Source organism: Sceloporus undulatus, chromosome 3 (assembly GCF_019175285.1).
Source record: "Sceloporus undulatus isolate JIND9_A2432 ecotype Alabama chromosome 3, SceUnd_v1.1, whole genome shotgun sequence".
NCBI lineage: Eukaryota > Metazoa > Chordata > Lepidosauria > Squamata > Phrynosomatidae > Sceloporus > Sceloporus undulatus.
Window position 1 is genome coordinate 273,791,816 of NC_056524.1, and position 71,774 is coordinate 273,863,589.

General features: G+C 45.0%; 2 protein-coding genes across 3 annotated transcripts in view; both read left to right on the forward strand.

The window, feature by feature from the left end:
* The first annotated feature begins 7,280 nt into the window (after positions 1 to 7,280).
* Positions 7,281 to 44,055, forward strand: EIF2B5 (eukaryotic translation initiation factor 2B subunit epsilon). Its single transcript, XM_042458619.1, is given in 17 exon segments — positions 7,281 to 7,489; positions 14,935 to 15,059; positions 17,261 to 17,446; positions 17,559 to 17,736; positions 20,117 to 20,197; positions 23,068 to 23,145; positions 24,433 to 24,621; positions 24,623 to 24,746; positions 26,676 to 26,821; positions 27,195 to 27,333; positions 28,609 to 28,710; positions 29,687 to 29,794; positions 30,001 to 30,091; positions 31,922 to 32,045; positions 36,595 to 36,720; positions 38,649 to 38,759; positions 40,800 to 44,055. Coding segments are annotated over 17 exon segments (2,145 nt in total). The 5' UTR covers positions 7,281 to 7,318; the 3' UTR covers positions 40,866 to 44,055.
* Positions 44,056 to 61,227: 17,172 nt separating this feature from the next.
* DVL3 (dishevelled segment polarity protein 3) overlaps positions 61,228 to 71,774 on the forward strand; it is a 67,442-nt gene continuing 56,895 nt past the window's right edge. The window contains exon 1 of one of the 2 annotated variants that reach the window (XM_042458158.1): positions 61,228 to 61,533. In XM_042458158.1, the coding sequence (XP_042314092.1) occupies positions 61,373 to 61,533 (161 nt within the window). In that variant the 5' untranslated portion in view covers positions 61,228 to 61,372. The remainder of the gene's footprint in view (positions 61,534 to 71,774) is intronic. The other variant, XM_042458157.1, reaches the window with a different exon arrangement.

Consider the following 71,774-nt stretch of genomic DNA (forward strand, 5'->3'; position numbering starts at 1 on the left):
AACATCATCTTACACTGTTCAGTTATGGATGGTTTTAGCATGGAGATATATTGACCTTACTTAAACACCTATGTAAGGCTATTATATATATTACAATTTTTCTCTGCACAGTGTTTAGTATACAAAGGGATCTTGTAACACCTTTGAGACTAACTGTGTGAAAGAAGCTGTAGCATAAGCTTCCATAGTCTACTTCCTCAGATGCAAGGACTGACCTGGTGCCCAGAAAGGACCTTTATCATCAGACTGTCTGAATAGCCATAGAAATGCAAAATTTGTGGGTACAGTAATGCGGCAACAAGATAAGCTTTACCTATGGTCACTCCATTCATCTGAGGAAGGAGACCAAGTCTATGAAAGCTTATGCTATTGTGTTTTGTATTTTTAACTTGTTAGCTGCCCCGATTGTTCTCAGACATATTATTATTATTATTATTATTATTACTTCTTTCACACAGTTAGTGTGTGAAAATAGTAGTAATAGCGCCATTCCATTCTGCTTTGGTTAGACCTCATCTGGAATATTGTGTCCATTTCTGGTGACCACAATTTAAGAAGGACGCCAAGAAGCTGGAATGTGTTCAGAGAAGGGTGCAAGGTCTGGAAGCCATGCCCTATGAGGAGAGACTTAGGGAATTGCTGGGGATGTTTAGCCTAGAGAAGTGAAGCTTAAGAGGTGATATGAGAGCCCTGTCTAAGTATTTGGAGGGATGTCATATTGAGGAGGGAGCAAGCTTGTTTTCTGCTGCTCCAGACATGGAGCAATGGATGCAAGCTACAGGGAAAGAGATTCAGCCTCAATATTGGGAAGAACTTCTTCACAGTAATAACAGAAGAGGACACTGCTGCTTCGGAGGGTGATGGAGCCATCAGAGAGTGGAAGAGTCTCCTTCTTTGGAAGTCTTTAAGCAGAGGCTAGATGGCTGTCTGTCAGGGATGCGTTGTGTCCTCTTTTGTGGCAGGATTGAGGTTTGCCTGGATGGCCCTTGGAGTCTCTTCCAATTTTATGATCCTATGATTCTAAGAGCCAGCATGGTGCAGTGGTTTGAGTGTTAGATTGTGACACCATGAATCCAGCCATGGAAACCCACTGGGGGATTTTGGGCAAGTCACATGTTCTCAGCCTCAGAGGAGGACAATGGCAAACCTCCTCCAAACAAATCTTGCAGCAACAACAACAACAACAACATGACATGTTTGCCTTAAAGGTAAGGTAAAGGTATTCCCCATTGATAAAGTCATCAAGTTGTGTCTGCCCAGAGGGTGCAGTGCTCATCTCTGTTATTAACGCAAAGAGCCAGCATTGCCAGAGACTACTCTGTGGTCATGTGGCCAGCATGATTGAGAATGCTGTTTACCTTCCCACCAGAGTAGTACCTATTTATCTACTTGCATTTGCATGCTTTCAAATTACTAGTTGGCAGAAGCTGGGACTAGTGACTGGAGCTCACCCCATCATGTGGCACTCGGACCTTGAACTGCCAACCTGCCGATCAACAGAGTCAACATCTTAACCACTTGAGCCACTGCTTTAGGATCTCCATAATTCAGAAATGACTTGAAGGCACATGATTCTAAGACCTCTTTGCATAGTGATATTCCAGACAAGCACAGCTGAAGTCGCCTCAGTACTGAAAAGGACGCAAGCTGCCAGGAACTTGTTTTTCTTTAAGATGGGATTGCCCAATAATTTTTGTCTTCTGGAAGGCAGTTTCTCATGGCAGAGGGGAAATCATAAACCAAAAGATACAAGCAACAGCAGAGCTGGCGTTAGTTAATATTCCCCTCTGCCCCATTTAAATGCCATGTAACTGCAAACTACTTTATAATACTCCTACTCCTTCTTGCTAGACAGGTTCTGGCTCATGACTGGAAGGCAGGTGGCATCCTGGGGATCTCTGCATCAGAACACAAAACACTGGGAAATGGTTCAGAGAAATTAACAGTCAGAGATTACCATAAAGCGTCCGTCAACCCCTGCAATAAGTGTCAAAATCAAATTAGGGAACTTCAGCATAGTTGGAAAGAAATGAAGGATAAAAAGTATGTCTGAGGACCTTTGTAACGTTCTTTTTTAACTGGACAGAGCAGACCCTCCGATCAGTTCAGATTCACATCATAAGGATCTGCCACTCTTTACACCACCCAGTTTTGCAATAAGGAGCTGCCTCTTGGCAGGCTTTTGCTAACAAATAAAACGCTTGATAAAGGGCACTTTATCCTCCTGAAGTCTGTCCTCTCAGCGTTGGGTGTATCACTATGGAAGCCTTCCACCTTTATTGACACTAACCTCAGGATGCCTATCGTAACACAAGTCTTTGTGTGTACCCTGCAAGATGGGATAGATTGTTAAACAACAGAAGAGAGGTCACTTTCCTTTCTTTCCTAGAAATTCAGGATAACTACTTTGTAAGTCCTAGTTTGTAGGTCACTGAAGTGCACTTGGCCTTCCGTATCCACAGATTCAAGCATCCATGACTTGAAGTATTCAAGAATATTTAAATCCCCCACCCCCCAAAAAACCCCTTTGATTTTGCCATTTTATACAGGGACACCATTTGACTGCACCGCCGTATATAATGTGAACATCCACAGATTTTGGTATCCACAGGAGGTCCTGGAACCAAACCCCAGAGGATACCAAGGGCCCACTCCACGGTGTAATATCAGCAAACATCTGAGACAGAATGCTTTTATAAAGGGTTTCTATGTCTGCGCAGTGCTGTCTTCCTACTCATCTTCCTACTCATCCTCTGTCTATCTGGAGGTTTACATAGCTGCACTGACTTTGGGAAGAAGGTGAAGGAGGGGGGCTAACCACATACTTTGACTTATGGCAATGTTATGAATTAGAGGCGTCCAAGTCACCTTACCAGAAACATCCCTCCTCAGGCCTTGTAGAGTCAGGGCCCCCATGGCTTTCTCAATTGTGTCTATCCATCTGGAAAGTGGTCTTCCTCTTTTTCCTACTGCCGTCTTTGTTGTTGTTGTTGTTGCTGTTGTGTGCTTTCAAGTTGTTTCTGACTTATGGAGACCCTAAGGTGAACCCATCACAGGTTTTTCTTGGCATTTTTCATCTGCGGGGGGGGGGGGGGGGTTGCCATTGCCATGTCCCCAGGCTGAGAGAGTGTGACTCAGAACTGGGATTTGAATCCTGGTCTCCAGAGTCATTGCCTGACACACAAAGCACTATGCTTTGATTGCCCTTCTACATTCTTCTTGTTGTTGTTACCTTCAAATGGTTTCTGACTTGTGGCAACCCTAAGGCAAGCCTCTCAGCAAATTTCATCAGAGGAGGTTTGCCCTGGCCTTCAGCTGAGGCTGAGAGGCCATAGGGTTGCCATAAGCCAAAAATGACTTGGAGGCGCACAGCAACAACAATAACAACAAGGTCTTCAGCCTTCTCTGGCAAAGAGTGCTCTTGCCTCACAAAACTACAAACCCCAGAATTCTGTAGGATGGAGCTGTGGCAATTAAAGTGGTGTCAAACTGCATTATTTCTACAGTGCAGACGCAACCTAAGTAGTAAACCTGTGTAAATTTACAGCACTTTATAAATAAAAGTTAATAATAATAATAATAATAATAATAATAGTTGATGCAGAATACCAGCAAACGTCATCAATGTGTTCCTTCCAAGCCCTGTGCATATTTCATCTGCATTCATAGCAATATCCAGATTACAGGAAGCAATGATTTCACTTTATTCAGTGCAAAATAATCCTGTGTTCATTTCTAGTATTTGAAGAAGACCATTGAACAAATGGAGTGTGTCCAGAGGAGGCCAACCAGCAAAAGAATAGGGACATGGAAACCAAATCCTAGGACAAACTGGGTATGTTCAAAGAGCTAAACTATCCATAGCCTGGAGAAGAGAAGATTAAGGGGAGATATGACAGCTGTCTTCAAATATCTGAAGTGACCCACAATTTTGGACACATTTCTCATTTATGGGGGGTTTTGGGGAAGTTTGGAGGACTTTTAGGGGGTTGGGGAAACCAAACAGCTGCAGTTTTACCTGGTTTGGAAAATTGTGGCTGGATTTTGGACACAAACGTGAAACAGGATGATGTAGCAGTTTGACCATAAGCTCTTAACAAGTCTAAGGATTGGGACTGATTGATTTCTTTCAGAGCAATGGCCTGTCTGTAACAGGCCAATGAAACAGTTGTGAATGATATGTTACCTATTTCCAGTGACCTATCTTGAATTGTGGAGAGCCAGCAGGGTTTGGACCTTGGATTAGGACTCTGGAGGATAGGCTTCAAATTGCCGCTTGGTTATGGAAACCCAGTGGATGAGTTTGGGCAAGTCACACTCTCTCAGCTTCAGAGGAAGGTGAGGCAAACCCACTCTGAAGAACTTCTGCCAAGAAAACCCTGTGAGAGGCTCTGTCTTTAGGGCGGCCATAAGTCAGAAACAACTTGAAGGCAGATGACAACAACAACAAAAACGTCAAATGGTTAGTTCTAGCTTGGGATGACCCACTCAATCATTGAGAACATGTCAGGATTCAATAGGTCTACTATAGTCAGGAATAACAACTGGATTTAGGCCAGGGGTTGGCATTGTGCAGACCTCCAGTCGTTGAACAACAACTCCCAGCATCTTTTACTGCTTGTCATAATGCCTGGGGCTGCTGGGACTTGCAGTTCAACGATATCTGGAGGGTTGCCCAAGCCTCACCCACAATTTTACTCACTGAGCAGGAAATAACAACATCATGGTTATTTATAACCAGCAGGTGGGACAAATGACTTTTTAAAAGGCATGCGTCAAGCTCTGATGTGAAGCTTTATCTAGAAATGCTGGGGATGAAAAGTGAGTATATCTTCATGCAAAACAAAACAAAACCAAAGAAAGGTTCTGCCATTGATAGGAAGTTTGCTGAAGGATGTTGAATAAGTACGGCTATGGGATAGTCACTTGGGAAAGGCAAGTCTTTAGAGAGAAGGAAGACTTTTATCTTGGGTCAGATTACTAGCTGCTCTGTAGACAGGGAGTGCATCTGCATTGCAGAAAGAATCCAGTTTGACATCACTGTAATTGCTGCGGCCCCAGCCTTTGGAATCCTAGAATCTATAGTTTGACCAGATTTTGAGCCTTCTCTGCCAAAGAGAACTATAAATCCCAGAATTCTGTAGGATGGACCCATGACAGTTAAATGGAGTCGAACTCCATTATTTCTACAGTGTAGAAATCTTCTGTGAACTGTCGTGATTTGCCAGGGACGGTCCAGATTAGTCCTCCGTCATCCCATTTCTTCAGCTGCTTTTAAATATCCTGGTTTCAATCTCCTCCTCCCAATTTCCTTCTCAGTTGACTTCCATCAGGATGAAAAGATGTCCTCACGGCAAAGGAGGACAAGGCACCGCAAAGTGGCAGCTCCAAGCTCTCTGTTTTGGGCTGTAGGCTCCATCATCCTCAGCCGGAAAGGCCATTTTGTTGATAACTGCCGTCAAGGGGGCTTGGGCATACGGTAGTTCTATGAATGAAGGACCGCCAAGAGCCCTGGTCATCAACTGACAATGGATGATGGGCGTTGTAATTACAAGTGACAGGTTCTTCATGCCCTGCTTTATGACATTCTGCCTTTCTTCTCTGCCAGGAGTCCATATTTATTGATTGCTATGTTGTTTTTCAGATGCCCATAAGCCCTAACCTTTCAGGCTTATATCAAAAGGTAAGCTATTAATATTTTAACGCAGACAATAATAACTCTGTACTTCTAAACTGAACACTGGGCTTCCTGCCGAAAAGGTCCCCATAAACAGCTTATAATAAAAGGACGACATCCATTCAGTTGACATTAAAGGAGGCTCCTGAAAGCAGGGAGAAGACCATGAGGTCTGGCCCCTCTTCCAAAATGGTCCAAAGAGAAGATGCCAAGAAGGCCGTGAGGCTCATTGCCACCTGCAACACCTGCGATGCCAGGATGCCCCTGTTATAAAAGGACATCGCTTATAAAGTGGGATCTGGCAGCCAAAAAACCCACCAAGGGAATTCTAGGCTGCGTCAGCAGAAGTATAGTCTCCCTAGATCAAGGGTCTGTTTGGGTCAGACCTCCCCTGGGTTATGATGGTTCCCAGTTCTGGGCACCAGAGTTCAAGAGGGATATTGACAAGCAAAGCGAGGAGGCAGCTAAGAAAGCGGACTGAATTCTAGTGTCTAGATGAGAAAACATTTGCCATGGCTGCTGGTCTAGATCAAGGGAAGTCATAGTGCCGCTCTGGTCAGGCCCCACCTGGAAGACTGAGTCCAGTTCTGGGCAAAGCAATTCAGAAAGGATGTGGAGAAACTGGAGTCCAAAGGAGGGCGGCTGAAATGGCGAAGGGTCTGGAGACCATGGAGCCCTATCAGGAGAGACTGAGGGAACTGCTGGGGATGTTTAGCCTGGAGAAGAGAAGGTTCTGACTCAATATCTGAAGGGAGGTCATGTTGAGGAGGGAGAAAGCTTGTTTTCTGCTGCTCCAGAGAACAGGAGACAATGGAGCCAAAGAGACTCCAGCTGAACATGAGGAGGGTCTTCCTGAGAGTCAGGGCTGTTGGACAGGGAACACTCTCCTTCTTTGGAGCAGAGGCTGGATGGCCATCAACACAATCAACACAACACACTTTCGTCGTCGATACTGAGATCTAAAGGCAGGGCTTTCATTTAGCTGTTCATTTCTGTCGCGACTATCGAGGCCACTGCCTCCGGAGGCCCGCTGTTTCGGAGCCGGTTTTTAAGCCGAGGCTGGAGAAGGGTTTGCAGCTTTTGTTTTCCTCGGAAGTCCTACATTCTGTGGCGCTTGTCCTCCTTCCAAGTTCCGAGGGCCTTAGGCCTCAGCAAACTACAAGCCCCAGAGTGCCTTGAGGCATTAAAGGGGGCTGCTCCCTCCGTCTTGGCTGGGCCTTCGTCTCCTGTGGCGCTATTCACCATGATTGTTATTTACTGCTCTGTTCATTCCTTTCCCGCCCTTTTCCCGTGCGAATAAAACCCTGACAAGAAAAGAGCTTCAGTTAAAAGCAAATGGAGTGACTCCAGTCCGAAAACGGAGGAAGGCTCTTTAGAGAAGGAAACACGTTTTGAAAAAGAGAACGCTCAGGGTCACAGCAGGAAGGGCGCCTCAGGCAGAGCAGGAAACTAGTGCGCATGCGCGCCTCAAAGAGATGAGAAGAACCCTCGCTTCGGGATCCGTCGCGTTTTGTCCCCTCCGAGCCGCCGTCCATTCCATTTTGCTTCCATTCAGTTTTGTCCTCTCTGAGCCTCCGTCGCCCCTCAGCTTTCCCTCTCCGGAAGCGGAAGCGAGGCGTGCGAGGGAGCGAGCGAGGCATCATGGCGTCCCGCGGCGGCTCCGGGAAGCGTGGCGGCGGCGGCGGCGGCGGCGGCTCTGGTTCCTCCCGAGGCCCGGAAGGCCAAGAGGAGCCCCCGCCTCCGCTGCAGGCAGTGCTGGTGGCAGACAGCTTCAACCGGCGCTTCTTCCCCGTCTCCAAGGACCGGCCACGGGTGAGGCGAGCAGGGCTTCCCTTTCCTTCCCTCGCCCAGCGCCTTTGAGTAGCCTCTCGGAAGGCCAGGGGACGAAGGCAGCCCCGAGGGCCAGGCAGGAAGACCTGGACCCCGAGGGCCAGCCAGCCTCCCTTCTCCTGCCAAGCCTTCCTTCCCTGGGAGAGAGGGCCCTCCAGCCGCAGTCTCCCAGGAAGGAGTGCCTTCCCCTGTCGGACAGCCCTTTCTGTCTGGAGGTTCCTCCGAATGTCGAGCTGCAATCGCTTTCCCTGCAGCTTGCATCCATGGCTCCATTGTTCCCTAGTCTCTGGAGCAGCAGGAAACAAGTCAGCTCCCTCCTGAGTCTGACATCCCTTCAAATACTGAACCTGGTGACAACAGGGGAGACAAGGCCTTCTCGGTGGTTGCCTCCAGCCATCAAAGCCCTCCAGCCTCTGTTTGAAAACAGCCTCCAATGAAGGAGACAGACACACACTCGGATGCAACCTCTTCCCATGTCAAATAGCCCTTTCTGTCAGGAAGGTCCTCCGAATGTTGGGCTGGAATCTCTTTTCCTGGAGCTTGCATCCATGGCTCCATTGTTCCCTAGTCTCTGGAGCAGCAGAAAACAAGCTTGCTCCCTGTTCAATATGGCATCCCTTCAAATAGTTGACTAGGGCTCTGATCATATCCCCTCTGAACCTTCTCTTTTCTCCAGGCTAAACATCCCCAGCAATTCCCTCAGTCTCTCCTCAAGGGCCTTTTTGGTTTCCAGGCCCTTCACCATTTCAGTCGCCCTCCTTGGGACACAGTTCCAGCCAACATTGGCTTTGAATGTTAATATTGTAATCATTTTTATTTTAATGTATCGATTTTGTACATTTTTGCTTGTATTGTTTTGTAATATTGTGAGCTGCTTTGTCCTGGTTTTGAGGAAAGGGCAGAATATAAATAAAGATGATGATGATGATGATGATGATGAGAAGTCCTCCATTGCTCTGCTCAGGTCCTGCAAAGTCAAACCGGTGACCTCCTTCATGGAGTGCCTCCGTCTTCCAGGCAGCCTTCTGCTCTTTCTGCTGCCTCTTGCCTTCCAGAGAAGCCTCAGGGCTGAACCTGGGAGGATTTTCATAGAGGAAACTTAGGCTGTTCCCTGAGGCTGCATCCGCACCCTGGAATTAATGCAGTCTGACACGGCTTTCGCTGTTGTGGTGCATGCTATGCAATCCTGAGATTTGGAGCTTGCTCTGGCACTGAAGCGCTAAGTATCTCACAATGCTAGGGTTCTCCAGGAGAGAGGCACGGCAGATGAAGCAGCATCAAACTGAATGAAGTCTTCAGCATGGCAGCAGCCTAAGTTGTGGTCTTCCCCCACAGTGGCAGTAAAGGAGCAATGAGCAAAATGCTGCTTTGGTATCACTCAAGAGTTTTCCCATTCATCATCCTTTCTGGCTCTTGTTTCTCAGGTCCAAAACACACGGCAGAAATAATCCAGTTTGAAACTGCCTTAACTGGCCTGGCTCGATGCTAGGGAATTCTGGGAACTGTAGTTTTGTGAGACATTTACCATTCTCTGTTGGTGCCACAATAAGCTACAATTCCCAGGATTCCCTAGCAGTGAGCCAGGGCAGTTAAAGCGGTCTCAAACTGGATTATTTCTGCAGCATGGATGGGACCCAAGTCCATTTCCTTCAGTCATGCCCGTTTAATCTGGTTCAGCATTTCCCCAGTGCTCAGCTTGTCCTGCAGATGTATTACTATCTTAGTCACATAGATCATGGTCTGTCTTGAGTCCCAAGCATTTGAAATGTTCATGAGCGTTCTGTGTTGCTCATTGCCTCAGCTCCCTTGAGAGGCAATGGAGACATCGCTGCCATAGATACATGAGCATAGGTGGCTTACACAATGGCTAATTTCATTAGGCATTCTTTATTATTTAGACCCCTTCAGCATGACAAAATGTCAGATCTATTTTGTGAGCCTCTGCCTTGTGAAGAGGTGTTTTGCTTTTGGTAATGGTCTGGGTGAGAAGAAGGCAAACAGAGGTCCAAAACACATTTAACCTTCTCTATCAGAGAGCTCTGGTGCCACAATAAACTACAATTCCCAGGATTCCCTAGCACTGAGCCAGGGCAGTTAAACTAGTCTCAAACTGGATTATTACTGCAGTGTGTCTTGGTCCAGAAAAAGCTTTCCCATCAATGTTATCTTCACAGTGAAAATATATTAATGTATCTGTTTTCCACAATGCACTCATCCCTCCGCATTTGCGACATTGACTTTTGCGGATTTGATTATTCGCTTATTTTATTAATATGCTCTCTCTAGGAATCTCTCGGTCCTCCAGCGCAATTCTATGGTCAAGTTTAACCAAAAGTCGCACTGAAGGACCTATAGAGATTCCCACAGAGAAGACTTTGCTGGGCACTTGTAGCTCCTCCAGCGCAATTCTGTGGTTAGTGTCTGTCAGACGTTGACCACAAAGTTCCACTGGAGGACCTAGAGATTCCTAGAAAGGTGTCCTCTCAGGTAAAAACATGGTGTTTTTGTTATTTGCTGTTTCCCTACATTCACGGGGATCCTTGCCCCTAACCCCAGCGAATGTGGAAGGGCGAGTGTAGCTAGAAAGCCAGCAGGTGACGCAACAGATTGTCTTTGACGGGTGTGTAAAAGAACGCCTCATTTGCTTAAAATCTCAGCCTAGTACAGGACTGGTCCTTTTTTCACTGGCTTTGCTCCTTTGAACTTAATTTCAGTTTGTCAGGCTAGAGTTAAAAAAAGAAACTTTGATGTTATCACTAAATTACCCATTGATTATTTGTTGTGCTTCTAGTAAGTATTCCTGATGTATAGCATTTTCCAAACACCTGATAGCCAGGTTTTAATAAGTCTCTGGTATTTGGGAAATGGTAGACCAGGAATAGCAGGATGAAGGGCACATGTTTGAGATACAGGAGCGGTGCCAGTTCCTCATTTTAATGGCATTCTGAGGCTGGTTCTCCTGGATTCAAATTCACCATTTTGTTGGTCACGGCGCATGCCGTGCTGCCTCCACAGTTTGGACATTTAGATCAAAAATGTCTTGTGTACCATGCTTTCCAGATTTGTAGAATATTGCAGAGGTGGCCTGCAGATGAAGTAAGAAAAGGTTAGGTGCTGGTTTGGTTTTGTTTGTTCTTGCGGATAGTTTAGTGGTCTTCCCACATCCTGACACAGAAGAGTAATAGTTTAAAGGGACCATACAGATGGTTGCGTTAAAATTATTGTAGCTTTCATTTTTGGAAAGACAACTTGCACTAGTTTTTTATTATTATTATTATTATTGCATTCAGGAAAACCTTCCTGCTCTAATCAGATAACTTGGGTCTCTCTTTTCTGTTTGTTCATATTCTTTTATTCCAGGGACACATTCAGAATGTTGACCTTCATTCTCTCTTTGGTCAACAACACACTGCAGAAATAGCCCAGTTTCAGACTGCTTTAACTGCCCTGGCTCAGCGATGGGGAATCCTGGGAATTGTAGTTTATTGTGGCACCTGACAGCTCTTTGTCAGAGAAAACTAAATGCCTCACAAAACTACAGTTCCCAGGATTCCCTAGCATTGAGCAAGAACAGTTAAAGTGGTCTCACACCACTTTATTTCTGCAGTGTGTTTTGGACCCTTGTTTCCTGCGTCCAGCACTACGCACATTTTATAGTGATGCCAGTGACTTTCCGTAATGAAAAAGAAAATTAAGACTGAAAGCCTTTGGCTGAATTTTAATGTCTGGAGTGCTCCTGTTTTCTAAGAGGGAGAAAGCCTTACATCCAAGCTTATGAAAATTCCTAGTTTTTCCTGAGAGGAGCTTAGACCTGTTGGTAGCCATCTGAGGAGGGATGAGCGTCCGCTCCCTCCCTCCCTCAGGATCCTAAATATTAATGCCTGTCCTCAGCATGGAAGGGGAAACGTCCTCCCCCTGGACGCCTTGTTAATTTTAATGCTGGTTTCTGCACTAGGCTTTTGTAGCAGCCTCCCTGGGATAGTAATTGCTCCCATCCTTGAATAGCTTGGCTTCTGTTGAAACAAATGTTTGGTGTAGAAGATGAGTCACCCTCTTCTGTCTTGTTCTATCAGAAGGGAAGGTACTCCCAGGGAGCACTCTCTACTCTGCATCATTTCTGGTAGCTCAGCAGGCTTTACTGGAGAGCCTTTTGGAGCAGCCTGGCGCCAGATTAATTGCTGGTGTGATTTCTCTCCTTATGGCTGGCAAAAACTCCTTATTAAAAACTGGCATTTGTTATTTCCTCGTGAAAATGCTAGATGGGTTTAATCTGTGATCAGGAGAGCTTTTACAAAGGAAATGGGAATTAGACAGCAGTTCTAATGATAGTCTTGAGCGTCGATTGCTCTTTGATGTTATCTGCCCTCGAGTCGACTTTGGCAACCCTGGGGACAAGACACCTCCAAGGACCCCTGTCTTCCACTTCTCTGCAGATTTCTTGCAAGCCCATGCCTGTGTCCCCCATGATTGAGTCCATCCATCTGGCAAGCGGTCTTCCTCTCCTCCTCCTCCTCTCCTCTACCATTCCTAGCATTCATAGAATCATAGAATCGTAGAATTGGAAGAGACCACAGGGGCCATCCAGTCCAACCCTCTGCCCTGAAGTAAATCCATATCAAAGCATCCCCGACAAATGGCCATCCAGCCTCTGCGTAAAGACCTCCAAAGAAGGAGACTCCAGTACACTCTGAGGGAGTTTGTTCCACTGTGGAACAGCCCTTACAAGGTTCAGGAAGTTCCTCTTAATGTTGAGATGGAATTTTTTCCTGCAGCTTGCATCCGTTGTTCTTGGTCCTGTTCTCTGGAGCAGCAGAAAACAAGCTTGTTCCCTCCTCGATGTTTAAACAGGGCTACCATATTATTATTATTATTATTATTATTATTATTATTATTATTATTAACCTTTATTTATAAAGTGCTGTAAATTTACACAGCGCTGTACATACAATCTTTTAATTAGACGGTTCCCTGCCCTCAGGCTTACAATCTAAAAAGACACGACACAAAAGGAGAAGGGAATGGTGGTGGGGAAAGGGATTAGGTCCAGCAGTTCATCTCTACCTCCGAGGCCTGGACCAAGGCAGATGGACTGGAGGGAGGACTTGGCTTCTTGGAGCTAGCCTGCCTCTCTCTCCCTCAAGATGGTGGCTGAAGGGAGGGCTTCTCTTCTTCCAGGCAGGCCTGGTGGGGCTAGCCTGCCTCTCTCTCCCTCAAGATATCACCTCTTAATCTTCTTTTCTCCAGGCTAAACATCCCCAGCTCCCTGAGTTGTTCCTCATAGGGCATGGTTTCCAGGCCCTTCACCATTTTAGTCACCCTCCTTTGGACACATGGCTCCAATTTCTCAATGTCCTTTTTGAATTGTGGTGCCCAGAACAGTACACAATATTCCAGGTGGGGCCTTACCAAAGCAGAATAGGGCGGCACTATTACTTCCCTTGATCTACACACTATACTTTTATTGATGCAGCCTAAAATTGCATTGGCCTTTTTAGCTGCCGCATTGCTCTGTTCACTCATGTTCAACTTGTGATCTACGTGGACTCCTAGATCTCTTTCACACATATAAGTCTCTCACTCAGCCAGGTGTCCCCCATAATCCTATATCTGTGCATTTTATTTTTCCGCCCTAAGTGCAATACCTTACATTTCTCCGTGTTGAATTTCATTTTGTTAGCTTTGGCCCAGCTTTCTAGTCTATTCAGGTCATTTTGAATCTTGATCCTGTCCTCTGGGGTATTAGCTATTCCTCCTAATTTGGTGTCATCTGCAAATTTGATAAGTATGCTCCCAATTCTGTCATCCAGGTCATTGATAAAGATGTTGAATAGCACTGGGCCCAGGACAGAGCCCTGTGGGACCCCACTGGTCACTTCTCTCCAGGATGAAAAGGAGCCATTGTTAAGCACCCTTTGGGTTCGGCCGGGCAACCAGTTACAAATCCATGTAACAGTTAATTTGTCTAGCCCACATTTTACAAGCTTGTATGCAAGAATGTCTTGGGAAACCTTGTCATTCATTAGTGTCACCACTCTCTTCCATGCCAGCATTCTCTGAAGATGTCAGCCACAGATGCTGGTGAAATGTCAGAAATAAACGCCTCCAAAACATGGCCACATATTTTCCAGAACCCAGCTTAGATATCTGGCACTTCTTGTTGCACAGTTTTTTAATGGTGGCTTGCTGCTGTGGTAAGAAAACACTTTTACTACTGAAATTTTAATGAGTGGCCTTATCTTGAGCAAACCCTCCTCCCCATGCTTACAATTGATCAAGAGAAAGTTAGGCAACTTTGACTCATGGCAACTCCATGGATCAATTCCTTTGAAGAGGCGGGATATAAATAAAACTTCTTATTATTATTGATAAGACACTTCTAAAAAAAACCCTGTCCTTAACTACTCTGCTCAGTTCCTTCAGACTCATGGCTATAGCCTCCATGACTGAATCTAGCTATCTGGTATGTGGTTTCCATACCTCTTTTTCTCTTGACCTCTACCTTTCAAGTATTGTCTTTTGTGGTGAGCCCGCCTTCTCAAGATGTGGCCGACGCACAACAGGCTCAATCTAGTAGTCATCTTGGCTTCTAGGGAGGGCTCACGCTTGATCTGTTTGTTTGTCTTTTTGGCCATCCATGGTATCCTCAGCATCTTCTCCAGCACCACATCTCAAATGATTTTATTTTTTCCTATCCGCTTTGTCCCTTGTCTAGTTCTCACATCAATATGTGATGATGGCTTGGATGACTGAATTCTAATTTTAGTACTCAGTTTGTATATCTTTACACTTTGGGTTCTCCTTCTGATTTCTTGACTGCAGTCTCTTCTCATCAGTGATTGATCCAAGGGGTGGGAAATCTTTATTTCAGTTCCGTCATCTTCTAGATGGATGTCAGTCCTCAACGGCCATTATTTTTGTTTTCTTAATGTTCAACCTTAAACTTGCCCTCTAACTTTCTTCTTTACCTTTCTTTAGTTATTGTTCCTCTTACTAAATTTTAGCAACAGGAATATAAGTCTGTTTATCTGGTGTCCCCCCCCCCCTTTGTGGATCAAGTGGTGGGTTTTGGTTTAAATGAAATCAGAAGCAGGTTTCTAGAAAAACCTACTTAAGTTGACTTGCCTAGACTTTATGGAATGAAGCTGTTAGGTGGGGAATGTGTGGGAAGTCTGGTTTGTTCATTAGTTTATATATGTTAATAATAGAAATAGATTTTTAAGTGTGAAAAATAAACTTCAGATTCATATATTTTTTAAAAAGCTGCTAAATTAAAAGAGTTACTTGTGTAATGTAACATACAATTATGATTTAATTCAATATTTTGTATTTTGGTAGGCTGGTTTTCGTTTTCATGTGAAGATTGTGAATGTGCGGATAAAAAGGACAACATTTTTGCCTGACCTTTTGTTTGTTTGTTTGTTCCCTAGGCTCTGATTCCTTTGGCCAATGTGGCCATGATCGACTACACGCTGGAATTCCTCACGGCAGCGGGAGTGGAGGAAACCTTTGTCTTTTGCTGCTGGAAGTCAACAGAGATCAAGGAGCATATACTGTGAGAACAGACACCGTTTCTGATTGATCAAACAAGGAGTCTCTTCCTTTCATTTGTCAGTCTTTCTATGGCTTGACTAATGCAGGAGAGGTGAAAGTGGGGCTCTGGGGCCACTGGAAACCCCAAAGCTGTTTTGACTGCTGCTGACATTCACCCCAACTGCCCTGGCCCACTTTTTTTTGGCAAAAGAAGAAAGAGCAAATTGCTTTCTAGAAAGGCTGCTCCCTAGAACAGAGAACGGTTCACTTTTTAAATAAGTCACAGCCCCCCTGTCCACCATTTAACATAAAAGAAACAACAAATGTTTACTTTCAGCTGCTTCTGTTCTTATTTTGTTTTCTTTGTTGCTTGGTTGCATGTCAATCCAAGAAGGTCCTCTAGGGCAAGGAATTAGCTCACAGGTGCTCCTGAATTGTCCATCCCAATCAGCTGCTGTTAGTGTGGAATTTGAGAGCCACATCGCCCAGGGAACACAGCATAAACATCCTTACTATATTCAATTTGCATCACTTGATTCTTTTTTGGGACCATGACAGGTGACAGCGCATACCCATCATAAGCATTAGAATCACAGAATTTTAGAGTTGGAAGGGGCCATTCAGACCATATAGTTTAACCCTCTGCTCTGCACTCCTAAAAGATACCCATCCAACATATATTTAAAGACCTCCAACCAAAGAGAGCTTCTCCCCACTGGCAATCTATTCCATTGCTGAACAGTTCTTTCAGTAAAGAAGGTCTTTCTAATATTTAGGTAGAATATCTTTACTTGTAACTTGGTATGTGTTCTGGTCTCTGAAGCAGGGAAAATCAAGCTCACTACATACTCCTACAAGCCATCCCTTCAGATCAGGGGTAGGCAACCTTTTTGAGCCGGGGGCCGGGTTGCTGTCCCTCAGACAACTGGGGGGGCCGAAGCCAATAAATAAATAATTAAATAATTTTAAAAAAATAAATAAATAAACCGGGACAAATGTAGGACAGCACTTTCAAATGGTGGACACTTTTTTAAAAAAAAGTGGAGGACACGCAAAAAAAATTTGCTGATTTAAAAAAAAATGTTAATATAAATGCATGTTTCTGAGGCGTCTATAGACAGTTGCCCCCCTTGCCCCTGCGCGTGAGAGGCCAAAGGCCCCGGCGGCAAACGGCGGCAGGACCAGGCTGGGGCCGGTCCCAAGGCCTTGCCAGGCCGCATCCGGCCCGCGGGCCGCAGGTTGCCTACCCCTGCTTCAGATATTTAATTAAGTAAGATACTTCAGTAGTTAGATAGGTGCTACAGAGGACTTTGCTGCTGGACAGAGTTAAAAAATGTCATCTCTCAGATGCTAACAATAGTTTATGAAGGCTACTGGATTCTTTTTCCTGCACAGTGCCTTCATGACTGTGGTTATGGTGATATTTAATATACCCTGTTCATTAGTCATATCAGAAATAATAATAATAATAATAATAATAATAATAATAATAATAATAATTATATTTTATTTCCACCAAAGAATTGGGGCTCAGAACAGCTCGCAATTTGAAGGTACATACAAGAAATGCACCTTAAAATAAAATTAAACTTTTTACAATATTAAAACAATTCACATCCTAGTTTTAAAAAATAAAATACAATTAAAATATAAAAAGCCATTAAAAACAACTTAGGCCTGATTTAAACGGGCCTTTGCACCGCCCTGTCACGTGCTAGTGGTTGGCCGAGGATGCAGCATCCATACCGGCCTCGCCTCTAACACATGATGGGGCGTCAAAATGGCGGTGCCCTGTACACATGGGTGCCGCCATTTTGACGCAATGGATGTGTAGCGTCTGCACATCCCATTGTGCTGGCAACATCACGAGTGCGCCATTTGGCAGCTGAGGCTTTCCGCCGGCAGAAATGGAGATGGCGGCAGACCGCCCTTTTTTGGCGGTCTGTATCCCGCCTAAGTTAAAATGATACAGCAACTCCCAACCTGTTCTTTAAAAACCTTCTGTTTCTAAAAGCCCACCTGAATAAAAAGATTTTAGCATGCCAATGGAAACACAATGAGGAGGCCATCATGGCTTTCTTTAGAAGGGGGTTCCAGAGGCACCCACCAAGAAGGCCCTCTTTCGTGTTCCCCCAACTGTATAACAGAATAGGAAGGAACTTTCTGCTATCTATGCTGTGGAGATCTTTCTATTTATTCCTTTCTGTCTGTGTTGTCTCCCAGGAAATCTAAGTGGTGCCGTTCAAACTCTCCAAACACAGTGCGGTTTGTAACTTCAGACCTCTATCGCTCGCTTGGTGATGTACTGAGGGATGTGGATGCTAAGTCACTTGTCCGTTCTGACTTCATCCTTGTCTCAGGAGATGTTGTGTCCAATATTAATGTTTCCACAGCTTTACAGGAACACAGGTGAGTGTGCGGGAGAGAGATGTAACAACCTGGCATGCTGGGATGATTTGTGGCTTGTGAGGTGCATCACTTCAGTCAAAACCCCTTATCCCCCCCTTACTTCTTCATATAGGTTACGTCGTAAATTGGAGAAGAATGTATCTGTCATGACCATGATCTTCAAAGAGTGCTCACCAGGTCACCGAGCTAGATGCCAAGAGGATGACATTATTGTTGCCATGCACAGTGCTACCAAGAGAGTGTTGCACTACCAGAAAACCCAAGGACTGAAACGCTTCCGGTTTCCCATGGTGTGTTCATACAGGAAGACGTGACAAGTAGTCCAGTCAGTTCTCCCAAGAATCTATATCTGGAGAAACTGTGCTGTTCCTTTCAGGATGTAGAGTCCTCAAGACCTGGCCTTCAGATGCCAAAATCACTTTTACACTTGCTGTTGGGTATTTCATTCTGTCTCAGGCTCAAACTACTATCTCTACAATGGGCATAATATTGTCATACAGGGCCAGCGGATGGTTCAGTCAGAGAATGTTGTATGCCTAAAAAGTGGATGTTTTTATGGATGTTCTTCATTGGTGTAGTAAACTGTTTTAGTAGTTTGCTAGGTACCAAGCTCGTTTTTATGATTTTGAATAAGTATTTCCAAAAGTTGGAGCTGTTCTTGGCTTTTAGAAAAATAGTCTTTTTTTGGAAATCATAGGTAATTCAGTTGATAGCATACTGGAGAACTTCAGAAATACTTTAAGCCAGGGGTTGGCAATCTACGGCCCACGGGCCGCATGCGGCCCGCCGAGGCGTAGAATCCGGCCCTGCCGCAGATTGCCGCTGAGGCCTTTGTCCTCCGGCAAAAGCGCGCGGGGGCTTTGTCCTCCGGCGCAAGTGCGCAGGGCCTTTGGCCGCCGGTGCAGGCGTGTGGTGCCTCTAGCCGCCGGCGCAGACGCGTGGGGCCTCTGGCCACTGCCGCAGGCGCACGGGGGCCTTTGGCGTCCGGCGCAAGCGCACGGGGACTTTGGCGTCCAGCGCAAGCGCGCGGGGACTTTGCGCACGGGGCAAGCGGCGGGCAAGGAGGAGCAAGTGGGGGCAAGAGACAGGCAAGGGGGGCAAGGAGGAGCAAGTAGGGGCAAGAGGCGGGCAAGGGGGGATTGTCTATAGAAGCCTCAGAAACATGAATTTATATTAACATTTTTTTAAAAATCAGCAGATATTTTTGTGTGTCCTCCATTTTTTTCAATTTAAAAAAGGGTCCCCCATTTTAAAATTTTGTCCTACATTTGTCCTGGTTTATTTATTTATTTAATTTAAAAATTATTTAATTATATATATATATATATTTTTTGGCTTCGGCCCCCCGAGTTGTCTGAGGGACAGCAACCCGGCCCCCGGCTCAAAACAGTTGCCTACCCCTGCTTTAAGCAGACAGCAAGCTCAAGTTTTCACCCAAACTCTTTCAGCAGCTTCATATTGAAGTTGCTGTCAGAGAATGCCTAAGTGACTTTGATTATGCACCTTCTTTCCAGGCTTTTTGAGCAATGTAAACAGGCAATCGGAGTATCTCACCGTGGCAAAAAGCATTTTTTTTTATTCTCTATCTGGAAATTGATACCCTTTGCCGCAGGGGAAGTATGGAAAAAACACTCTTGATCTAGGTCGGGGTGAGAATTAGCCTGTGGCCTGCACTCACCCTACTGCTATCCACCTGAAACTGCCTAATGCTCAAAAATGCAGAACCAAAATAGAAAATCATACCCCTAAAAGCCTCTAAAAGGACATGATTCTCTATTTGAAGGCTGTTTTAACTCACTGGGTGCTTTATTTTTGTAGCACTCTGAGTTTTGGGATGAAGGGTGGGGATGGTGGATGGTAAGATAGTTTTTGCCCCCAGACTCTGCAGCCCATCCTTGATCTGGGTCCATGATTCTTGCGCTAGACATGAAAAATAAAAAAAAATCTGACTCTCATTCTGGATGACGTGACATGACTGGGAACGATGCTGGGTACCATACCTCAGAGCAGAGTATGTACTTTCCATGAGGTCTTAAGTTATAGCCAAGGTGGAAAAACCACAACTGACCAGAGCACTGAAGAGCAGACAGTACTGAATTAGATGGGCTAACCACCTCTCCTGATATGGGACGGTTTGGTATGTTCCTAAGGAGGATATGCAACATCCTGTTCTAGCAGTTTTGCTCAATGTATGAAGCCTTCTGGAAGTTGAGAAGCTGGTCATTTTAAATCTTGTTTCACAGTTAGAAAACTGGGGCAGATTTTTCCCAAGGCCATACTGGTTTCATAGTGGTGAACTGTATTGTGGTGTAAGAAAGCATGCATGGCCTTTCACAAGCAGGATAAAGTTCTTGGATTTAAAGCAGAAAACTTGTTGGGATTATTTAGACGTGGTTCTGATTTATAGAGAGGCATTTTTGGATTACTGCACTTTCTTTTCTGGTGTTATCAGGTGTTGGTAATATCAATAACTGTATAGGTTTCCAAGTGGGACTGAGTGTCTGGTGAGGTTCTTGTGGACTCTGTGTGCAAACAGGCACCCCTCCACCCCATGGTCCTCTCCAAGCACTTCCTCCAGTGAGGGCTCCAAAGTAGCATGAAGAATTTTGAATGTTACATACTCTCTGAGGAGCTCACATGTTCCTCACTATGTTTCCTTTCATTTTGTAGAGCTTGTTCCAGAGTAATATTGAAGAAGTTCAAGTACGGCATGATTTGTTGGACTGTCACATTAGTATCTGTTCCCCACAGGTAGGTTTTGCGAAATTAGGCTACTTTCACAGGCAGATGATGACCAAGATCCTACATGGCTGAACATTGTGTAAGAGGTCTATGTGCGGGATTTTGCTGTGGCTCCACAAGACTCAGCATTGCACAGCATGGGCATTGTGTTGCTGGTGGAGAGCAGAGTTGTTAGATCAGAGGAGCGTATGGCTAAATTCCCATAGCCAAACACAGACCAAGGACATCTTTGCTGGAACCACTTGGGTCTTCTCAAGGTCTCAGTGGATGATGTCTTTGGTTTGTTTCCCCTTCTTGCCATCAACAGTGGAATGGCTGGAGGTGAGGGCTATTGCAGTGCAGAGGTGAGTGGGCTTTGAATGCTGTGGAGGAAGGAAGAAAATACCAAACTCTGCAATGAAAAGAAGAAAAAAAATTAGGTGGATATATGTTTGCCTAATTCATTAATGGAATGCAGGCAATGTGTTGTTCAGGATGTTGGGTGGGTTTGAATCTGTGCCTCAGTTGTCCTTAACACAAACACAAAAGAGAGATTGATAAATAGACAGACAGACAAGGATGGGCCATGGGCTGCATGTGGACCTCGGTCCATTTTTGCGGTCCCTACAGAACCCTCCAGTGTTCCCTAGGCAGAATTCTCTTTTTTTTAAAAATGGGTTTTTAAATATTTCTGGAGGTAGAGGGATGGCATGTATGTGGGGTGGGCACAACTCCCCCCTAAGCTTGCTTTGCCCAGTTCCCATATCCAGTGGGCCATTGGTATCCACTGAGATTTGGTTCCAAAACCCCACATAGATACCAAAATCAGTGGATACTCAAGTCCCATTAAATACAGTGGTGCAGTAAAATGGTGTCCCTTATATAAAATCCGATTGTGGGAGAAAGGCAGGATATCAGTCCTTCAAATAATAAATAAATAAAATGGCAAAATAAAGGCTTGCTTTTTGGAATAGATATATTTTTAAAGTTTTTTAAAGCCATGGATGGTTGAATCCATGGATAAACAATTTGAGGGTATGAAGGACCAACTGTATAAACCAGAAGTGGATGTAGAGTCACTTCTGGTTTTTGTTTTAGTGGAAGTGGGGGGATTTGGGGGCCTGGTGATCCTCTAGTCCAGCCTTGCCAAAGTTTCCAACCCCAGGTTTAGAAGGACCACTGGAGTGGCAATATATAAGTCCCAAGTGCTTTCACTTGCAAATGTATTTTAGGCTGCAACTACACTGCAGAAATAATGCAGGTTGACACCATTTTAACTCCCATGGCTCAGTGCTATGGAATCCTGGGATTTGTAGTTTGTTGTGGCATCAGAACTTTCTGACAGAAAAGGCTAAATGTGTCACAAAACTACAGTTCCAGAATCCCATAGCATTGAACCATGGAAGTTTTAAGTGGTGTCAACCTGGATTATTTCTGCAGTGCAGAGGAGTCTTACTCCTTGGTAGGCAGGTGAGAAACCAAGAGATTGGTGGTTAGGGAAGCAGATAGGTGTTCTTGGAGGCTCAACCACAAATGACATGACTGCCTGCCATCCTGCCTTCAGACCTCTCTCTTCTTACCCTCATAGCAGATGGATAGTAGGGAGGAAGATAAGACACAGCAAGGTAATGAAACAGGTTTGTGGAAGCAAAGATTGAGTGGCTGATGGAAGAGGGCCCCAGGAAGGATGGAAGGACTCCATGGCTGGTGGTTCTCCATCACTAATTTATAGGCAAGTGACTTTTCATCTGGTGGAGGAAATCCCAAATTAGGATAGCTGAACTGTGTTGCTGATGAGTTCCCAGTTGAAAACTGTTGCCTCCAGGAACATGTATCATTGAGGAATTTCATATTGCTTCATGGAAAAAATAATAAAGATGGAGTTGGACATTGGTGAGGGAGTGTCAAGAAGCGTTCACAGAAGTAATTGCATGCAAAGGCTTTATTCTGAATATCTTTCTAGAAAATGGTAGTAGTTGTACTGTATTATTACTTGGCCTTTGCCATAACCATACCAAAATTCTCCTGCACAGGAACTTGAATGCACATTTTGCCATTCAGTAATATATGCCTACTGGCTATAGAAACCCAATGAATTGAGCAGAATTAGCTAATATGCACTATATGCCATCCCTCTTACAGTCAGTGATTTAGACAGGTTTGGCTTCCAAAGGCCTTCTTCTGTGATTCCGTGGGTTGTGACTACACCTTCCTCTTTACCTTGGGAATGTCAGGAAGGTGCCATAGGGCGAGGTGTAGATGGTGATAGCAGTACTTGGGAAGCACTGAGCAAACTAAACTGTTCCGAGGAGGATGGTTGCTTTCTGATTTTGGTTCTTTAACACTAAAGCTCCCCAGAACAACTTCTTGTAAAGTCTGTTGTTTTTAGTAACCAGTATTCAGAGTGACTTAGTGATTTAATGTTGGACCAGGACTTTGGTTCAATTCCTTGCTCGGCTAGGGTTAGATTCCCTGCTTGGCCATGAAATCCACTGGGTGACCTTGGGAAAGTCACATGCTCTCAGCCTCAGTAGCAGGCAATGGTAAACTTCCTATCCCATGATAGGATCACATTAGTCATCATAAGTGGGAATGACTTAAAGGCACACAACAACAACAAATCTTTAAAAACTAGCTTCATATAATGTGTATAATAATGTTCCAGTTAGCAGTGAAGTGGCTGTATTTTGTGCTAGCTGTGGCTTTCACGTTCAGGGGCTCCCCATGTATAGGTCATTACCATAGTCTAATTGAATGGTTATCATTGCATGAGCTACTGTGGCTGAGCTACATCTGTCCAAGAAGGTCTTGGTGGATTTTAGGAGAATTATTTGGCGCTGTGTGATATGGTTTTCTATCCTGGTGTGTTTACCCTGATGTTGCCTATCTTTTCCTGGCAGGTGGCTGAGCTGTTCACAGATAACTTTGATTATCAAACTCGGGATGACTTTGTGCGTGGCCTTTTGGTGAATGAAGAGGTACGTTTGTGATGGCAAATGAAATCCAGTGTGGTTGTGTGATGGTTACAGTGGAATGATGAAGAGGTAGGTGTTGGTGAATGTCTGTTGAAAGAAGAACTTGGTCTTAAGAGCTCGATATTTCATCAGGATATTTATATATTATCTGCAAAGATGATTTGCATTTTTTACTTAGTATAAAATATGTACATACAGTATGTGTTTTGTGTAATTGTTTATTTCCAAAGGTAAAGATTATTAGTACTTAGGCATAATTTGATAAGGACTGTAACAGGAGAAGTAAGAAGAGTGACATCAGTCATTTGCTAGAGAGCAGAAGCTAGGAAGTGAAAGGGTGAGATGGAAATGGAATAGAAATAAAAAGGTGACAAGGGAAGTGACAACCTTGTCTTCAGTGACCTCTGTACACAATCTACCCAAGACATGTATGGAGACTACATTGTACATGACCTGTGTATTTCACTTTTTCCTATGAGATCCTAAGAACATTCAGTGCAGCTTTGTGTACTCGGAAGAGAGACTTAAATCAGCACCCCAAATTCTGCACTAGAAAATGTTGACTTCTGCAACTGTATGTGAATGTAGAGTAGGAGCTGTAGCACAGTGACATCTCCAGATATAGCTGGGAAAGACGTCTTTCTGCAGAGCCCCTGCGAGTCACAGTTGACTGTAGTGAGCTACATGGACCTCACTCAGTAGAAAGTAGCTTCGTGTGTTCCTATCTGAATAAATTTACGTGACTGTAGTCTGCATAATCTCTTACATAACTGATTTTTCTAGTCAAGTGCTACTATGTAGAGCATGGAAGTCTTACCTTAAACATGCCCTTGTTGAAGAGGGGATTTCAGAATGCTGGGAATTGTTTGGTTCCTTGTCTGACAATTTTTGTTGTAGCCCTGCATATATGAAAATTGTTTGTGGAAGGTGGCTGGTCTTTAAAGATTTTAGCTGCACACAGCTGCAGCATCCATATTTCACCTGAGTTTATTGAGTTACTCTACCAATGCTGTATTCTCCACTTAATACATGTTCTAAATACTGATTGATACACCTACCTGGTACAGTAACTTAAAATACAATAGATGGGTGTGGGATATGGGTGTTGCAGCTATGTGCAACTAAACGTTTAGGGAAAGAGCTGAAATCTTCACGAATACACAATCCAAATTGGATTCTAGTTTTATTGTAGAAGGAAGTAAAACTGGCATGTACATTCCTTGGGAAACAGGCCAAACTGGGCCTACCTTTGCTGAATTGGCTTTTGAATGGCATCTTTCTGTTTACCAGGTATTGGGCAACCAGATCCATATGCATGTGACATCAGAAGAGTATGGTGTCCCGGTATCCAACTTGCTGATTTATGAATCTGTGTCCTCTGACATCCTCCAGCGCTGGGTTTATCCACTGACGCCTGAGATGAACATTACTGATGATGAGAAGCAAACTTGCACTCATTCTCGGCACAACATCTACCGGGGGGGCGGAGGTGAGCCTGGGCCATGACAGCATCCTCGAAGAGAACGTCCTCATCGGACGAGGAACCTCAGTGGGAAGAAAATGCTCCATCACCAACAGTGTCATCGGCCCCAACTGCAACATAGGTGAGCTCTGTAGACGAGGAAGTGTGAGGGGCTGTGGAACAGTCTTCCTTTGCACACCTATTTGGCAGAAGATCTCACCCGTTTTCATAAAGAGTTGGAGATCTTCCTCTTCATTTTGCCAGATTAAGCTAAGGTGGCCAAGATGGGTAGCAAGTGATAAGGATTTTGTTGTTAGTATATTAGTATATCATTGTAGTTAGTATATTGTGGGTTTTTTTTATTTTTATGTTTTTATTGTGTTTCATTGTTTTGTTCTTGATTATATAAGTTGGAAGTTCTGCCTGTTGGCGGAAATAAATAAACGTTGTTGTTGTTGTTGTTGTTGTTATGAACATTATGGAAGTCTAAGACCAGCCTAGATCTACACACTTGGTCAAGGAGAAAGAGCTGCAGGAAGTGGCTTATCTTTTCCCTTCCAGAAGGAGCATTCAGCTGCTAGTTGCTTTTAGGCTGGAGAGAAGAGGGGAAGCACACATCCCTAGCCACTGTTAGTTGGCTCCATCCATCCACCAGAAACATAAGGGCTGATGGTGTGTAAGACTGTGTTCTGTGGTGGCCTTTCTTTTTAATTTATTGAGAAGCATCTGATACAAGTATTCTGAATTAATAATTGTATCATCTTGCCAACGTTGGTGCTAGCCATAGAGCTGTAGCAACCAGTTAAGTACAGTGAAGGACATAGAAGGTCACTCCAGATGATGAATCAGGTTAGTGCCACAGTCAGGAGTGCCTGTTATCAGCTTTGGATGATAAGCCAGCAGCACCCTTTCCTGGAAGTTAGGGAATTTGAAACTGTGGTGTATGTGTTGGTAATCTCCTGTCTTAATTTCTGTAATGCATTTTACACGGGGCTACCCTTGTGCGTGGTCCGTAAACTTCAATTAGTATAGAATATGGCAGCCAGATTGGTCTCAGGGACCACTAGACAAGACCATATAACACTGATCTTGAGATTACTTCACTGGCTGCCCATTAGTTTCCAGCCCAGTTGGTTATCACCTTTAAAGCCCTAAATGGCTTGGGTTCAACCTACTTTCGGGACCGTCTCCTTCTGTATAATCCTCCACTCAGGTCCTCTGGAAGGAATTTCTTGCAACCTATGAAAACTAGATTGTCTGCAACCGCCCAGAGGACCTTTTTGGTAACCGCTTCCAGATTATGGAATGGCCTGCTGAATGGGATCTGTCATATAACCACCTTAAATCATTTTATTGAATCATTTCCTATATTGCTATGTATTTTATATGTATTATCCTACTAGAAAGGCCCCTTCCCCACCACCACTTCCCTTTGTGTCGTGTCTTTTTAGAGTGTAAGCCTGAGGGCAGGGAACCATCCAATTAAAAAGATTGTATGTACAGCGCTGTGTAAATTTACAGCGCTTTATAAATAAAGGTTAATAATAAATAATAATTAAACAGCTTTAAAAAAACTGTTAAGATGGATCTCTTCTGGAAGGCCATTCCTGAATAGATACCCGACCACTAAAAAGAAAACCTAACTGTTGGACCTTAATTTTTTGTTGCCGTCACTGTTGTTTGCTGTCTACTATTTTAAGTTATGTTTTATACTGTAAATCATTTAACTGTATAGACTGTATATTTTAATGTTATAAGCCACTCCAATTGCGTTGCATAGAGGGGCAGGATAAAAATAAAATTTATTATTATTATTGGAAGGTGAAATAGAACTTGTTTTTTCCTATGTATGGATGAGAAAGGACAGTGAATAAAAGGGGTGGAAATGCAGGAGGCAAGATAATGGAGAGGCAAAATAATGGAAGGTTAAAATGGTTAGCCATTGTGCTCCCAGAATTTTGTAGTGAATATCCACAGGGTTCAATTACATTCATTTTGGAATATAATAATAATCTATATGTGAAATAAGATGAGCATTATATTCCATGAGCTTTTGGTGATAATTTGGCAGGTGATGAGGTTGTTCTGGACCGGGCGTTCCTGTGGAATGGTGTCTGCGTGGGAGACGGTGCGAAAATCCAGCAGTCAATTGTTTGTGATGAAGCTGTGGTAAAGAAAGGGGTCACTCTGAACCCTCGCTGTGTCCTCAGTTTCCAGGTGAGTTTGAGGAGTTGCTCCTCTTACTTTGGTGTAGTCTTTTCATGGCCCTTCCATGGGCAAGATGTTGGGCTTTCCCCCCATGAGACACCTCAGTTCAGATCAAACATCTACTGTTGACTGATGGCTAAAGTCCAGGGGCTAACCATTAACCCATGCCCATCAGTAAAGCAAGGGTCTTCCTGCACAGCAAAAGGCTAGAAGGAGAGTTGCTGGCAACCTTGACTACTTAGCGGCCTTTTGTTCATTAGGTTATTCACCTCCACGCGTGCCCTATTATTCTCAGACCAGAGTTTGCAGGTGTGTTGAATCTTCCAGATGAGCCAAAGTACTAGATATTGGTGATGTAATGGCAGCATTGCTTAATTTCTAGGTGGTGGTGGGCCCTGATATAACCCTTCCAGAAGGCACTGTTATCTCCCTCCATCCTACAGATGAGGAGGAAGAGGACGATGACCAGTTCAGCGATGATTCCGGTGTGAACAAAGCGGAGACCAAGGTGAAGTTAAAAGGTACATGGACTTTTCTTTCTCAGATTACTGCAAAGGAAGAGCGTTACTTTAATTTTTATTCCTTAACCTTCTGCTTTGCTTTTTATACAGTCCGGTTTCTGAAATCTGCTGTAGGTGGAAAAGTAGGAAATGCAGTTTTTCTTGTAATTAGGCGACTAGTTAGAAAGAAGATGGAAGATGAATAAAATGATTGATTGATTGATTGATTGATTGATTGACTGGGAGATAAGAAGACAGAAGGCTCCAGTTTTGTTCTGTACCGTGTGATGCAATGAATAGTGTATAGACTGATCCTGGATCCATATCTATTTGAATCCCCTCATTACTGAGAAGTCTAGGTTGCAATGTCTGTGGGGCTTTTTTAAAACCTTTTGTGCCCAACTAATTCTTAAAAAGCTTTGCATAAACATAAATAGCTTTTTTAAAAAGTCAATTTGAAAGGAGAATCCACATTGAAAACACTAGGTTTTATCCTACAGAGAACTGAAATAAAAAATTTACATAGTCAAGGTTAAAGTCAACATAGTCAACATTAACAAAGCTCCAAAACACATTGCAGAAATAATCCAATTTGGGACTGTTTTAACTGCCTTGGCTCAATGCTAGGGAATTCTGGGAACTGCGGTTTTGTGAGACATTTAGCCTTCTATGTCAGAGAGCTCTAGTGCCACAATAAAGTACAATTCCCAGGATTCCCTAGCACTGAGGCAGGGCAGATAAAGCGGTCTCAAACTGGATTATTTCTGTAGTGTGTTTTGGACCATAGTCAACATTAACATTAGCAAAGTCAACATTAACGTAGTCAAGATTAATAATAATAATAATAATAATAATAATTTGTTTTATTTATATACCGCTATTCCAAAGATCATAGCGGTGAACAGCAAGTAAGCTAATTAGCAAGTCAGCTAATTTGCCCCCAACAGTCTGGGTACTCATTTTAGCTCCCTCCTTGGAAGGATGCAAGCCTGAGTCGAGCTTGGACCCTTTTGCTGGTCTTGAACTCGCAACCTTGTGGTTTCGAGTGAATGGCTGCAGTACAGGTGTTTAACCACTGCGCCACCAGGGCGCAGATTAAAAATGTGAAGTGTGGTCAGAATTTATAGTCTCACAATTTCAGTATTGAGTAGGCATTTCCTTGGTCTACTGACCATTCTGAGTGTGGATTACTTCTTGTCTGCACTTCATGATGGTTGGCTCTCTTAGGCCTGCTTGTTTTAAGCTGTGATGTTTCAAAGGGGTTGAAACCAAGCTAACATTGCCTCTTTTTCCTAGGTTACAACCTTGCAGAAGTCGGATCAGAAGGCAGAGGTTACCTTTGGAAAGCTGAGAGTAAGAATGATGTGGACCAAGAGGAACAAACACAGAGTCTTTGGGGTAAGGAGCCCATTCAAATGAGGTCAAGCCAGTTGACATGCTACTGACAGCAATGCCTGAGTTGGGCAAGGATGTTAATAAGTGGCTTTGCCCACCATTAGCTTGACAGTTGCTTTGGATTGAATGGAGTTGTGCTAGATCACAGATAAGGTAGTGGCGTTTCTCAGCCATGCACATTGTAGACTTGTCCTTAAGTTAAGGCTATTTCACTATGGCACAGAATGGGTTCTGATACACTAAGAAAGATATGGGCAGTCCCTTGAATTTGTACCTGTGTAGGAGGTTGGATTGGTACCTCTTCCATAAGGATCCTCCATAATCAAAAATAACTTCCCTTCCTGCTGCCTTGAATCCCATTTTGAGAGAAAGGTGGGATATAAATTCAATGAATAAACACTTGTTATGGCATCCAAAATAGTTAAGAGTATGCTTAGACATCCTTCCTTAAATAAGGGTATATTAAACAGTCATTCTCACTCCATAGGCACACAAGCCTACGGCTGAATGGGAAAATAGAGTATTGCAGAGGTCTCTTCCTTTTTGCTGGGGTTAGGGATGAAGGACCCTGGTGAATGTGGAAAAACAACAAATTAAAAAATGCTATTCTTTTTAACGAAGAGAACACTTCTAGGAATCTCCAGGTCCTCCAGTGCAACTCTATGACCAACATCTGCCAGAGGTTGACCATAGAATCATGCTAGAGGACCTACAAATGCTTAAGAAGTGCTTTCTCTAGGAACTTCTGTTGCACAACTCTGTGGTCAACTTCTGGCACTGTTGCGCTAGAGGACCTAGCGATTCCTAGAGACAACACATAAATCAAATTCGCAAAAGTCAAAGCCGCAAGTGTGGAGGGCCAACTCTGTTTCCTAGATTGTGGCCTAGAGATGCTGATAATGGTGTGTGGACAAAGCTGAGTTTGGTAACGTCTGTGTTATTATTATCCCCCTCCCCCCATCCCCAAAATCTACCTTAGGCCCCATTTTAAGTGCAGAAGAAGAAAGTGAGTCAGAAAGCGACGCAAGTCTGGGATCTGAGCAGCCAGACAGTCGGACAGCTTCCCCCCAGTTGGATGACGTCAAAGGTAATCACCTTTTGCCTTCCAGATATGAAGGTAGAGCTTGTTGCGCTGCAGTTTGGAGTAACAAATCTGTGGAATGAAAAATCCCAGTTTAACAGTAGAAATTTCATACTGGTAAAATGAAGCCTGCTGCGGTTTCTGACTTTTAGTGTGTGTTCTGTCCCTTCTCTGTATTTGAGCTAATAGATCTGCTTTTACTTTGGCTGCAGTTTTCCAGAATGAGGTGCTGGGAACTCTACAAAGGGGTGAAGAAGAAAACATCTCATGTGACAACCTGGTTTTGGAAATTAACTCTCTTAAGTAAGATAACATTGCTCCAATAATCTGAATTTAGCAGCAATTATCTTATATGCAGCAATCATGATCAGTGCAAGTCTTTTTGTAAAACTATAATGAGCCATAAAGTCATCACTAAGGCGGGTTACAAACCGCTGGGTTGCAGCGCTCTCCCTCCACCGCCGCTTGCAGCGTTGGGGAGCCGCAGCCTTTAAACGGCGCGGGCCCCGGACGCTGCAGAGAAGGAGCGCGGAAATCGCACTCCTTCTCAGGCCCCGGAAGAGGCACCGCGAGTGCCAACGGGTACACTCGCGGCATCACTTCCGGGGCGCCACGTGCGGACGCAGAGCGTCCGTTACGTCAAAATGGCGGCGCCCGTATGAACAGGGTGCCGCCGTTTTGTACGGACTGAGTCCGTGATAGGGCAAGGGGCGTCTAGAAGAGACGCCCCTTTACCAAACTGGGATGTCCTCAGGACGTCCCTAATGGCGGTTTGTAACCCGCCTATGAGAACTCAGATCCTTCAGCAAACACTTACAGAGTCATATTAAGCATATTCTAAATTTGGCAAACTGTATTTGTTTCTCTAAAAACCTAAGAATTCTAAGAATTTTTCCAACAAAAGTGTACGATTCCATTTAGGGTGCACCTACACTGTAGAAACAATGCAATTTGATACCACTTTAAGTGCTGTAGCTCCATCCTATGGTATCCTGAGACTTGGAGTTTTATAAGTAGTTAGCCTTCTTTGCCATAAAGTGCTGGTTCCTCAGAAAATACAGACCCCAGGATTCTGTAGGATGGAGCCTGGTGGTTAAAATGATGTCAAATTGCATTATTCCAACATTATAATTGCATTCTCAATAAGAATAATCTAGAACCATGAAGAATAAGTTGTACTATAGTATTCTCAGTACTGTGTGTTCAGCATACATACAGCAATTATATTCCAATTTGGGAAAAAGGTGGGATATAAATCCCCTAAAAATAAATAAATAAATAAATAACTAGCTTGTGTGGGCCTTTTGTAAAATCTGGATTTTGCCCACCCCAGCTCCCTAATTTAAAAAGTCAGTGCATGAGGAGTGTGATATTCATGGGTAATGAAAAATTACCCAATGCTACATTGTCTTTATGGCACTTCATATGTGCAGAAACAAAGGCTGTGGAAATTGTAAACACTGGAGCCTTGAAATGACAATGCTTGTGTCTTTTCAGACATGTCTCCTATCTGACAAAGTTGCCTTTTATTTAAAGAAAAGAGCTGAAATTCTTAGAATAGTTACTGGTTTTCCAATTCTGCGGTGCTCTTGTGTGCAGAATTTCACATAGTGGACCACCTGTCACTCCACAGTTGTTCAGCTCTCAGCCTTTCTCAGTCATTTTACCTTGGAGTAACTCTGTAAATAAATGTCTCAGGGAACCTTGTAAGAAAACATTATTGTATCTACAGCTTAATATCTCTGAATTGACTACCACACAAATTTAAGAAGTTTGTTATTAAATGAAAAAGGTAATGTTTATGTTATTATTTTGAAATTGGCGCTTTAAAGAGATTTTCCCCTTCTGTAATTGTATTTGGTTCTTCTTATTAAAGGATATTGTTTAATTTTTTTTAAAAAAGATAGCTGCTAAAATAGGGAAAATAAGAGCTCAATTTAAAATTAGTATACTACCTAGAGTAGACTACTGAAACCCATGGGATTTAAGTTAGACATAACTCATGTTCCATTTTTTTCAATGTGCCTACTCTGGGCAGCACTAATGTTGGATTTAGCCCAAACTGTTTTCCAAGGGACAAAAAGACTTAAGGATATTCTCTAATGCTTTGATATGTTTTCCTTCCCTTTATAGATATGCCTATAATATTGGCTTGAAAGAAGTGATGGAGGTGCTCAGCAAAGTGGTTCTGGAATTCCCACTGCAGCAAATAAATGCAGAACAAGATCCCAAGCACTATTGCATGCTGATAGTTCCTGTGAGTTTTCTTCCTTCCTTGATTCAGTGTCTCTCTTTCGATCTTTCAAAGAGATGTGGAAAATGTGTTGCCCTCTAGACCCTTTGCAACTGCACTTCCCACTGTCGCTGACCATTGGCTGTGGTGATTATGACTGATGGGAGCTACAGTCCAACATCTGGAGCCCTGTGTATTCCTTACTTCAGCAGTTCATCTGTTCAAAGACAGGCGGCATTTGCAGTTCCAAAGAGAAAGGCCTGAGATACAGGTCTGATCACCAGGGCACAGTTTTCGGAGTTGGCTTTTTGGATTGCAAAAGCATTCTTATTGTATTTGCAATATTTTAAAGTTACTTTTCAGGGCTCTTCCATTGCAAAGCAGATTATGAACAAAACTGCTACCTGAAACAAGACATAGCCACAGTAGCAAGCATTTAATATACTTAGTACACTTTGTGAAGCAACTTTGAATACACAAGCCAGTTACAAATTCACTTCAGGGCAGCACTGAACACAGAAGTTTTAGCTGCTTGCTTAAATGCATGCAGAGAAGCGGCTAGGCACACATCTTTAGGAAGGAGATTGTACAGCGCGGAGGCAGTTGTATTTACCCTTTTCCCACAAGTCATCAGCTTATATCCAGCTTGTCATAAGAGAGAAATTCCTTGATGTGTGAAGCCAAAATGTCCAGATGTGCTGTTTTAAAGGTTCTTGTGGTGATGGGTGGGTATTGAAGAGCCATTTTTACGCATCGCAAAACAAAATGTGATATGACTTTCCTAGGAAGCAGTTGGATTTTGCATAGTTGCTGCAACATGATAGTCCTCAATTTTTTGCTTTCCTTTTTTATTGCTTCGCAGGTTGTATTGTATGTGCACGTTTGTAGATCAGTATTGTTGTATTATAGAGCAGAACATATGTGCTGTTTAGAACATACACTGCTCTTTAGGAGCTGATGGCTCCCAAGAGCAAAAGGAAGATGATGGCAGTGAAGAGCACTATGATGGAAGCAAGAAAGGGAAAAATGAGGTGCTTTGTACACTGAATTTTTTGCCTCTGTGGGTCTGTTTGGCCCATGGGACACTTACTAAGGAAACTGGACTCTGTAGTTTCCCTCCTTTACCCAGTCCACAATCTGTCTTATATTTCTCTACCTTGTTTCTCTCCATTCTGTCTTTACAGTAACCATTTGTAGTTGTTGATGCTGAAGGACAGACCCGGGGCTACCAGCTAAGCTTAAGTGTAGACTCGAGGTTTCAAGACTCTTGTCTGTCACTCTGACCACTGCATACTGTAGCACTGAGTAGAAATGGGGGGAAGCAGAGTCAGCCTCTTGAATCCATAGCTGAATATGTATACTATAAGCGGGGTTATTAGTGCCTTTTTCCCCTTTGGAATCTTGGTATTTGCAGTTTAGTGAGGGGTATTTAGAATTCTCTGCCAGAGAGCTCTAGTGCAGTGGTTCCCAAACTCTGGTGCTCCTGATGTTTTTGACTTCAGCTCCCAGAATTCCTAACTACAGTGCACCCATGTCATACGCAGGCACATTATATGCTGCTTTTAGTGTATGCTGAAAGCAGCGCCATAAGAAGTGGCACCAGGCGCTGGAAGGAGTAATGGTGTGTGCACCTGTGGCGTGTGTGTGCTGCCACGCCGCCGCAAGCATGAGCCTCTTAACTTCTAATGGGGCTCAAGCATATTCGGAATTTCTTTTACGCGGGGGGGGTGTGTGTGTGTCTGGAACGGATCCCCCGCGTAAAGGAAGGGACCACTGTACTGCCCAAATTAGCTAGGGCTTCTGGGAGCTGAAGTCCAAGGCAGCTGGAGGACCAGAGTTTGGGAATCACTGTTTTCGTGCCTCACCAAATTCACAAACCCCAGGATTAATAACAATAACAACAACAACAACAACAACAATAATAATAATAATAATAATAATAAATATTTGTATCCCGCCTCCCCAATAGATCGAGGCGGGTTACAACAGTAAACATGTACAATAATAAAAACAATAATAAAATACACACATACAACATAAACATTATAAAATCATATTAAATCACTAAAACATCATAATTTCCCTGAGACATCTTGGGGTAATCCATGCCAGTGGGAGTAAGATGATCAGTCAGGTAAGGCATGTCAGAAGAGAACCGTCTTGACGGCTTTTTTTAAAGACGTCAAGATTGGTGATATGTTGGATCCATTGGATGCAGCCTATGGCAGTTAAAGTGGAGTCACAGCGCTATCATTGGTTAGTGTACACACGTGCAGCTCTCTTGAATGGGATATTCTTGCTTAAGGATATTTGGAGCACACAATATTTTGAGTCTTGTGCTCCTCACATTTTGGTGAACTCCTGCCTTCTGGCACTGTCTGGTGAGGCCTCAGAACCAAGGAACAGGATTTCCTCTGCAGCCTATCTTGTTCTATACTGTTGTACTGGCATCTCCCCTGGCATCACTTCAAAGGTCTTCTGTGATGCTGTTTTCTATTTCACTGAGTTTGAAGTCTGTCTATTCTGTGCACAGGCTCCAGAGCAGACTTAGGGGGGCTTTTCTTTGCCAAGGGCCACATTCTCTGAGCGGTAATTTGCCAGGACCTTCTTATTGGTCGTGAGTAAGGAGAGAACTCGAATTCCCACTCATCCATTGAAACACACTGGGTAACTTTGGACTAGTCACATTCTCTTAGCCTCAGAGGAAGGCAATGGCAACCCCTCTGAACAAGTCTTGCTAAGAAAACCCAGCAATATAGTCACCTTAGGGCCACCATAACTCAGAAATGTCTTGAAGGCGCACAGCAACTGCTACTACTACAACAGTACAGACCTCCTCTGGATAATTTTTTGTTGTTAACTGCCTTCAAGTTAACTTGGACCTGGGATAACCCTGTGAATGAGAGACCTCCAGGTCCCCGTATCCTCAACTACTCAGCTCCTGCAGGTTCATGGCGGTGGCTTTTTTGGTTGAGTCTATCCATGTAGAATATAGTCTTTCTCTTTTTCTATTGCCCTCTATAAAGTCTTTTCTAGTGAGTCCTTTTTTCTCATGATATGCCCAAAATATGACAACCTCAGTTTGGTCGTCTTTGCTACTGGGGATAGTTTGGGCCTGATTTGCTCTAGGACCATTTATTGGACTTTTTAGTGGTCCATGGTATCTGTAGAACTCTTCTCAAGCATCACATCTCAGATGAGTTGATTTTGTTTTCCCCTCACCTTTCTCCACTGTCCAGCTTTCACAACCATATATAGAAATGGAATAAATAACCTGTGTGATAGGTTTTACCTTAGGGTCAGAAACATCTAGCTTTCATAACTTTCATGTAAATGTCCTGAAAGAAACTTGCTGATCACTCTTGGAAATGGCTCTCCATCTCTGCTCACTTAATGCTCATTATATTTTGCAAATAGGTTGTGTGGCATAGTGAGCCATGCTTACTTCTCAGTACAGGCCCCCATAGAGTAGTCTCTTCAAGCAGGGCTTCCAGGCACTTCTTCCACTTTCCTTTTCATTGAGGTCCAATTTCAGTGCTGTCCTGCTCAGGCTCCCCCATCATTCTTTTAATATTTAATAGTGTTGCATTGTTTGTTGACATAACATTCCCTGTATCTGGCAGGTTTTATTTCATACCTTGTATATTCCTTGGACAGTGCTTGCAAAAAGTGAGAGATTAGTTGTTGTGGTTTTAAATAACCCTTTTTGGTAATGTCTAAAACAAGGGGTGCTGCCTAGAAATGCTGTTCAAGTCCTGCCATGTAAAAGATGTTGCCAGAAGGAGGTCACTCATCATCTCTGAGAGTTCAGTGGGTCCTAGCCACATGGACTGCCAAAAATGCAAATAAATAAATTTCTAAAAAGGTTTCTAAAAAGAATCCAGAAACAGGAGGTGGCCAAAACCAGCTTCTAGCTTTGAAGGGAAAAAAAAAAAAAGGGGGGGGGGATACTTTTAATGTTAAACAATGCAGAGGGCCCTGGAACCTATTTCAAAAGGCAATTTGGTACTGGAAGCTTCCTTTAGATAGCAGCCTTCAAGGGAATTCAATGTGGGGATATGTACAATTTTGAACTGTATGGTTTTTACTCTTATTATCGATTGTGCATGTTGCTGTGGTGCTGATAAAGGATTGCTTTGCCAAAGCCATTTCAGTTTTTTGGCTCAAAGCAGTTTTTGCAAGAAGAAGCTGGATTTTGCATTAAAGTTTTCCTGTAATTTTGACCACATCATCATCAGAAGTTTCAGCCAGCACATCTGGATCAAATTCTTCAGGAGTAAGACAGCTTCAGCCTAAATATGCTAAAGGCACCAGATCCCTTTTTGTTCTGGGAAGCTAAGCATGGTCAGCCCAGGTTAGTGCTTGGAAGGGAGAGTGCCAGCAGATACCTTTTGCTTTAGGCTATATTTGAGGAAAGGCCTAGCAAAATCGCCTTGGAATAGTTCTTGCCTAAGGAAACCCTATGAAAGTTCATGAAGTCACCATAAGTTGACAGGCTACAGGAAAGCAGATAGACACGCATGGGACTAAGTAGCTGGCTTTTTGTTTCTTTCCCTACTCCCTGTCCTAACAGTTGCTGAAGAACTGGGCTCCAGTCTTCAAGAATTACATAAAGCGGGCATCGGACCACTTGGATGCTTTGCATGCCGTTGAAGAATTCTTCCTGGAACATGAGAGCCTGCGTGTGTCCATGGCCGAAGTAAGTTTCCACGGCAGTTGGAGGAACCTGTGTGTCTCTTTCTCCAGCGTGGAAGTTAGGATTGAATTATGGCTTGATTTCTGAAGCAGTGCTTAGCTGTGTCCCTGATCAGGAAAGGCAGTGCCTTGGGCCTGTCAGCAGGAGCTGATTAAGAAGCTGTTTGCCCACATTAGAAGAACGGGCTTTGTTTTGGCAGCCAAGGCTCTGAATCAGTGCAGCAGTTGGCCTACGAAGGCTGGTGACAGCTGCTTATAGGAAAGGAACATTGCTAGACAGGCAAAGGTGCAAATTGTTGATTTTCAGGAACAAGGCACCAATTGTAAAATCAGTTCACATAGCTGTTTCTTTTTTTTGTCAAATTTTATTGTATTACAATTCAGGGATTATATAAAATGTCAACATTTAAAAACAGCAACCATCATCTTAACAGTTACTAATAACGAAATAGCAAATCAATCACAACACGGATATGATAATGTAGAAGAAGGGCATTGAGGAAACTTAAAAAGGTTCATAGTGTTCTATGAACCTTTCTATGAAGTTCTAACGTTAATCAGGTCCTGGCCCAGTTGAATCCTCATGTAGAATGTCTTTCCAGAAAGCTTGATGGTGTGGTAGATCTGATTAAGGAATAGTGTGAGAAGTAGTAGACCTGGGGGAAAATTCACCCTTTGTTTTGTTATCTTGGAGGTGATGTCTGCTATATAAGACCAGAACATATTTATTTGGGGGCACTCTAACCACATTTACATATAGGTCCTCTTACTGCTGCCTCCTCTCCAACACTTGGCTGAAGTGGTTTTTGCGATCCTAGCTAATTGCAGAGGGGTAAGATACCGTCTGTGTGTAATTTTAAAAATGTTTTCCTTTATGAGGCCTGATTTGGATTGGTGGGGGGGGGGGTTGAACTCCATATTTTCAACCAGTCTGATTCAGGAATTTCCTTTTTCATTTCCATCTCCCTGTCATTAATACTCCTACCATAGACCTCCTTAGTCATCCATCTGTATATTGTCACTGATGGACCTTTGACACAAAACAGTTTACAAACATACAAAATATACCTGGAGTCCTGAGCTACACAGACCATGACAGTTGACACACAGCCATCATGATAAGAACCTTGAGTTTGCGAGAAGAGGATATGAAGTGAAAAAGATCAGTTTTTAAAATAAGTCTGCTCATGGTTGCATTTCATTGGATGCTGTGTTTTGTACACTTGTGTGATCTTGTCTAAATTTCTGAACTTATATTGTTGGTTGTGGGAGTTGGGGCTGGAGGTCAGTAGTAGAGGATTTGGGGCCCTTCCACACTACAATGTTAGACTACTATGATTCTGCTCTAACTTCCTTGGCAACATTCTATTTAATACTCAAGGTTGTCATTTGCTGAAGCATTCGAGCTTTTGGAATCTAATTGATTTTATCCAAATCTGCACATGGATTATGGTTTTAAATTGTTTTAGCTGATTTTAATTTTTAGTGTTTTAGTTTGTCCAGCTCCTCAATGTGCTTTTAAGTCTGCTTGAATTGTTGCCTCATGTTGTCTATTGATGGTTAAAATGATTTAGGATAGGAGCTAAGTAAATAAATAAGTGCCGTGTCCCTCCATAAGCGCAAGGGTGATGACAGGCCTCTGCTACCAGTTGTTCCCTGTTCTTCACACTATCCTTTGATGGTTGTTTGTATTTTAGCATCCTAGCAATATTTTGTGGTTTATGAGATGTTGGAATAGGTTTATGTGAGTCTTTTCTTCTGCCCTTTGGCCTTCATTTTCTTGCCTTTGCTTTACACGCAGGTCTCTTTCCCACCATCCAGTCAGCTAGCCAACATGCAGAACTTAAATTGCTTGTAGTATTCTTACCATGAATAGCACCTGATCCAGAATAAACTACATACTGCATAGCTGTTACTGTCTGGTTCTTACAGGTGCTCATGGCTTTCTACCAGCTGGAAATTTTAGCAGAAGAAATGATTCTCACCTGGTTTTCTCAACGGGACACATCAGATAAAGGAAGACAGCTTCGTAAAAACCAGCGGGTGAGTTCTTGGGGTGGGTGCAAGACTAAACTCCTGTTGTTGTTCCTTTGTCTAACCCAGGAGTAGGCTAAACATCTGACATGCCTACCCCACATAGCAAGGGCTCTTAGTGCCACTGATGTCAGTGGCCCTGGGCAAGACAGACCAGGCTTGCTGCTTTGGGTGCATTAGACTAGTTAGTGGGGAACAGCACTGTGATTTTAAAGCACTGGAGCTTCATTATAGTGGAGGGAAGCTTCCACTTTCAGGAATGTGCTGAATATGGGGTCTAGGGTTTCCATTTTCAGTGAAGGCTTTTATTTCAAAATTCATTTTGTGGCAAAAGGCACTTCAGCGCAGTCATGGTCTCTTGTGTACTCTGACCATTTTTTGGTACATGCTTTTGTGCGAAGAAGCCATTTCTGATATTTATAAATGGCTATTGAAACTAGAGACAGGAGATGGACCTGTAAAAGACTATATGATAAAGCAGGACCAAAATTTTGGGCATAATGTGCAAATGGATGTATGGGAGAAAATGTGGTCCAAAGATACAAACATTAGTTTGTGCAGTAATGTAAAAGAAAGCCTGTATAAGTTGAAGTATAGATGGTATCTAGCACCAAATAAGTTGTGTGCTGAACCCATTTTTGATACTTGGATTTTTAATGTTTTATTATATGTTTGTTTATTTATTTCTTAACACTAACAGTCTAATTTACAGTCAAAACTGGGTTATATTCAAGTTAATACATTCTGAATGTAAAGACACAAAATTAAAAAAAAAGACAAAGGGAAAGAAACGGGAAGGGAAAAAGAGAGAAAGAGAAAAGACAACACAATAGAGCTCTGCTTCCTCGATCCTAACTGTAATGAAAAGAGAAATAAAAAGAAACATGTTATTCTGCCATTACAGATCCAATTAATTAAGCCTACCAGAATGACTAATAACCACCAGTTATTACATTGTTGGATTTCTTATTGCTCAAAAAGCCCACAAATGGTTTCTCATCTTTCAAAAAATCTTTGTTGGGTGTAGCCTTTAAAACCCATGTTAGTTTGGCAGTTTGGGCAAACTCAGAAGCCTTGACTGCTGAACACACCTGTCTATAGCCTGCAATCCATCCTTCCATCTCATTCTGTAGATGCAGACTCTGCCAGGTAGGTCACTCATCGAACAATGAAATACTGATACAAACAAAAATCCATACCTTTTGTTGGCCAACCGAAATGTACAATATATTTGATGCAAGCTTTCAAAGGTCCAGGGGCTTCTTCATCAGGCAAGATGTTACAAACCAAACAGGAGAAAAATGGGAGATGTTAGTAAGATGCCTATATTTTGTTGTTTCTGTCCTTATTTAAGATGGTATGAGGCAGCCAGGCTCCTCCTCCTTCTGGCCATGCGGCAATAGGGAGATTATCAAAGTCCAGGAAATTTAAAGTCCGTTTGCATCTCACCAGGGGCCCCTCTTTTGCAATTCAATATGTCTCCGTTCCAGTGAGGTCACAGGCCTCTTTGTAGGCAGAGAACAATGGATTCCTCAAGATGTCTCCATATTTTTGCATCAGGAACATTTTGGTGATGGAGAGGTAAAACATGTGGATTCAGTCCAAATTTAAGAAGAAGAAAAAAATGGTTTGACCTTGGTTGGAGGTCCCAGTCCACAGACTACTCTTCATGGTTCCCCTGTTGCAGCTCCAGTGCAGTATCTCACAATACAGAAAACATACTGGGGTAGCTGTGTTGGCCATTTAACAAAGGCAAACCAAAATCCATCAGTGATCCCTTTATTGGCCATAATAAATAATAATACTGATGGATTTGTCTTTGCCTTTGTTAAATGGCCAACACAACTACCCCTGCATTTTTAATGAAATACTGAGTCACATATAGGGACATACGTTCATCAATTTCTATGTGTCTTTCCATCCCCATTTTCCAGTTATTCAACTGGTTGTTTATTATATAGAAGTCTGAAACTACTGATACTCTTGTTGGTAGATAACATCACTGATTTTTTTTCCCCATTTCTTAATCTGTGATACTTTTTCCTTTAGCTTCAGAAGTTTATTCAGTGGCTGGAGGAGGCAGAAGAGGAGTCATCCGAGGGAGAGCAAAACTGACATGGAAGCCCCCATCAGAGAGAGATGCTCCTGCTCCTCGCTTCCAAGAGGAAGAAGGGCCTCAGCGTCAGGCTTTGCCTGGTGAGATGGTGGAGCAAGAGCAAGACCCTGGTGCATGGCGTGGATGTGTGGGACCTGCAAATCCAAGTTGACTGACAATCCTATTGTTATTTATTTGTGTACTTAGCATCTATCCCAGAAACGGCACCTCATGCAGGTTGCACTTGGACAACTGGTAGGAAAAGCCAGAGACCTGTGTAATGTCTTAAGATCTTCCTGAGAGTCTGTGAATGCACAAACATGAATGTGGGTGTATAAGAGGATTGGAGAGATAGAGAGAGTGTGGGAGAATGTGGAAATGAGCAATCCACTGAGGCAACAGGCTCACTGTTGATGTAGTTGTAATGTGCAAATGCATTCAAATTTCAAGTCAGCCTTGGGTTGGAGCCACTTCTGAATTACGTAAAAGAGGTCCTGTGAAACTAAATTTACCCCAAACCCTTGACTTTCCTGGAGTGCCGCATGCATAGGTAACATCTGCTTGTGTGATTCAGGGGTCAGCTGGAAATGCAGGACACACAGAAGTCAGTGACCCAAGCTCAGGACTCATATGCTTTTATTGAAGGCAGAGTTGTTAATTGAGATAAAGCAATTCAGCCACAAGGGAAGGGAGAAAAAAACACGTTTCCTTAAGGGGAAAGGTTTGTGTCTGCAGGGAAGTTAGCTTCTGTTTTGGCTTGGATGCCTGCTTTGGTGCTGGAGCCTTTGCCAAAATTACAAAACCTTTTCTGTTTCACTTCTGTGTGTACAAAATGGGGAAAGGATTCACCTACCTCACAAGACGTTCGTATGTGAAAAATCTATTGTGAGTAAATGTTGTGCTCCTGACAGTGGAGCCTTTTGTCCATGTCCATCCTCCTTGCTGACCAGTTTGACTCTCTGGATCTGGAAGGGCAGGTCCATTTTCCCCTCGCTGCTGGAGGCGGAACAGATACTCTTGGTACCTTTCAGGAAGGGGCTGGATACTGTCCACTGCAACTGCTGACAAGTATGTCTATCACTTTATAACCCTTTTCAAGTTCTTTAGTGACCACACAGACACAATGTGGATGCAAGATAAGTTAGTCATACACCCCCAAAGAAGGGCCCAAGGATTTTAGAGGTTTTCCAAAAATGCTTTACAAAAGTTGACCATAGAGCTTCTCTAAGTGGGTTTGGCATAAAAGGGCATAGTTACATGTTCTTTCTCTCTTGTTCCTCCATGCGCCATTTTCATTCCTGGCAAAAGTGCTCAAACAACCATTTTATGTGGATTATGGTTTAGCATCCAGCTGAAGCTAGTGAGAACTGGGAATGGAGTGAAATACAGTAGGTTAAATTGTTGGAGTTGATCTGTTCATTTTGTCACTGTTCCTTCTGGAAAACAATCACAGCATAACTTGAGAAAGGAGAACACTGTCTTTGCCAGTCTTTTGGGTTGCTGTAGGTGTCGGAGAGTGCTGTCGTGCCATGTGGAATCCACAAAGTGTCTGGGAAAACATTGTCAGATGAGCAAATCTTAAACACTGGCCAGTCAGGCTGGGCCTTTCTTGTCACAACATCCTCTTGTAAGTCTTGGGAAAGAAGTACTTTTTCCCCTTGTGCCTGCTAATATTTAAATTGAGAGCAATTAAACATCTCTGGTTCAAAGAACGGGCTCTCTGTTCTGTCATGTTTGAGCACAAGATTTGAGTTTGACTGGACCCAAGGAAGCGAATCACAGGTTCTCTCAGAGAAGAAGAATCTATTTAAAAAGGCTTTTATGTCTTGTTTAATGGATGCTGCAATTGCTGCCTCTGCAGATGCTCCCAAATTGATATGAGTATATATGTCAAACGCTCCATGCATTTTGTTCAGTTTCTTGAAATATTTGTGAGCCACACTAGTGATGTCTGAATTTTTGTGAAGTCCACCACTAGCGCATAGCTCATAAACATCCTGGAAATATAAACCACATGGGTGATGTTTTTAACCTTCCAGAACTTTTTGGGGATAATGGGTGGTGGTGGGGAAAAGACTGGGAAATCATAAGGTTGTGGCAAACTTGCTTATTTAAAACCCAAGTTCAGGATCTGAATGGCTAGTTTTATCTTATTTTTCTAACACTTCTAAAGTATTTATTCGATTGGATTCTGAAAAGATTTGTCAAGTGTCGTAACTTAACTTTATTGGGCTGCTGAGAGAGGTGGGGTTTGCGGGTAAGAAAGCGGTTTCTCTCTGTTTTATCATTAGCTGACATATTAGTTGCCTTGTTTGGGAAAAGACAGGTTGGCTGATTTTGGCTTTGAATGGAAATGAATCTTGGATGGGCATCTAATGTGAGCCAGCGTGATCCATCATGTGGCATTAGCTAACTTTCAATTACTCTTGTGACATTGGCCCTTGAAAATGAGCTTTTGTGACGTAGGTCCAAAACACACTGCAGAAATAATCCAGTTTGAGACCACTTTAACTGCCCTGGTTCAATGCCAGGAAATTCTGGGAACTGTAGTTTTGTGAGACATTGAGCCTTCTCTGTCAGAGAGAGGTCTGGTGCCACAATAAACTACAGATCCCAGGATTCCCTAGCAGTGAGCCAGGGCAGTTAAAGTGCTCTCAAACTAGTTCTGCAGTGTCTTTTGGACCGCAGTTGAAATTGGTCCTGGTCTTGTGTCGTGACTTAACCCAAACAAGCGGAGAGGCTCAGGTGCAGTTGAGATCCATCTTAGCAACTATGTCCTAGGACAACGTGTGCCACGGGATGGAGTTTTTCTTTGCCACATGACAGAATTTAAAAAAAGTGACGATGGCTTTTGTTTTCTTCCTGCTGCCTTGTGCAACACCTGCTAGAAGAAATCTCAAAGCCAGAAAATAATTTCCCTGTTTTTAATATTTGTCTTCTTATGTTTTTGGTGATGTTTGGTTGTATTATAGTTAAGTGCTTTTTAAAAAGAGGATTTTTAAAAAATATACCAACTTGAAAAGAGACCATCTTTCAGACCTGGTCAAATATGGAGTCCTGCTGTTATGCTGGTATAAGCTGACAAAATCTGTGTGATTGTCTTGCCCTTCTTCCCTTGATATTGCTCAGGAAGACAGACACAGCATAGTCCCTCCTTTCCTCCAAACATGTCAACTATCTTGATATATAAAATGTAGACATGAAAAAATATCTCCCGTGTGTAAGGTTGTTTTTTCTCTCTCTCTCTTGAATCTTTTGAAGATTGTTTAAAGGTGGGTTTGGCTTGTAATTTGAGTTTTTGTTTTGGGTAGAGCGGAGCGTGTTTCTCCCAAGTAATACAGAATTCCCTGTTCTGCTTTGGTTTGGTTCAACTCTGTGTTCTGAAAATGTGTGCTTGCCAATGATGTCAATCACACACACACTTGTCCTTTCAGGGAGGCATGCAAGCAGACACTGTTTTCAGAAAGGTTGGTATTGATGCATACTTGATTTCTTTTTCCTCCCCAGACTCTCCAGCATAGTCTTCTTCTCTCTTTCTCTTCATTCTTAGCTTGTAAGATTTGGAAGAAACATTTAAAAATGAATAATAGCCTTCAGAAGGAAGGAGGACTGCCAGATCAAAACGTAGTCTTTGGTTCTTCCAGTCCAAAACTGCAGAATATAAATTGTATTTTGTATTTGCTGTCGTACTAAGGCTGGAGTGTCCTCTGCTTCCAGTCAACAGAAGACTCTTGACAGTTTGCATTCTTCCAAAGAGGTGGCCAGGATAGTCTGTTGCTGCAAAAAGAAGTCTTGTGGCATCTTAAAAAACTTACACATTCATTGTATTATGAGCATTTGTGAACAATAACCCACTTCATTAGCAGTGTTATCCAGAATTTCATGCACACAGATGATGTATATGGTTGGAGTGAGGATTGTAGACAGTGAGGTTAGGGGAAATTAAATGCAGAAAGTACACTCTTTTTAGAAACAGAGATCAAATGAAGTTAAGGTCTAATCACTAGGCGCTGGCAAGGCCCTAAGAGTTAAGAGGATCAAGCACTCCTGCCTTGCATAGCAGCTAAACCTGATGGTGTTTCTGGTAAAAGTCCTGGAGAATAGATATATTACTGTATATGCTCGACTATTAAGGCAACCTCATGTACAAGTCAAGGGCAGGTTTTGGGGCCAGAATTATGTATTGTGATATGAGCCGTGGATAAATTGAGGGTAAAACGTTGGGGCATGTAATGAAGGATGTAAAGGTTGAAGCAAAGGAAAACAATTCCTAAGAACTTAGAAAATTCTAGCAGACACAACTGTGCTTACACTAAAGGCTGGATGGATGAGAGAATACAGTGGACCCTTGTTATCTGCTGGGGTTTGGTTTCAAGATCCCCCCTGGATCACAAAATCCGTGGATGCTCAAGTCCCATTAAATATAATGACAGAGCAAAATGGTGTCCCTTGTAAAAAATCAAAAATCAAGGTATAATATTTGGAATTTATACTTTTTTTGAACATTTTCAAACCATGGATGCTTGAATCCATGTAAAAAAAATCTGTGTCTAAGAAGGCGGTCAGTGCTTCCAGGGCAGGTTAATCTGCCTTTCTCCAGGGGATGGTTTTGTGTGTGTGTTTGAGTGGATTAAAATACAGTACTTGCATTGACCCATTGATAAGTGGACTCAGTTTTTTGGGGCCAATTTTTCAACCTAAATTTCTAGATTTCTACATGAGTATATACAGTCATCTGCTGGAGCAAAGCCAACAGAGCCTTGTACCATATGGAAAATGATGGCTGCAATCCTATCTCATTACATAAAATAAAGTAATCCGAAACAATTGCCAGTATATCGGCACTTCTGAGCGAGCGTGGATATATTTAAGCTGTGTCTTCAAGCTGAACCTGTCACTAGGTTTTCTTGTCAAGATTTAGCTAAAGAGGGTAGAAGGTCTAGCATTCCACAAAAAGTGGAGCTGCTTTTTCATGTTATTTATACCCCCCCCTTAAAGTTCAAATATAACGATGCAGCACCCTCTGAAAAGCCCTTTCCTTTTCACAGAGTGAGACAGGTGCACTTCTGTTATGCCAATACAAACAAGGTTCATTGAAAAGATCACAATTTGCAACTTTTTGTGTCTTGTCAAGTTCTAACCGCAACCCAGGGTGACCAGAGGTGATAACCACAAAAGAGGACAGGGCTCCGCAAAATGTAGGGCATTCAAGGGAAAAGTAGGGCATTACAAAATAAAAGCTTAAAACACTCATAGAAATATAGATTCATGTCTCTTTCTCATGCTCAAAATGGGGAATATTTTGGAATTCCTCCTGGACAAAAGGCTAAAAATATAAGACATGTCCTGGAAAAGGAGGACTGTGATCACCCTGCTGCAACACCAGCCTCTCAAGGCACCATCCTGTCCCCGATGCTATTCAGAGAGTGTGTCTGTGTGTCTGTGTGTGTGTGTATGAAGGCACTGGGAGAGATCATCCGGAGGCATGGAGCAGGGTGTTACCAATACACTGATGCCACCCAGATATATTTCTCCATGTCTCGGTCTTCAGCTTTGACTTCAGATGGCGCCTCTCCTCTCAAGGAATGTCTTGAAGTGGTAATGGGCTGGATGAGGAAAAACAGACTAAGACTGAATCCAGACAAAACGGAGGTACTGCCCCTAACCCAGCTATTGGGATATACTCTCCAGTCCTAGATGGGGTCACAATCTCCTCAAAGGACTGTGTTCACAGTCTGGGGGTGCTCTTTGGTCTGTCCCTCCAGATGTCAAATCAGCTAAATGCAATGGTCAGGAGAGTTTGTTATCAGCTTCGGCTGATAGGCCAGCTGCACCCTTTCCTGGAAACGGGGGACCTGGAAACAGTGGGACATGCGCTGGTAACCTCACGACTCAATTTCTTCAATGCACTCTATATGGGACTACTCTTGTGCTTAGTCTGGAAACGTCAACTAGTTCAGAATAATCATTCCACTGGCTGCCCATTGGTTTCCAGGCGCAGTACAAGGTGTTGGTTATCACCTTTAAAGCCCTTGGGACTCTTGTATATTGCTATTATCATAGAATCATAGAGTTGGAAGAGACCGCAAAGGCCATCCAGTCTAAGCCCATTCTGCCATGCAGGAACTCACAATCAAAGCATCCCCATTGACAGATGGCCATCCAGCCTCTTTTTGAAGACCTCCAAGGAAGGAGACTCCACCATAATCTCCGAGGAAGGAGTTTGTTCCACTGTTGAACACCCTTTACTCTCAGGAAGTTCCTCCTAATGATGAGGTGGAATCTCTTTTCCTCTAGCTTGCATCCGTTGCTCCAGGTCCTGTTCTCTGGAGCAGCAGAAAACAAGCTTGCTCCCTCCTCAGTATGACATCCCTTAAAGTATTAAAACAGGGCTCTCATATCACCTCTTAACCTTCTCTTCCCCAAGCTAAACATCCCCAGCTCCCTAAGTCTCTCCTCATAGGGCTTCATGGCTTCCAGACCCGTCACCATTTTAGTCGCTCTCCTTTGGACACGCTCCAGTTTCTCCACATCCTTTTAAAATTGTTTTGCCCAGAACTGGACAAAATATCCCTGGTAGGACCTGACCAAAGCAAAATAGAGTGGCACTATTACTTCCCATGATCTAGACACTATACTTCTATTGATGCAGTCTAGAATCACATTGGCCTTTTTAGCTGCCGCATCACACTGTTGACTCATGTTCAACTTGTGGTCTACTTGGACTCCTAGATCCCTTTCTCACATTTCTCCCTGTTGTATTTCATTTTGTTAGTTTTGGCCAAGCTTTCAAGTCTATTCAGGTTATCTTGAATTTTGATCCTGCCCTCTGGAGTATTAGCTACTCCTCCTAATTTGGTGTCATCTGCAAATTTGATAAGTATGCCCCGAATTTTGTCCTCCAAGTCATTGATAAAGATGGCGAATAGCACTGGACCCAGGACAGAGCCCCACTGGACACCCCACTGGTCACTTCTCTCCAAGATGAAAAGGAGCCATGGCTGACCATCCTTTGGGTTCGGCTGGTCAACCAATTACAAATCCATGTAACAGTTACCTTGTCTAGCCCACATTTCACTAGCTTGTTTGCAAGAATATCATGGGGAAGCCTGTCAACCCAGGGCAGAGTCCTGTTCATAGAATCATAGAACTGGAAGAGATCCCAAGGGCCATCCAGTCCAACCCCCTTCTGCCTTGCAGGAACTCTCAGTCAAAGCATCTGCATTGACAGATGGCCATCCAGCCTCTGTTCAAAGACCTCCAGGGAAGGAGACTCCACATACTTCTTTCCTCCTCAGCCCCGCTTCCACTTAATGCAGAAGTCAGAAGGTTTGAAGAAAAAACAAAGTGCATGAACACAGCAATTACTATTTAACACAACCATTTTTGTTATACAATAACAATAGTAGGACTGTGTATGGCCAGCCTTTTCGGACTCTCTGCTGCTGGTTTTGCCTCCTTGGCCTGCTGCTGCTGGACTCATCAACAGGGAGCTGGTTCTTCATCATCCTCCCATTCTCTGCTGCAGATGGATGGATGGATGGATGGAAGGAAGGAAGGAAGGAAGGAAGGAAGGAAGGGGAAAAGGAGATTTCTCCCTAAGACTGGAGCTGCCTCCTGGGCAGAGAGGAGGGTGGCAGGAGCAGCAGGGCCATGCCAGTCTCAGGCAGCATCAGAGACCCATCCTCTGCCTCTGGCTCCCAGAGTCTAGTCCTGGATTATTGGGAACCCTCCTCTTTCATGGGACTATTGGCTTTGATGGGAAGGGAGGGAGGGAGAGGGCAAGAAGGGAGGGGAAGGGGAAGAAGGGAGGGGAAGGGAAGGGGGAAGAGGAAGGAGGGAAAGGAGAGAAGGAAGGGGGAAGAGGAAAGAGGGAAGGGAGAGAAGGAAGGGGGAAGAGGGAAGGGAGGAGGGAAAGGGAGGAGGGGAAGGAGAAGAAGGGAGGAAGGAAAGAAACAGAAGGGATGGAGGAAGGAGGGAAGAAGGGAGGAAGGAGTGGAAGGAAGGAAGGAATGAAAAAAGAAAAAGGAAGGAAGAAGGAAATGAAAGAGGGAAGGAGTGAAAGGAAGGAAGGAAGCGGAAGGGACGGGGGAAGGGAGTGATGGAAGGAGGGAAGGAAGGAAGGGAAGAGTAGGAAGGAAGGAAGGAGAAAAGGCAGCAAGTAGAAAGGAAGAATGGAAAGAAAAAGGGAAAGAGGGAAGGAGGGAGGGAGAAAGGAAAGAAGGAAAGAAGGAAGGGACCAGAACTTCTTTTTGGGTGGTATGGATATCTATTTTATAATAAATTAAACTCTAAGAAGCACTTTAATTATTATTATACAGTCGGCCCTTCTTATACTGTACATGGATTTTTTATACACGGATTCAAGCATCCACGGTTTGAAAATGTTCAAAAAAAGTATAAATTTCAAATATCAAACCTGGATTTTCCATGTTTTACAAGGGACACCATTTTGCTGTCATTATATTGAATGGGACTTGAGCATCCATGGATTTTGGGATCCACGTGGGTCCTGGAACCAAACCCCAGAGTATAACAAGAGTCCACTGTAGTCTGTATCAGGCACTGACTATTAAGAGTATTGGTTGAATATTCAAGCTAAATGTTGTCCAGTCCTCCCGAAACGGGCCTCCATCAAGGAAGCTTTATGTAACTGGGTTTAGATAAGCCAAGGAAAATGGGGAACGCAGGAAGATCTGATGGATCAAAAGGGCCAAAGACATACAAATGAAGCCACAAGAGCCATTGATATCAGAAGGCCTTGGCTGTACCTGGTTTACTTACAGACAGATTAGAGGAAGGTTTATAACGGATGTCAAGACTTTAGCAATTGGCGAAGCGGATATAGAATTGGGGGGAAATGGTTCATTCAGAAGATTAATCATTAGAATCAAGATTTATTACAAATGTTATTAAAATTGAATGAGCGGATGAAACAAGTCCAAACCCAGATGGTGAAAGGGCGCAAGATTTGGGACAAAATATGAGTTTGATCATTGGGGAAAAACAGGGCGTGAAGAGATTAAAGTATACTTTAAAGTGTTTAGGACAAAGAAAACCATTATAAGATAGATTTACGTTGGTATCATCGCCCTTTAAAAAGGCAAAATGTCCAAAACCACACAGAAAATTTTGTTGGAAATGCGGAGAGGGAAAAACAGTAACGCAATTTCATATTTGGTGGGGGAATGTGTTGAAACTGAAAATCCTGGGCATGAATACGTAAGTCAATTCAAATGATATGACAAAGAAGATAGAAAAGACCAGAAATGTATTTACTTAATATTATCCTCACGATGATAATTAGAACAAAATATGGGGAAAACTGCTATTTTATGATTTCAGTGGAAATGGGAAAATGAAGACCATAAATAATGTAAAGGACTGGTTGATAAAATGTTACGATGTTCTAGAAACTGATAAATTAAAGAGTTATTAAAGAAGAATTCAATGAATCCGTCTGAAAAGCATGGGAGCCTTTGATAAAATGTTAGAAACAGAAATGGGAAAAGAACTTCACTTTTGGATGGAGTGATAAAGTATTTGGGGGAACAGTGACTATACTTAAAGCATACCACAAATAGATGGACTTTACAATCTGTCTGCGATGCAGATACTTCTTGCAAATGGAGGATCTTTCCTTTGAGATATGTAAGGAATACTTTCGCTGTGAATAATGTCTGGAGACCTCCAGAAAAACGAGGAAGAGGAGATATGGCTTAGAAGAGATTTCTCTGTGGCTTGTTAGGAAAGAACGTGAATTGTATGTCTGTATTTACATTTGATATATCTTTCTTTGTAAAGAAGGAAGAGAGGAGGAAGGAGAAGAGGAAAGAGGAGGAAGGAAAACACTAGGAGGAAGGAGAGAAAGGAGGAAAAAAGAGAGAAAAGAGAGGAAGGAGATGAGGGAAGGAAAGAGGAAGAGGAAGGAAGGAGAGGAAGAGGAGGAAGGGTGGTGGGAAGCAGGCGCTTAGGAGGACCCGGCCAACTGACCAGCAGTGTAGGATGGAGGACATGGTGGGCAGGGGCTGCTGGGAGAAGTAGTGCTCCCTTCCTTCCTTCCTTGGCTGAGCTCAAAGCACCTGGCTGGACTCTGGGAGTTGGAGCCCAGAGCGACCCGGCTTTGGGTGCTAGCTCTCCTCTCATCTTCTCCCTTGGTGCAGAGCTGCATCCCGTCACTTGAACCCGGGACAGGCGCTCGACCTTGGACGGACATTTTCAGCCTGGGTGGAACCGGTGGGATTGTCCCGCCCCAAATGGGGAAATGTCCGCATCCAACAGCCACGTGCACAAGCGAGGAAAAGCGTGATGGCATCCTCTCTCTTCTTGGCCAGCGGAGCAGGAAATCCTAAGACCACGAGGGTCCTTTGGGCACCCTTTGGCTCTTTGTGGAGGGGTGCCGGGTTATGCCAGTTTTATTTCCTGGTTTTCTAGGGCTTCTTCGAAGAGCCTGGACAGCTGCCGTCCCCTGGGCTTGAGAAAACTGGATTCGTGGCCTTCTGCCTGGTTTCTCCACAGCCGCCATGTCCTGGGAAACAGCCACTCGTGCTTGGCTTCCTCCGTCTCTCTGGCCAGCTGCCACTCCTGCTTAGGATTTGTGGGCAGGTGGGGCTGGACCCTGGAAAAAGTCCTCCATTACTTGGAGCACGGAGGCCAAGGTCTGTGCGCTGTCTTTGCCCTCACGCTCTCTTCACCTGGACTCCGCTCTTAAAGTCTCCAGGGCTTGAGATATAGACAGCAGTTTCTGCCGTTTTCCTGTGTGCGCCATGCCAATGGGCCAAGGCTGCGCGAAGAGGAGGCACTGGGAGAATGAAAATGGTGTCATACTCTGCTCTCAGAACATAGACATGGTTTCTGACTCAGGGCAGATGGTGGACCCGCGACGACTGAAGGGTGGAATGCTGGACCTCATGTGAAGGAGTGGTCATCCAGGGCATGATGGGACCTGCGACTGAAGGGTGGACATGCTGGGAGCAGCCTCTGATGCACTGAATATGATTGGACTTGCAACTTAAACAGTGGATCTGTTGGGACCTGATGCTGAAGGAGTGAACATGCTAGGGCATGATGGGATCTGATGCTGAAGGAAGGAGTGGTCATGCCAGGGATGATGGGACCTGCACTGAAGGGGTGCCTACTAGGACAGTCTCTGATGCAATGGATATGATTGGACTTGCAACTGAAGCAGTGGACCTGCTAGGACCTGATGCTTAAGGAGTGGACATGCTAGGGACATGATGGGACCTGATACTGAAGGAGTGGACTGCTAGGGCATGAATGGGACCTGATGTTAAGGAGTGGACATGCTAGGGGCCAATGGGCATCTGATGCTGAAGGAAGGAGTGGTCATGCAGGGATGATGGGACCTGGACTGAAGGGGTGGGCATACTAGGACCGAGTCATCGGATGCAATGGATATGATTGGACTTGCAACTGAAGCAGTGGACCTGCTGGGACCTATGCTGAAGGGGTGGACATGCTAGGGCAGATGGACCTATGCTGAAGGAGTGGACATGCAGGGCATGATTGGACCGCGCTGAAGGGGTTGACTGTAGAACCTGTTGCTGAAGGAGTAGGACATGCTGGGCATATGGAACCTGATGCTGAAGGAAGGACATGCTAGGGCATGTGGGACTGATGCTGAGGGAGTGGGACATGGCTGGGGCGATGGAACTGCAACTGAAGCAGTGGACCTGCTGGTACCTGATGCTGAAGGAGTGGGACATGCTAGGGACATGATGGACCTGATGCTGAAGGAGTGCACATGCGGGGGACACTCCTCTGATGCAATGGACATTATTGAACTTGCAACTGAAGTAGTAGACCTACTGGACCTGAAGGCTTAAGGAGTGGGACATGCAGGGCATATGGGACTGATGCTGAAGGATGTGGGACATTCTGTACTGATGCTTTAGGGGATAGGGGACATTGGTCAGGTGATGGACCTGATGCTGAAGAGATGTGGCATGGTAGGGCGATGGAATCGGTTATTTCCTCCTTCTCCAGATTCTCCTAACAAACCACTATTTTTTGTTGTGTGCTGTATTTCGTCATGCTTGTTTCCTGGGTAGGCTATTGGCTAGTGAATGGACTGATCGTGAGGGCAGCGAGAATGAAGGGGGATGTGGAAACTGTCTTTTCTGGTGGCCCACCAGGGTCGAAAGATGGAGTGACTGAGTGTCGTATTTTTGCCCTTTCTCGGGATTTGCGGAATTGGTAAAGCACTTCTCCAGCTGAGCGAGAGGCACCCGAGCGCGTGTTCTACATCGCCTGGCACCCCTGATTACTGTTAGATTCCAGTTTCATTCCGCTGAGCTCTCCTATGGACTCCTGGGATTTGCAGTTTGTATGATATTTCATTCCTTCTCTCTCAGAGAGCCACAGCAAACACTGCACATGCCCAGGAATTTTATCAGATGGGCGCACGGCAACCCAAACAGTGTCAAGCTCATTATTTCTACGTGCAGCCACACCACAGTTTAACCCACACTGGAAGAAGTGGCTGATCTACACTGCGGAAACGAATGCAGTTGACCGGCTGCTTCAAGCGCTGTGGCTCAGCGCTAACGCAAAGCGAAGATGCGTAGTTTTGTGGAGACGGCTTTTGGTTCCACAGCAAACTGGGATCCAGCATTTCCATAGGATGGAGCCGTGGGGGCAGTTAAAGCGGTGTCCAGGATGCATGATCGGTGGGCCGCAGCTGGGCGACTGAAAGGAATTGCGCTGAGGGCAATTTCCCATTGAACAGCTCAGTTCCCAAAGAGGGATTCTGGCGGCCAGAACCGCTGGGGCTCTAAACGGGCGTCCAATCCAGAAGCTGAAAGTGTGAAGGCACCTCAGATGTCAGGGGCAGGAGGTTGTTACCCCTCCCTTGCACTCGGGCACATGGCCAGAAAAGGCCTCGTTGCACACGCTCTACTGTGGTTCCACAAATTCCAGACCAAATGCTTTGAAGTTGTTTCCCAACTTTCAGGGGGGCTTCCTTGGCATCTTTCTTGGGTGGGGTGTGGGGTCTTTGGCCATGGCTATTCCTGCAGGCTGAGAGAGTGTGGCTTGCCCAGCATCACCCACTGGGTTTTTCAATGGCAGAGCCAGGTTCGAACCCTGGCCTCTCAACCTCTAGTCCAACACCACATTGGCAGCCTGGAATCCTCTTGCTTCTGCTTGGCACAAATATCTCCTTTATTTGGGAGAGATTTCCCCACTTGGGACAGAGGGTTGGATAATGTGTTGTGTGGCCTTCAATTCATTTCTGACAAATGGTGACCCAAGGAGGACCTGTCCTGGGGGTTTCTTGCAAGATGGTCAGAGAGGCTTTGCCATTGCCTTCCCTTGAGGCTGAGAGAGTGTGACTTACCAGGAATCACCCAGTTGGGTTTCCAGGCCGAGGTTGTCCCCATGTTGATCTATACCTGCTGCAAGTGCAAACCGATTGGCCTGTTGGAGGGAGGTGTAGTTGTTTGGGCCATGTATCTACACTTCAACTTATCAAGAGGATGAATGTATGCAATGGGACCTTGTAGCCTCCTTTGAGACTAACTGAGAGAAAGAAGTTGTTGGGCAAGAGCTTTTGTAGATTAGGTGTTAGGGTTTTCAGATCGGTGGTAAGGTCGGCCTGGAGGCAGAGTCAGGGCATCGCATCCACATGATGCCGCCGCCCGACTTCACCCCCCATGTACCATGATGCTGCATGCTGCTCCACATGGTGGCTCAGGCGTCAAAGCACTCTCTGGGGCACTAGGTCTGTGCGACACAGCACCGAAAGAGCCCCGTATAACTGTGGTGCCACAGCTATCACACCGGGAAGCATTGGATCGGGGCCATGGGTGTGGTTGGCCAAGCTCCAATCAAGCTAGGAAAGGGCCCTATGCCTCCCCGGAAGTGCAGGATTGGGGCCACAGTAAAAGTGGTCGCTTCTCTTTGGCCGCAAAAGGGGGCTTGTGGCTCAGACCACTGTGTGACCCCTTTTCTGGGCCAAAAGGCAACCCCTTTCTCCTCTGCAACATTGGCGCGGCTGGTGTGCTGCTGGCCAGCGATGCATGCGCAGAAAGGAAGCTGTTTCTTTTAATACTGTAGTACTGTAGTGGTGGAAATAGAAGATATTAACCCCGTAGATCAGTTAGTTCATTTGTTTGTTTGTTTTTTTCCAGGATTTTTGTCCTGCCCTTTCCCACATGGGGATTCAAGGCAGTTACAATATTTTAAAAGAGAAGAGTTAAAACATTGAATTACAAAGGTAAAAAAAATCAAATACTCCAAGCGTTAAAAATCGGTTAAAGACAGAATAGTTCAAAGAGCAAACACCATTAAAACAGTAAAACAGCACACCACAGTTGCTTGGTTTCCTTTAATACAACGGGTACGTGGTTCATTCTTATAGAATGTTACCACCAATGCCATCATAATGTTTAGCAGAAGGGTTTCATTGAGGTTGCCTTCAACAACAGAAAACATACCAGATAACATGGAAATCACTCATCCAACCAGGGTCACACGTGGGTGGATGGATGATGGGATGGATGGAATGGATGATAGATAGATAGATGATAGATAGATAGATAGATAGATAGATTCCAGTGTCTTCCATGCCCGCATGTGAAGATGGCATCTGAAGATCAACCAAAGTGCTGCTGAAATGTCACAAACAAGCCTCTTCTAGAACATGGCCACATAGCCTGAAAAACCCACAAAAAAGATGGATGCTGGCTTGATGAAAGCCTTGACTTTGCTTGGTTTTTCATTGGCTGTCCTGCCAGAGCAAATCAGGAGGGAACGGGGTTTCAGTGCAAAGACTGGAGGCAGGGATGTAGCCAGGATTTTGGGGAGGGGGGGCTTAAGTGTGGTGGCGTGGCGCAGTGCCACGGGCGCACACATCAGTCATGTATTCCAGTACAATGTATTGTATAAATAAGGGAGGAGGGTCCAGACCCCCCGGACCCCTCCCCCCCCCCGGCTACGTCACTGACTGGAGGGTCTGACAAACTGTAGCCTGGAAACAAAGTGGGAATCTGGATTGGGGGCTTCAAACATGCCCAGCTGTCCCAGGTCTGGAGTAGAAGCGCTATATAGGATCTGGATCTTCAGGCGAGGAAAAAACAGTTTTGATTTTAAAATAAAGATATTCCTTTTTTTTTCCGAGACTATCACAAATAACTTTGCCACTCATTAGATGGAGTCCTATTTAGCCACCCTGTAGAGAACCTAATGCCCTAAATACTCCGCAGGATGGCTGGTCCTCTCTGGTGGGACTCTCAGGGTCCCTGCTCTGTCCCTGCTGCTGTTCCTCATCATCCCTGATAATGAGAGAGATTCAATCTTTCTGTAGCTGCAATCTCCCAGGATGTTCCCTGGTTTCCCTACTTCGTGGTGTGACTTCCTCCAGCCATCTACTTCTGTTGCCTGTGAAGGAACCTCCTCCTCGCCAACCTCTCTGTGTTGTGGTTCCTGTCCAGGACTTGGTCCATTCTGTTCAGGAAACCTCTTGTCCTGTGATGCTGAAGTGTAGATACCTGGGCCTCCAGCTGCTCTACTTTCTCTTCTAAGAGGGCTACCAACTTGAACTTAGTTTCAGCTTCAGCTCACATGAATGGGAAACAAACATACTCTAAAGCCGGGGTCGGCAAACCTCCGGCCCATGGGCGGATGTGGCCCATGGAGGCCTTTCGGGCCGGGCCCTGTGCCACCACTGCTGCCACCAATGTGGGCTTTTCGCGCTCCAGGCACGCCATTTCCCCCCCAAAATGGCGCGGAAGTCTACGTGACCTTCCCTGAGGTCGCCTGAAGACTTCGCCCACCATTTTGGGGGGAAAATGCGGCGGCCTAGAGGCGAAGTCTTGCGCGACTACAGAAAAGGTCACGCGAGCATTCTCCACCATTGGCGGCAGCCTCTAGGGGGCCCGCTGCGGTGCCGGAGCCCTCGAACAGGGCTCCAACAGTGGCAGCGGGCCCAGGAGGGCTCCAGCGGGGGCAGCGGGCCTCTGGGAGGCCGATGCCCTCGCGGCGCCCTCGGAGAGCCCCCGGCAGTGGCAGGGGGCCTCTGGGAGGCCAGTTTGTCATCGCTGGGCCCTCCAAGAGGGCCCGGCACAGCGGAAAAGGGCCCCCAGAGGCCTGCTGCCACCACCGGAGCCCTCTTGGAGGGCCCCAGCGACGGCAAAAAGGGCCGGAAAGAGGGGGAGGCCTCCCGCGCTGGCGGCCCCTGCGGCTTTTTTGCCGGCCTCTGACGGGGCCTGGGGCTGGCAAAGAGGGAGGCATGGCCCCCGGGTGGAAGCTCCATCCCCCCCCCCCCCGGCTTCGGCCCCCCACGTCGCCTGAGGGACAGCAACCAGCCCCCGGCGCTCACACAAAGGTTGCCCCCCCTGCTCTAAAGTTGTCCGGGGAAGCAGCAAAGGGCGTGATAAAGAGCTAGTATCAAACAAACACCCCCTCCCGCACAGCAAAGTCAATGTAAGCTACACAGTCCTGGAGAGTTGCAGTAGCTTTGCCCAAAGGGTTTACCAGAAGCTGTCAGCCGGTCGAGGTTCAGGGGTAACAGATAGGCAGGTAGATAAGCAGTCCCGGTCAGGTTTCCGGGTAGTCAAGACAAGAAGCCCAGAGCCAGAGACAGAGGTCTTTCCTCTAAAAGAGTCAGATTATCCACTGGCAAAGAACCACCATGCTCAGGTGCTTAAGAAGGCCAAGGAGGGCCTTCAGCTGTGCCTGATTACGAAGCCGCTTCTGATTAAAGTCTCCGAGATCTTCGAAGGCCCTCTCTTTCTGCTCGACGCTCATTGAAGGTAGGGCACGCTGGCCCAGATCCTCCTCCATGTCCACAGCCTCGGCACCAGGGCAACTTGACTGCTGAACCTCTGGAGGGGCCATAGGACTCTGCTCCAGCAGAACTAGGGCCAGCCTTCTGGGCTCCTCCCTTACAGGTTCAAGCCCCTGGGGCTCTGGTCCGTTTAGGTTCAGTCCAGAGGCTTCTAGTCTCCTCTGAGTCCTCCAAGCCATCTCCAGGCTGGCATGACATTACTCCCCCTCTCATCAATTCCCTCTCACCCTGAGGAGGACGAGGGCGGTCAGGGAAACGACGATGGGAAGGCCTGAACCAGACGAGGGGCATGAACATCTAAGGGTCTCCCAGGAGCGCTCCTCTGGCCCTAGCCAACCCAGTCCATAAGATACTGGAGGCGACCTCGATGTCGACGGGGAGTCCAAAATCTCAGCCCACCTCGAATTCTCTTCCCCATCCACCGGACTGGATCAGGCGGAGGAGTTGAACCCGCATCCGGGCGAACCCCTGAGGCAGGGAAGCAGCAAGGAGCGGTGGAAGGACTGGGTGGATCCGCCCTGTCCGGGGAAGCTGGAGCCGAAAAGCCACAGGATTAATCTGGGCCACAATTTATATGGCCCCACGAACGGGCACCAACTTGCGACACGCCCGCTGCCAGAGGAAGTTCTGTGGGACAGCCAGCTGAATCCCCCACCTGCAACGGTGGAACCTTCTTGACGTCGCCCGATCCGCTCCCCGTTTATACGCGGCTCCTTGGCTACTCAGCTGTTCTTTCAACAGGGGACTGTGCCGCTCGGAGTCCTGTCCCTTGGCAAAGAACCTGGATCTGATGTTCTGCGAACTCAGGTCTTTACAGGATTCCCCCAGGTGGCTTGCATTTTTCTGCAATAAAGTCTTGCAGACTATTGAGGAGGGGGGGGGCTGTCCTGGTTCAGGTAAGGAGTTAGCCCATTTGCTGGCAGGCCCAGAAGCAAACTAATATAAAAGCACCTTATGGGATTCAGGAAAATCTTTCCTCCGGAGCTTAAAATGTAACTTGCAATTAGCAAGGAAAACTGTCCAGCATAGTAGTGTCTCCCTGGAATTTATAGGAAGGGAAGCAAAACATTCCGTGGCGTTCAGAGCAGAAGGGTTCTTTCGCTGCAGTCTGTCATGCGCACTGAGCCAGGATTAGCTGCAACAGCCTCACCTCTCCGCACATCCTCGGCCGACCACAGACGCATCCTGCCATCCCGCTCTGCCATGTCTCCTCATGCTATCAGCACACATTACAAGGCCAGTGGATATTCTGTCCGGGAATGCAGCCAAAGGGCTTGATAAAGCAGCTAGTTATCAAACAAACAACCCCCCTCCCAGCACAGCAAAGTCAATGTAAGCTACCCAGTCCTGAGAGTTGCAGTAGCTTTGCCAAAAGGGTTTACCAGACGAGAAATTGTCAGCCGGTCCAGGTTCAGGGTTAACAGATAGGCAGGTAGATAAAGCAGTCCAAGGTCCAGTTCCGGTAGTCAGACAAAGAGCCAAGGAGCCAGAGAGGCCGGCGTCTTCCTCTAAAAGCGTCAGATATCCCCTGGGCAAAGAAACCACAAGCTCCACGGTGGCTTAGCGAGCAAGGAGCTGGCCTTCCGCTGTGCCTGATTCGACGACGCTTCTGATAAAGTCTCCGAGATCTTCCGGAAGGCACTCTATTTCTGGTCGACGCTATTGAGAGGTAGGGGCACGCTGCCCAGATCCTCCTCCATGTCACCGGCCCGGACCAGGCAACACTTGACTGCGAACCTCTGGATGGGGGGCTTAGACTCTGCTCCAGCAGAACTAGGGCCAGCTCTGGCTCCTCCATTACAGGTTCAAGCCCCTGGGGGGGCTCTGGCTCCACCATTAAGGTTCAGATCCCAGAGGGCTCATCCTCTGAGTCCTCCAAGCCATCTTCCAGGCTGGGCATGACAAAAGTATCCACAATTAACACGGAAGTCTTTGAACTATCACAGAGAACTTGATTTGTTTTGCTTGCAACTGGGATTTGTAACGATCCTCCATTCAGCTAAATTCTGTCTTATTTCATCTTACGGTTGAACTGAAGAACACAAAAGACTTAAACATTTATTTTGCAACCTTTCCAATCAAAGGCATCCATAGACAGACTGTCTTGCTAAAATGAGCCCCAGCTTCACTGCTTCTAATGCTTGAAGCAATCCACCTTTCTTTTAAGGCACTTGGGTTGAGGCTTACCTCCGCTTTGTTCCTGGCATCTGTAGGTGAGAGAGAGGAGAGCACAGTGTTCCCAGTTAAACCAGCAAGCTCAGGTCTGGAGTGGAAGCTCTATACAGGGTCTCTGGCTCCAAGAGGTGAGGTTTCTCATGTGTCCCCATCATGCGTGCCAAGCATCTGCCTCTGAAAACAAGAACAAGCCAAAATTAACATTCTTGTGACTGAGCCAAACCAAGACAAGAACTCTGTCTGTCTGTGCTTCATTAGCCTTAGTAGACTTTTCCAAGCCGTTGTGAAATGCTGCTCTCCCATGGGTTTCTAATCTGGATAGTAGTGCCACACATGGATGTATATCTACCCAGAGAGTATCCAGTGTAGCAGGAAAGGATGAATATGGCCTTTTCCCCTTTTGCACTCCAATTCATAGAATGGTAGAGTTGGAAGAGACCCCAAGAAGAAGGGCCCTGACCCAGTCCAACCCCTTTATTCTGCCATGCAGGAACTCTTCATCAAAGCACAGGCTCTGGCAGACGGTCATCCTCTGCTTAAAGACCTCCAAAGAAGGACACTCATCACACTCTGAAGGTCTCAGGAAATTCTTCCTAATGAAGCTTGCATCCCTTGTTCTGGGTCCTAGTCTCTGGAGCAGCAGGAAAAAAGCATTTTAGTCTCCCTCCTTTGGAGACATGGCTCCAGTTTCTCAATGGCCTTTTTGAATGGACACAATATTATTCCAGGTGGGGCCTGACCAGAGCAGAAGAGAGTGGTGCTATTACTTCTCTTGATCTAGACACTAGACTTTTATTGATGCAGCCTAGGATCGCCTTGGCCTTGTGAGCTGCCGCATCGCACTGTGGGCTGATGTCCAACTCGTGGTCCACTTGGACTCCCAGATCCCTTTCACAGCCGGGAGAAGTCTCCTTCCTTGACCCTTTATCGATGCATTTCATTTCCCCGCCCTGAGCGCAAGGCCATGCCTTCTATTCCTCGGGCCTTGGCTTCTCCTCCTAGTTCGGTGTCAGTCAGCTCTGGCAGCGGCGGAGGGAGGCTGAAGGCGGGCCGTTTGTGATGCCACTAGAGCAGAGTTCGCTCTCTCTCTCTCTCTCTCTCTGTGAGAGAAAAGGCTCAATGCCTCACTAAACTACCATTCCCAGGATTCCTAGCACTGAGCCGGGGCAGTCAAAGCGGTCTCAAACCGGGATAGCTCTGCTGCAGTGTGTTTTGGGCCAGCGATAGCAGCTTTCTCAACCGGCCCCAATGTCCCAATATAGAGGAGAGTACTACTGAGGGACTGGCTCTGAGGCGAAAGCAAGGCGGGCTTCTGGGGCCTAGCCCTGCCTCGGAGGCGGGCCAAGGCAGGGCCTCCAACCGAGGAGGCGCCCGGAGTCTGCGCTCTCGAAGCGGCGGCGCTGCTGCTGCTGCTGCTGCTGCTGCTGCTGCGGAGAGGTTGGGGCCTAGTCTGTCCGCCGAAGCCTCGGCCTCGAGTGAGAGGCGCCGCCGGCCGAGGCGCGCCCAGGCCCGGCCTCCTGGGAAGGCGCTCTCGGCTGGGCAGCCATGGCGGAGACGAAGATCATCTACCACCTGGACGAGCAGGAGACGCCCTACTTGGTGAAGCTGCCTCTCCCGGCCGAGAAGGTGACGCTGGGCGACTTCAAGGCCCTCCTCAACCGCCCCAACTACAAGTTCTACTTCAAGTCCATGGATGACGACTTCGGGTGAGCAGGGAAGGAAGGAAGGAAGGAAGGAAGGAAGGAAGGGACCAGGCGGACCCCGGCCGGGGCTCCGAAGAAGGGAGGCCGAGCGAGGCAGCGGGGCTCGGGATGGTTGCTCGCCCGAGGAGGAGGAGGAGGAGGAGGCCCTGGCCGCCTTCTGGCTCTCCTTCCTCGGACTCTTCTTGGCGGATGGGGCTGCCCTTGGCGTCCCTCGGAGGCCGAGAGAGCTCGACAAGGGCCACGGCGGGGGAGGCAGCCAGACAAAGGCCGGGGCTCGCCCAGCCCACAGGGAAGCCCTTGGGCAAGCAGTCCCCGGGGCTTTGAGGGCCTGGGCCAAGGCACTTGGGGCTGAGAGAGTGTGACTCGCCCAAGGCCCTGGGCAAGGGTCTTTCCCGAGGGGTCTGGTTCTTTTGCCTTGGCCTTCCTCTGAGGCTGAGAGAGTGTGACTCGCCCAGGGCCGCCCAATGGGTTTGCATGGCTGGCCTGGGATTCGAACCCTGGTCCCCAGAGTCCTAGTCCGACACTGCGCTGTCTAAAGAGAAGGCAAGCCAGGTCCAGAGCCCCGTTGGGGGGATGGAGGGTGAGGGGATATGCTGCCGGACATTTCATCCAGGTGACTCTCAAAGCCTCTCAGAGACACACTGCTATTAGACAGTGGAGCCCCCAAAGTGACCCCAGAAACCTCCTTGCCTCAGTGTCAGCATTGTCCTTTAACTCCTGTGTGAAAATGCACACAAACAGTCAGGCCTCCTGGGATCTTGTGAGTTCTTGGCGTCATCCTTGACATCCTTGGTTGCGTGTCCTAAGTTTTGCCCTCAACGTATCCATGGCTCAGATCAAAATCCCTAATTTTGGGCCCAAAACCTGGCTGAGCAGATGCAGTCAATCTTAATAAGTCGTGACAGAAACATCTGGCCAAATGAGAACATGATTCCTTCCTGGTGCAGCATCATGCACACAGCCTGAGTGCATTCACATGCACAGGACATGGTTTCATGTGGCTACCCTGAAAATGTTTCATGAGGCAGCATTTGGTTTGGCCCCTTTGGGGGCATCTGCAGGGCGGACATAAGGCAGTTTGGACGCTGCTTGAAGTGCGCTGCAGCTCCTTCCTGTGCAGTCCTGGGATTTGTAGTTTTGTAAGATGTTTAGCCTTCTCTGCCAAAAAGCACTGGTGCTGAAGGTGCTGCTGGGCCACTTAAAGCGGTGTCAAACTGCTTTATTTCTACAGTGTAGATGCACCCAAAGTTTATTAAATATGGAAGAAGCCCTGAGGGTTCTTGCTAAGTAGGAAGAGCCTTCAAAGGTTCTTCAGAGGCCGCTGGCCAACCTGCCCTCCCTGCAAGGAAGACCTTTCTGGTCCCCTTCCCCTTTTGGTTCAAAACACACTGCAGAAATAATCCGGTTTCACACCGCTTTAACTGCCCTGGCTCAATGCTAGGGAATCCTGGGAATTGTATTTTTGTGAGGCATTTAGCCTTCTCTGTCTGACAGCTTTGGTGCCACAGTAAACTACAACTCCCAGGATTTCCTAGCACTGAGCCAGGGCAGTTAAAGCGCTCTCAAACCGGATAATTTCTGCAGTGTGTTTTGGACCTTTGATGGTGACGTTTCCGTTGCAGTTGAACGGTTTTTCCAAAAGTGAGGGGACTCTTCCCTCTCTTTCAAAGCTTCCTTTGGAGGGAAAGCGGGTCCTTTGGGCTGAAAGAGTCCTTCCTTTCTGTGCAAAAGATCCTATGTCTTGGTTGGCCTTCCATTTGTTGGGTTGCAGCCCCCATTGGCTGTGCTGGCTGGGGATGATGGGGTTTGGCATCTTAAGAGCTCCACCTCACTACAGTGACAGAACTTCAGAGGCACTTGTTTTTAGCATAGCATCTTAAGAGATGTGTCCCCTCAGGAGCCATTGCAAGGACTGAGGTTTTTTTCTTGTGCGATGCGGCAGCTGAAAAGGCCAATGCAATTTTAGGCTGCATCAATAGAAGTATATACTGTAGTGTCTGGATCAAAGGAAGTCATAGTGCCGCTCTATTCTGCTTTGGTCAGGCCCCACCTGGAATATTGTGTCCAGTTCTGGGCCCACAATTCAAAAAGGACATTGAGAAACTGGAGCCATGTGTCCAAAGGAGGGCAACTAAAATGGTGAAGGGTCTGGAAACCTTGAAGCCCTATGAGGAAGGACTTAGGGATCTGGGGATGTTTAGCCTGGAGAAGAGAAGGTTAAGAGGGGATATGACTGCCTTGTTTAAATACTTGAAGGGATGTCACATTGAGGAGGGAGCGAGCTTGTTTTCTGCTGCTCCAGTGACTACGACACAATGGAGCAATGGATGCAAGCTGCAGGAAAAGAGATTCCAGCCCAACATTAGGAGGACCTTCCTGACAGAAAGAGCTATTCGACAGTGGAAGACACTCCTTCCTCAAGCTTAGTGGAGTCTCCTTTGGAGGTCTTTAAACAGAGGCTGGATGGCCATCTGTCAATGGCGATGCTTTAATAAATAATAAATAAATATAAACAAAACTTTTATTTCTATACCGCTTTTCCTGGAGATCAAGGCGGTTTACAGTCATTAAAAACTCTTATGATCCGTGTCATAGTACAATATATTATACATTCCAAGAGTACAATCAAATTTAAAAACATATATAACAAGAGTCGGGCATCAGATAAAAGAATTAATCCATTAGGGACTACAGTCCGTCCTCGCCTTACGCAGGGGATCCGTTCCGGATCCCTCCGCGTAAGGCGAATTCCGCCTATGCTCGAGCCCCATTGGAAACAATGGGGCTCGGGTGCGGCGGCACAGGCGGGCGCAACGGGCGCGTGCACCATTCAATTGAATGGGACGTGCCGCCCCTTCCGCCCCGTGCGCGCCCCACGGCTTGAGCGCGTATGCTCAAGGCTGCGTATGGCACGCCTGCGTATGGCGCGGGCACACTGTAGTTTCTTTACAGCAAGTTGGGAGGGTATGCTACCCGGAAGAGATAGGTTTTAATGCCTTTTTAAAGGCTTCCAATGTCGAACTGAGTCGAATCTCTTCCAGGAGTGAATTCCAATGGGTTGCAGCTATTGCTGAATAAGCTCTTTGCTGCCAATCTTACCTTTGGCCATTCAAGAACAAATTTCCCTGTTGTTCTGAGGGTGTGGGGTGGATTATGTCGGGAGAGACGCTCCCTCAAGTAACTCGGGCCCAAGCCATGAAGGGCTTTATAGGTCACGACCAACACTTTGTCTTGAGCCCAGAAGCTAATTGGCAGCCAGTATAGAGATTTTAGTACTGGCATTATATGGTCTTGCCTTGAGGATCCGGCGACCAATCTGGCTGCAGCATTTTGGGCTAGCTGAAGCTTCCGAACTTGGTACAAAGGTAGCCCCATGTAGAGTGCATTACAGCAATCCAAATGAGAGGTTACCAGTGCATGTACTATCGTTTCAAGGTCCTTTTGGTCCAGACACCTTGTCCAGGAATGGTAGTAAGGAGACCGGCCTGTAATTACTCCTCAACAGGGGATCTAGGGAGGATTTCTTCAATAGAGGTTTTACTATAGCCTATTTTAATGCTGGTGGAAATCCACCCTCCCTAAGAGATGTATTTACTATACAATGTAATGTAGTTTTTACAACATCTCCTCCCTGTACAGTCAACCAAGAAGGGCAGGGGTCGAGGGGACATGTCGTCCTTTTCATGCGGCCAAGAAGCTTGTTCACGCCCTCGGTACTCACAAACTCAAAACGATCCAGAATAATCTTGTTTCCAGAGTCACTGGAGGCCTCTACTATAGGTTCTGTGAAAAGACCAGCGTCAAGATCAGCCCTGATCTGAGAGATTTTATCGGCAAAAAAGTCATTAAAAGCGTCACAGCAGGCTGTTGTTGGTTCCAATAAAGGGTTCCGGGTGGCCGGGGGTTGAGTTAATTCCCTAACCACCCTGAACAGCTCTGCTGGGCAAGACTCTGCCAATGCAATCCGAGCAGCACAGAACGAGTTCTAAGCTGCATCAATTGCCACTCCGTAGGAACGTAACATGTTCTCATGGAGTGTCTTGTCAGATAAGCTTTGACTGAGAGTTCCTGCATGGCAGACTAGGGTTGGACTGGATGGCCCTTGCGGTCTCTTCCAGCTCTATGATTCTATGATTCCTAGCATGTTAGGGTCCAGTACCATATATATATTATTATTATAAGTAGTAGTAGTATTTAAATGTTTTTTGTGGGTTTTTCAGGCTATGTGGCCATGTTCTTGAAGGGTTTATTGCTGATGTTTCGCCAGCATCTCTGGCTGGCATTGTCAGAGAAAGATGACACAAAGATGCCAGCCACAGATGTTGGCGAAACATCAGGAATAAACTCTTCCAGAGCATGGCCACATAGCCTGAAGAACTCACCAAAACCCCCCAAAAAACTAAGGATGCCAGTCATGAAAGCCTTCGACTTCACATTATTATTAATGTTTATTTATATAGCACCATAAATTTTCATGGCATCATCAAAACAACATATAACCTGCCAACAGCATACAATCTAAAAGTCATATAATATAAACTATGCAAAGTTAAGCAAGTTATGCAGTTGAAATACAAAACTGTAAAAACAACTGATACATATAATCGAATATACAATTATTTTTATGCATTTTAAAAAGTTATTTTATTAATAATTAAAACAGTGGTTTACAAAACAAGAATGTACAATAGTTGTGATCATTTGTACAATCCATTTGCATCTATTCCCCCAAACTCCTTTATTCTTCTAGACTCCTTTTCATCAATTTTCCTTCAAACAAAATTATAAACACTCCTCCTAAATTTGCCCACTATTCACCTTTACATACTCCTGCTTATTTATTCCCATTTCCCCCCAATATTTCACTACTAGAGACCATTCCTCCTCCCTTTCTTCAGTATCTTTATTGTTCAAGTAACTAGTTAGTTTATCCTTTTCTATTCCATCATTAACTTTTAATATCCACTCATCTGTCTTTGGTACTTCCTGATTTCTAAAATCAAATATAAAATTACAAAGGAATATTAAAATACAGTTCCAAATGCTTTAGAGAACAAGAACGCCTTAAATTCAGATTTAAAACTAGCAAGAGAAGAGAGAGTCCACCGGTGTTCAGGGAGGCAGCTCCAGGAGTATGGTGCAGCAAGTGAAAAAGGACTAACTGGACCCAAGGAAGAAGAAACGCTCGGCTGGGTAAGGAGCCCTGAGCTCCTGGACCCCAAATCTGGAACAAGATGGCGAGATGAAATAAGGACTGACAAATAAGGGGGAGTTATTGTACAGTGGGCCCTTGTTATCTGCTGGGTGGATAACAAAATCCGTGGATGCTCAAGTCCCATTAAATATAGTGGCAGAGCAAAATGGTGTCCCTTATATAAAATGGAAAATCAAGGTTTGCTACTTGGAATTTATACTTTTTAAACAAAAAAATATTTTCAAGGCATGGATGCTTGGATCTGTGGATAAAAGAAAATCCATGGATAAAGAGGGCCAGCTGTAAAATGCTTTCAGCCCTGTTGCAACTCTTTGGTCAGTTGTGATCTTCTCACTCTCGTCATTTGCTGAGAAGATCACAACAGACAGAAGAGCTGCAACAGGGCTGAAAGCATTTTACAGTAGGCCTTCTTTATCCGTGGATTTTTGAAAGAGTTCCTCTTGGGGCTACAGCTCCCAGAATCCCCCAACCATTGTGGTCAGTGGCCATCCCAGCTGTGGATTTCTGCAAGTCCTAATCCCAAAAGGAACCTTTTCCCAGTCTTGGCAGCAGTTATTATTTTAAAGGTATACAACCCATATCTAATGGACCCTCTCCTCTTCTGGGTGTGTGTTTGTACATCCTTACCACACTCCTGTTATTCTCAAGGCCCAGTAATTTTCCAGGCCACAATTGTGCATCTTGAGACACAAAGGCATTCCTCATGAAGGAATCAGCAGCCCCTCCGTCTTCTTTCCGTGACATGCTCATGTTTTCCCCTACCTCCCCTTCTTAGGATCTTTTTTCATTTTATTTTTTCCTGGTTTGGGGGGAGAGAGAGCAAAAACATAACTGTCTTCTTGCTTTCTTTTAGGCACTACTTCTGTGGCAGAAATGTTTCTGTTCCCACGAATCACGCACCCCGTTGCTTTCTAGGACATATGAGTCTTGATAGGGCTAGTTTATAGGAAGTAGGCACAAAGCCGGTAAGTGTTTTTGTAGTGATTCCCAAACTTTGCTCCTCCAGATGTTTAAGACTTCACCTCCCAGAATTCCTGACAGTTGGCCAAGCTGGCTGGGGCTTCTGGGAGCTGGAGTCCAAAACAGCCAGAGGATCAAATTTGGGGATCACTGCATGTAGCCCAACAGAAGCAGCCATCTTGTGACTGCTTCGCATCCCCTACCCCAGGCCATGTCTTCCTTTGAGTTCTTGTTGCAAAAGCTGATCTTCAAGTTCAGGAAAACTACGTGTAAATGAACCAGTATTTGTGATATTTTATCACTTTGTAGTGGAACTGTCTATAGTCACCTGCACTTTAAAACAAGACCTTGTGAGAAGAAGGTGTCATTCTTCCTCTGATCTACTTTTCCATGGCTAGAAGCATTTCATGTTTATTCAATGTATTCTGAAGTATACCCGGAGTAGTCATGTTGGCCTTATAGCAACATATAGTATCATCCAAAATTCACAAGATGGTGATACCTTTATTGGGAGAACCAAAATGTACATTACAGACATTGCAAGATTTCAAAGTTTCACTGGCTTCATCAGGGAAAGGTATTAAAAATGATACAGGTGTGTGTGTGTGTGTGTGTGTGTGTGTGTGTGTGAAAGGGGATTATGATATGAGTCATAGCCCTGCATTTGGGCAGCATGTTGCAGTTGTAGTCTTTAGTTCAGATGTATTCTGAAATGACAAGGCTTTTGGAGGGAAATCTGTCATGGTGCAGAGACTGGTTTCACTCCAAGAAAACATACTCAGAAGCCTCTAAACCCCCCCAAGGAAGTTGTCTTAGAGGTGGGCATGCAGTAGAGGTACTGTTTATAAACTAACATTTTGGGATGTTTGAAATCTTACTTTGAGACACAATTGGAACAATTTCATTGCTGTCCTGATTGAATATGTGGAGCTATAAACGAAGGATACTACAAAAAAGACAAGCTATTTGTTGCGTATTCTGCTCCTGAACATCAGAGAGGCAGAGCGGGTAGTGACTAAAATGACAGATGCGGACTAACAAGAATTCAAATCCTTGCTTGGTTACTCTTTTCTACCTTAATCTAAACTAGTTTGGAAGATCACTGTGAGGATAAAATTAGAAAACCTCACTATTTGCCACTCCAACCTCTTTGCAGAAAGAGTGGAATGAAAGGGTAGTACATAAATCTGCATTTAAATGAAATAGTTTAATCAAAGATGGGGATCCAGATGTTCTTGGACTGAAACACCCAGGAGCACAAGCCAGCACAGCCAATGGTGAGGAATGCTAGGAACTGCAGTTCACCAACATCTGGAAGACTGCACAATTCCCATTCCAATAAACAGGGCATAAAGTTGCCCACTTCATAGTTTGTGTGCTAGATTGTGAATGGGAAAATTGGATGTTGGTCAAATCTGGGCATTGGTAAACCTTTTAGTGGGGAGGGTTTAAACCTCAAACCTAAGTGTCCTTGGTAAAATTACACCAGTGATAATGCCTTATGTTATGGGTTAGAACAAAAGCTTTTGGATCTTTCAGTGGCCAAAAATGATCACAAAAAGCCTGGGGTCTGTTCACTTTTCAAGCTATAATGGTCTGCAAATCAAATTAAATATATAATTTTTCATTGTTGTTTCCCTTCAAGTCGTTTCCAGCTTATGGAAACCCTATCATGGGGTTTTCTTGGCATGGTTTGTTCAGAGGAGGGGTTGCCTATGCCTTCCTCCGAGGCTGAGAGAATGTGACTCTCCCAAACCCTGTGGGTTTCCATGGTTGATTGAGCCCTGTTCTCCAGAGGTGTAGTCCAATGTTCAAACCACTATGACGCCCATATATTTCTTGTTAAAGGTGATGTTAGTTACTTGCACATGGAAGGCCTGGTTCTTAAGGATACGTTATGGGAGAATTGTGTCAGAAAACAAATAAAGTCCTTCTCTGGTGAGATTTGCTTCAAGCTTTTGGTGAAATTTACACTTCAATACTTACACTTTCCTTAAGTGTTAAGGAAAATCCATAAGCAAAAATGTAAAATAAGATGACTTTAAAAGGTGCTGTACAGTAATGGGTAGTAGTAAAGTTTGGAAAGCCATCTGGATTAGTATTTTCGTAATGGATTTCACAAAGAGGAGTGGATTTATTCTTGCAGGTCACAGAACAGAAGAAGCAGGAGAATTCTTAGATCTGAAGAGTAAACCAGGATGCAAAGTGAATGAAAGCAACTGTGGAAGACATTCATCCCACACCGGAATCTGTTTGCAAAGCAAAGCAAATTTTAGAAGATGTCAGTTTAATAATGGCCAGCCAATGAGTAATAATGGGCAATTATGCTTTGTGGCCCAGACTGCCCAGGCCTAGGCTCCTCTGTCTATTCAGAGCAGGAGCCATCTTCCTCTGCATGACAATAAAGACTGTTATTTTCAGTCTTGGAGGAAGGGAGAAGCGCACATTTCCAGAAGAGCTATCTGATGGCTCTACTTGAGATTAACATGAAAACAGAAGCTAGCTTGGCAGCAGGTTGAGAAAGAAACAGGAGAAGAAATATAGATTTGCAAATGTATTGGTCTCCATTGCTCCCCAGTTTTTTTCTTACCCTTTTGTTGTGTGTGTGTGTGTGTGTGTGTAAAACAATACTTTGAGTCAGGTCATCTGTGTGATTGACTTCCAGATGATTTTTTTATGTATGTGTGTCCTCCCTTTGTCCTGGTATAGGGACTCAGAGAGCCAGGATGGTGTAGTGGTTTGAGGAATGGACTCTGGGTGACCAGGGTTCAAATCTCTGCTCAGTCAGAGAAACTCACTGGGTGATCTTGGTCAAGTCACACACTCTCAGCCTAAGAGGAAAACAGTGCCAAACCTCCTCTGAATAAGTCCTCTTGCCAAGGAAACCCTAGCATAGCTTTGCCATATGCCAGCAACTTGAATGGCATGTAACAACAGCAACAAAGAAGATCAAAGGTCCAAAACACACAACAGAAATAATCCAGTTTGAGGCTGCTTTATCTGCCCTGGCTGAGTGCTAGCGAATCCTGGGAATTGTAGTTTATTGTGGCACCAGAGCTCTCTCACAGAGAAGGCTGAATGTCTCACGAAACTACAGAATTCCCTAACATTGCAACAGAGCAGTTAAAGCAGTCTTACACTGGATTATTTCTGCAGTGTGTTTTGGACCTTAGACTTCAATGTTGAGGGACCACTGTAGTTGTAAGCATAAAACCCCTGCACCAGAGAGATGCCTCCCTTCATGCACAGCAAATCGTGGCAGCTTTTGTATTACTTTTCTTAGCTGTTGTTTGAATGATTGTTAGAATCTAGTGGCATTAATAGTGGGGTTTATAGTAGTGCTTCCCAAAATACACATTTGCTTTCCGCTTACCAAAAGAAAATGACTACAATATCAGACCTATTTGACATAGGACCTGCAAAATTACGACCAGAATTTTCAGTGAAACATGAGATTGCTGGACTAGCAATGCTGCTTGACTAGATGTCTGAGCGTATTTACAGGTTTATCCTGTGATAGGTTTGTGTTAGGGTCGCCATAACGTGCCACAACAAACAACAACACACTCACTCCCTTAAGCTGCTGAGGACCATTGGGCAGGCCTGGTCATTATTACCCAGAAAGCTGGGATTTAGTTAAGGTGATAACAGCCCTAGATCTTTACTCAGCCACTTCTGTTCCTGCTGTTCTTTCCTTGGTTCTTCTTCTTCCTCTGAATCAGCCCTCTTTCCTTAAATCATCCTGAACTCCCAGTCCAGTCTGGGGACAAATCATTGCAATAATAGACGGACACTTAAAAACCCCTCAGAAGTTTGATGTTAGGTTCCTTTTGGCCACACATTTTCTTGATAAATTCCAGAACTGCTGGCAAGAAATGGGTAGCGAGTACAAAGCTGATAGACACCAGTGTGGATTTCTCAGGATGATGATGCTGGGTTGAAGACTTTCAGGGTCCAAATGTGGTCCTGACTAGGTTTTGCTTTCCTTGCCTATTTAGCCTTCTGACCTATAGCAGTGTGGTTCATGGCTGGAAAATAGATTTGATGAAAAGTAAACAATTGCTAAGAA